Source organism: Bos mutus, chromosome 6, assembly GCF_027580195.1.
Source record: "Bos mutus isolate GX-2022 chromosome 6, NWIPB_WYAK_1.1, whole genome shotgun sequence".
NCBI classification, from domain to species: Eukaryota; Metazoa; Chordata; class Mammalia; order Artiodactyla; family Bovidae; genus Bos; species Bos mutus.
In genome coordinates this window covers 5625762-5697850 of record NC_091622.1, presented here as the reverse complement: position 1 = coordinate 5697850, position 72089 = coordinate 5625762, and the positions used below count along the sequence as shown (strand labels likewise).

Genomic DNA, 72089 nt, shown 5'->3' with positions numbered 1-72089 from the left:
GTACATTTCTGTACATGATTCTTATCATTGGGAAAATGAGGACACATGATCTAATCCTCCCAGGGTTGTTTAAGCCAGGAGTCCCAACTTTAAACATTAGAGTTAAAAACAAAAAGGCAAGCCACATTAAAGTAGAGTATCTGTGATGTGGATTTTTAAAATGTTCTCATTTTAAGAAGAGCGTGGGTTGAAAGATGACTAATTTAATTCATCACCAAATCCAGTAGTCAGTGCTAGAAATAGGCAGGTTGCCAGCATCCTTTCACTTTGTACTGTCTTAGATTTGGAACTTTTGTCTGATGTGGAATACCTGTTGAGAGATACACTTCATGACTTTCTCATGCTCCTACACATCAGAAATACAAGACCACGGGGACTCTTTACCTGGGCCATTTCTTAGGGTTTTATTTTTGCGGAATAACCTTGAGGAATGAAGTAATGTTCCTCTGAAACAGAGTAGCATTCCTTAACTCTTGCTGTGAAAGGGTGGTTTCTCCAAGGTCAGTGGCATGTTTAAGGGTCCATCTGAGCCCTCCTCCACATTGCTCTAGTGAGGCTGGCAAAGCAAGGCAAATGGATGCTCATGCTGCTTCCTGTGCTATGTGTAGTCAAGCCTTTTATTCCTGACTCAGAAATCCTGTATCTCTACCAATATTTATGAAATCCTTTCAGATGAACTTACTAAGTTGTAAATAGGGTAAAAATCCAATCCCAGACCTGAAGTATGCTGTACCAACCTATTTCTATTACTTTAGCCTCTTTTCAATTAGATCTTATTCTTTAGACCATAATCGAGTATTTCTGTCCCAAAGAGTCACAGATTTCATTCTGGCCTCTATTTGGGTTTCTTCCTCTTGTTATTATTCAGCTTTAGCCCACTCAGGGTGGTGCCCCACTTTTGGCAACCTTACTGCAGATCAACATCTGCCTGGGATACAGCTAAGCCTATCTAGGCTCCAGAAAAGGACCAGATTTTATTATGTTAAAGCATGTACGTCTTTGTAATAGTAATAATAACATTTGTATAACATGTCATCACTGTCAATGTGATTTTATAAAAATCATTTTACATAATTTATTTTTATAAAATCACTTTGCATAATTTATTTTTATTTTTTATTTAATAACTAGACTAGTACCTTGCATGTAATAGGCATATTATTTATTTCTTTAAACAAATGAGTGGACATACTCATGAACTTAGAAATAGATGAAGAGAAGAAAAAATTCTGTGTTTGTAGATGTAGGTAATGTACCTTACCTCTTTGATAAAAAAGTACCTGAATTATGTTAACCAGCCTGATTATCATCCTCCTTGTGATTATCATCATCATCATTTGTATTAAGTGAACTCACACATTGTTTTGGTTTATGGAATGGTTTATTTTCTTCTCCTTAAAGAACCTCGGTACTAAAACGACAAATGTATTAGTATATTATCAAGTCAATTAACAAGTCATTTAATTGACTTTCTAGTCTAATTCATGTATGGCTTGTTGTCTCATCCTTGTGAAGTGTCTTCTCATCCCTTTTAACTTGGATAGTTAATCTGTCCTGTAACTCTCTGCTGTGTGTTGTGTCACTTAGTCATATCCTACTCTTTGTGACCCCATGGACTGTAGCCCTCCAGGCTCCTCTGTCCATGGAATTTTCCAGGCAAGAATACTGGGGTGAGTTGCTTTTTCCTACTCCAGGGAATCTTCCAGACCCAGAGATCAAACCCTGTGTCTCTTGCATCTCTGGCATTGGCAGGTGGGTTCTTTACCACTTCTACCTGGGAAGCCTGAGTATGTTAGAAAAATGTACAAATAGTGCATTTTGGGGACAAGAATTCCATACTGTGAAGGTGAAGGGGCATGATGAAAAAAGGCTAAGCATTGTCCACATTACAATGAACATAAAATAATTTCAGTGGTTAGAAGGGATTTTTAATTTATAAGCATATCATGGACTCGTAATCTATTATATATAGGGTTTGATGAGACTCTGTTTTATGGTAAACACTTAGGAAAACAATCTCACTAGAAATATAAGAGTTTCCATAATCTTTCTTCATTATGCAGTACAGGAGCAGGTAACAAGATGAGTGGCTTCCAAAAACAAGCAGATAGACTGCATTAGCCCTTATAGAGAAACACAGAGCGCCTGTAGGTAGAACAAAAAGAGGAACTGAAGGTTGTGTACCACAAAGATAGAGGGACCCTTTCTTACATGTGAGAAGCTGCAGCAAGAATTTACCACACATATAGGGTGGGATCAGTGGAGAAATAACTCCAGAAAGAATGAAGAGACGGAGCCAAAGCAACACCACCACCCAGCTGTAGATGTGATTGGTGATGGAAGTAAAGTTTGATGCTGTAAAGAGCAATATTGCATAGGAACCTGGAATGTTAAGTCCATGAATAAAGGCAAATTGGAAGTGGTCAAACAGGAGATGGCAAGAGTAAACATCAACATTTTAGGAATCAGTGAACTAAAATGGACTGGAATGGGTGAATTTAATTCAGATGATCATTATATCAACTACTGTGGGCAAGAATCCACTAGAAGAAATGGAGTATCCATCATAGTCAACAAGAGAGTCCAAAATGAAGTACTTGGATGCAGTCTCAAAAACGACAGAATGATCTCTGCTCGTTTCCAAGGCAAACCATTCAGTATCACAGTAATCCAAGTCTATACCCCGACCAGTAATGCTGAAGAAGCTGAAGTTGAATGGTTTTATGAAGACCTACAAGACCTTCTAGAACTAACACCCAACAAAGATGTCCTTTTCATTATAGGGGATGGGAATGCAAAAGTAGGAAGTCAAGAAATAACCTGGAGTAACAGGCAAATTTAGCCTTGGAGTACAGAATGAAGCAGGGCAAAGGCTAATAGAGTTTTGCCAAGAGAACTCACTGGTCATAGCAAACACCCTCTTCCAACAACGTAAAAGAAGACTCTACAGGTGAACATTACCAGATGGCCAACACTGAAATCAGATTGATTATATTCTTTGCAGCCAAAGATGGAGAAGCTCTATACAGTCAGGAAAAACAAGACCAAGACCTGACTGTGGCTCAGATCATGAACTCCTTATTTCCAAAGCAGACGTGAATGAAGAAAGTAGGTAAAACCACTGGACCATTCAGGTATGACCTAAATCAAATCCCTTATGATTATACAGTTTAAGTGACAAATAGATTCAAGGGATTAGATCTGATAGAGTGCCTGGAGAACTACGGACAGAGGTTCGTGACATTGTACAGGAAGTGAAGTCGCTCAGTCATGTCTGACTCTTTGCGACCCCATGGACTGTAGCCTACTGGGCTCTTCCATCCATGGGATTTTCCAGGCAAGAATACTGAAGTAGGTTGCCATTTCCTTCTCCAGGTGAACTTCCCGACCCAGGGCTCGAACCTGGGTCTCCCGCATTGTAGGCAGATGCTTTACCATTGTACAAGAGAAGGGATCAAAACCATCTCCAAGAAAAAGATGCAAAAAGGCAAAAGAGTTGTCTGAGGAGGTCTTACAAATAACTGTGAAAAGAAGAAAAGCAAAAGGCAAAAGAGAAAAGGAAAGATACACTCGTCTGAATGAAGAGTTCCAAAGAACAGCAGGGAGAGATAAGAAAGCCTTCCTCAGTGATCAATGCAAAGAAATAGAGGAAAACAATACAAAGGGAAAGACTAGAGATATCTTCAAGAAGATCATGCAAAGATGGGCACAATGAAGGGCAGAAATGGTATGGACCTAACAGAAGCAGAAGCTATTAAGAAGAAGTGGCAAGAATACACAGAAGAACTATACAAAAAAAAAAAAAGATCCTCATGACCCAGATAATCACAATGGTGTGATCACACACCTAGAGCCAGACATCCTGGAATGCAAAGCCAAGTGGGCCTTAGGAAGCATCACTACAAACAAAGCTAGTGGAGGTGATGGAATTCCAGTTGATCTATTTCAGATCCTAAAGATGATGCTGTGAAAGTGCTGTGCTCATTATGCCAGGAAATATGGGAAATTCAGCAGTGGCCACAGGACTGGAAAAGGTCAGTTTACATTCCAATTCGAAAGAAAGGCAATGTCAAAGAATGCTCAAACTACCACACAATTGCACTCATCTCACACACTAGTGAAGTAATGCTCAAGATTCTCTAAGCCAGGCTTCAACAGTACGTGAACAGTGAACTTCCAGATGTTCAAGCTGGATTTAGAAAAGGCAGAGGAACCAGAGATCAGGTTGCCAACATCTTTGGATCATCGATAAAGCAAGAGAGTTCTAGAAAAACATCTATTTATACTTTATTGACTATGCCAAAGCCTTTGACTGTGTGGATCACAAAAAACTCTGGAAAATTCTTCAAGAGATGGGAATTCCAGACCTGCCTCCTGAGAAATCTTTATGCAGGTCAGGAAGCAACAGTTAGAACTGGACATGGAACAATGGACTGGTTCCAAATCAGGAAATGAGTATGTCAAGGCTATATATTATCACCATGCTTATTTAACTTATGTACAGAGTACATCATGAGAAGTGCTGGACTGGATGAAGCACAAGCTGGAATCAAGATTGCTGGGAAAAATACCAATAACCTCACATGAGCAAATGACACTACCCTTATGGCAAAAAGCAAAGAAGAACTAAAGAACCTCTTGATGAAAGTGAAAGAGGAGAGTGAAAAAGTTGGCTTAAAACTCAACGTTCAGAAAACTTAGGTCATGGCATCTGGTCCCATCACTTCATGGTAAGTAGATGGGCAAACAATGGAAACTGTGACAGACCTTATTTTTGGGGACTCCAAAATCACTGCAGATGGTGGCTGCAGCCATGAAATTAAAAGATGCTTGCTCCTTGGGAGAAAAGCTATGACCAACCTAGACAGCATATTAAGAAGCAGAGACATTACTTTGCCAACAAAGGTCCATCTAGTCAAAGCTATGGTTTTTCCAGTCGTCATGTATGGATTTGAGGGGCTATAAGGAAATCTGAACACTGAAGTATTGATGCTTTTGAACTGTGGTGTTGGAGAAGACTCTTGAGAGTCCCTTGGACTGCAAGGAGATCCAACCAGTCAATCCTAAAGGAAATCAGTCCTGAATATTCATTGGAAGGACTGATGCTGAAGCTGAAACTCTAATACTTTGGCCACCTGATGTGAAGAACTGATTCATTTGAAAAGAACCTGATTCTGGGAAAGATTGAAGGCGGGAGGAAAAGGGGATGACAGAGGATGAGATGATTGGATGGCATCACTGACTCAGTGGACATGAGTTTGAGTAAACTCCGGGAGTTGGTGATAGACATGGAGGCCTGGGGTGCTGCAGTCCATGGGGTCGCAAAGAGTCAGATATGACTGAGTAACTGAACTGAACTTATAGGATAGGAGGGAAGCTCTTTAACTTCTATACAACTAAGAACAAACTTCAAAAGCTACAGAATTGTTTATGATGAACCTTAACCTAAGAATTCTTGGTTCTTATTTCAACTCATGATTAAAAAAAAAAAAAAAAAAAAAGTTCTAGGAAGTCTTTTATTAGATTTAAATGGTGTGTAATGCAGAGGAAGTTGTTTACAGTAAAATCCCTGGGTAGTTAAATAAAAATTGACTTTTAAAGCAATTTCTTAGCCCCCTACCTGAGATCAGATGTGATATCTGTTCCTTAGCTTGAATTCAGGGGAAAATGGAAGAGTCACACACACAGTATTCATTGTAAGATTTTGGCCTACTCATAATCATTCTATAGCTTGGATTCAGTCAGTGTGGGTGTTTCAGCTTGGGATTTTACAAAGGATAGGTAGAATTCCTTTAAGTATTTCAGATATAGAAATTGAGTAAAACCAGTTCAATCAAGTTTTGTACCCAGAGTTGTCAGAAGTAGTGTTCCCCTCAGTCCTCTCCTGAAAGTTGGGAGGAGCTTGACTGTCCATTCCTGTAAGACTGTGCTGCTTCTTTGCCTACCTTTTCTCAAAGCAAGTTGTATTTGCCTGTGTTTAAAAGGCTGTTCTCAGTATGCAAATTCTTCATATCTCATATAATTACTGTTTTAAGCAATCAGTTTCCAATTTCACGTGATGCTGAGTTATAAGAATATCTTTCACATACATTAAATACTTCTTGTGTCTTCCGTGAATAAACATGATTTCCTGTTCAGTTTTGATGGTTGCTGATATATTTTCATTAGAACTAAGTGATTGTAATAGTTTTACTTAACATTTTTGTGTGAAAATCTATAACTTTTATAGATTAAAAAACTATTCAGAATATGATGCTCCATGGTGCAATATGCCAACTTAAAAAAAATGAGTTGGCATCAAAGATGCAAATTTTTATAGCAATTTTCAAGATCATATTCACCATGTAAAGGTGCTGTTGTATTTTACTTTCAAAAAAGTGACAGACTAGCATTTTAGAATAAGAATTGCTCAGAAACTGATATCTGAAGAAGAAGATATATGGTATCAGTGGACTTTGTTGTAACTGGATGTTAGGAAGAAACTTAGAGATAGTGTGGGACCAAAACTTCACATTTTCAGGTTACATTTAGGAAAGTAAATTCTAACAAATATGAAAAATGTCTTTTAAAATCTTTGCTTTTGAAGCAAAGACATATATTCTTTAATACAGTCTCTACTAATAATAGAAAGGAAGCAAATGATACGTGGTATAAGATTTTACCTGAACATTTACATTTGAATTAAATGTTTTATTATTTAATTTTAATAAGTAAGCTTTGAAACTGTATCCTCTATTAATACCTGTTTCATTTTAATCACATCTCCTAGTTATTAATATTTTGTTTTTTAGCATACCTTTATTGAGTATCTATTATACATGGTTAATGCTGGGATTTCTTTGGCCACCTCATGCGAAGAGTTGACTCATTGGAAAAGACTTTGATGCTGGGAGGGATTGGGGGCAGGAGGAGAAGGGGATGACAGAGGATGAGATGGCTGGATGGCATCACTGACTCGATAGACGTGAGTCTGAGTGAACTTCCGGGAGTTGGTGATGGACAGGGAGGCCTGGCGTGCTGCAATTCATGGGGTCGCAAAGAGTCGGACACGACTGAGCAACTGAACTGAACTGAATGCTAGTTTTTCAGGGGTACAAAAATAAGCATGATTCCTGTCCTCAGAAGAGACAGAAAGGGACTTCCTGACTGTCCAGTGGTTAAGACTCCTTCTCTCAGTGCAGGAAGTGAGGATTCAGTACTTGTCTGGGAAGCTAAGATCCCACATGTCTCAGAGCCAAAAAACCAAAACATAAAACAGAAGCAATATTGTAACAAATACAATAAAGACATAAAAAATTGTTTTAAAAAAGACCAGAAAATATAGGAACATTTAATTGAACTAATTAATTAGAGTAGTAAATTTCTCAATTTTTAATAATTATCAGGACTCCATTTGACTCTTAAAGAATTGTTGAGGATCCCAAAGAACTTTTGTTTATATAGCTAATACTAGTATTTACCACATTGAAAATTAAAAATTAAAACTGAGTAAACTTAAAATACATACAATAATAATAGCTTTCTTTAGCTATCAGAATGATAATCTTATCTCATGTTGTGTGGCCTGTGGAAAACTCTACTGTCTGTACATTTGAAAGAAAATGAGAATGAAAAGGGCAAATAATGTCTTAGAAATATTGAGAAAATGTTCTGACTTTATGAAGCCTCTAAAATCAGGGTCTTGAGGACCCCCCAAATGCCAAACAGATAAAGAGAGGAAGAGCAATTTATGTCAACTACTGCTGAAAACCATTAACTAACAGATTAACCTTAGTCTTCATTATTTAATATTGAGAGTAGATTTTAATAAAAAAGCAAATTAAAAAATAGCAATGCTTTTTCCAGTAAGCTTGGTTGAAGAAATGAAGGCACTCCTCTGCCACCTGGTGGCAATGTATCCTAGTTAGGGATTTGAGAGGTTTTTGAACGGTGTACAATTACAATATATCTTAATTGGGATTTTGAGGTTTTGAATGTGGACTCTACCTTTCAAACACTAAGATGCTATACTTGGAACCTCTGAAACATGTTAACTTATACACTAAACATTTCCACAATGAAATAAAAGCAACTAAGTTAAAATCCATCTATATTTTTAAAAACCAGTAACTGTATATTGAATGCTCAATATTTTAGTTGGATAGAAAAATGAGCTTTCTTTGTTTTTCTCTAATGCATTTTCTTATTACCTAGGGGAAAGAAAGAGACAGTAAGAGAGGTGTACAACCCCTGCCGCATTCAGTTATGCCCCCCCTTTTAGTTTAGAACATCATTTTTCAGCAGGAAGATAAGAATAGATTTTATTCTTTTACTGAGGTAGTTTTGAGCTTTTGTGAATCAATAACCTAATAACTCAAGATATTTCATAAGCTTTTAGCCTCCCTCCCGATGTTTAGAAGTACAGTATATCATGGTGTAGTGGTCATCTACCTGGGAGAATGGGAAAACTTTCCAAGATACCTAGGCATGAATGGTCTTATAGCAATACATTTTCTGATACTTTATTTTCATATGAAGTTTTCCCTCAAAATTGATCTGTCAGAGAACACTCCTTCTTCATAAGAGCCTAAGTCTTACTTTATAGAGAATATGAAATTTCCTCATTCACCTTATTTCTTACCTGAATGTATTACCTGAAGAGTAAACCTCTCTGTGTATCTAACAAAGGGGAAGCCTCTGGCAATGATTAATCACAGCACTATGAACCTACAGGGCTTTGAGTCTTTCCTGAATTTGCACATATTTCTCTTAAGGATAAAGCCTAATGATCGTAACTTCTATTTCTGCCACTTAAAAATGAGGTGAATTCACATATGTGGTATAGTGGGTAAGAAACTAACATCAATTTTTATTTACTCAACTTTGCTTTTTTCATTTCCAAAGAATTCATGGCTTCCATTAAAGAGTCCATTGAGGAAAGAACTTTACTAACAGATACTAAATGCTTAAAAATGATCTTTTCTACATACTTAAATAATGTATGTTTAAAGCAAGTAAACAACTTACTTGCTTTCGTATCTGAAAGCAAGTACGAACAGCCAAAATATGGAGAAGGAAGCTTTTTAAGCAATGCAATTGGATGTTTTCTGGAAATATCAAAATTTACAAAACATATTGGAAAAATTTCAAATAAAACTTTAATGTGGTTTCTTTTAGACTTAATATATATATCATCAACTAAAGTAATTAAAATCTATTTTTTCTAAGTCATGTCATATAAAGTGAAAGTGAAAGTCATTCAGTCCTGTCTGACTCTTTGTGATCCCATGGAATACACAGTCCATGGAATTCTCCAGGCCAGAATACTGGAGTGGGTAGCCGTTTCCTTCTCCAGGGATCTTCCCAACTCAGTGGTCAAACCTAGGTCTCCCACATTGCAGGTGGATTCTTTACCAGCTGAGCTACCAGAGAAGCCCACATCATGTAAATTTATTCTAATTACCATTACTCCGCACCTTGTTTGAATAAAAAATTAAACACTTTCTATGTCCTATGACAGAAGATAACATTATAGACTAGCTGTTAGATCATTTACCACCTGAAAGAAGCCAACACTGACACAGCAGAGAGGGGACAGGGAAGAAATTACTCTGACCTAAATCCCCTCCCTCAGACCTGAAGATGTGCCTCTCGTTGGCTGAACACACCTGGATGTAAAAGGATCTTATGGATCAAGCTCCCAGAGTATAGAATAAAGGGGAAAATGGTGAAGTGAGGATGCAGAAGATTTGGGAAATACCTAGAAATGAAGAAAATGAATGACTCTAATGAACAACTAAACAATAACAAGAAATGATTGTATATCTTAGCTGGGTCCTTTAAAAAATGAATCTGAAGGCAAAGAGTAAAAGACTTCTTTTTGGCAGCAGATCATCCATGGTGTTTCTATACAACTGTGACAGCTTTTGTCCAAGATTATGTTCTGAAGGATGTTTGTGTAGCGACAACCTTGAAAGACAGGAATAATGTCATGATAATAAAGAATTTTTAACTTACATGTATTTAACTTATATGCAGAGTACATCATGAGAAATGCTGGACTGGATGAAGCACAAACTGGAATCAAGATTGCCAGGAGAAATACCAATAACCTCAGATATGCAAATGATACCACCCTTATGACAGAAAGCAAAGAAGAACTAAAGAGCCTCTTGATGAAGGTGAAAGAAAAGAGTGAAAAAGTTGGCTTAAAACTCAACAGTCAGAAAACTAAGATCATGGCATCCGGTCCCATCACTTCATGACAAATATATGGGGAAACAGTGGAAACAGTGAGAGACTTTATTTTTGGGGGCTCCAAAATCACTGCAGATGGTAACTGCAGCCATGAAATTAAAAGATGCTTGCTCCTTGGGAGAAAAGCTATGACCAACCTAGACAGCATATTAAAAAGCAGAGACATTACTTTGCCAACAAAGGTCCATCTAGTCAAAGCTGTGGTTTTTCCAATAGTCATGTACGGATGTCAGAGTTGGACTATAAGGAAAGCTGAGCACCGAAGAATTGATGTTTTTGAGCTGTTGTGTTGGAGAAGACTCTTGAGAGTCCCTTGGACCGCAGGGAGATCCAACCAGTCCTTCCTAAAGGAAATCAGTCCTGAATATTCATTGGAAGGACTGATGCTGAAAGCTGAAGCTCCCAATACTTTGGCCACCTGATGCAAAGAACCGACATATTTGAAAAGACCCTGATGCTGGGAAAGATAGAAGGCCAGAGGAGAAGGGGACGACAGAGTATGATGGTTGGATGGCATCACCGACTCAATAGACTTGAGTTTGAGTAAGCTCTGGGAGTTTGTGATGGACAGGGAATCCTGGCTTGCTGCAGTCCTTGGGGTCCCAAAGAGTCAGACACGACTGAGCGACTGAACTGAACTGAGTAAAATAATATTCCCATGTGGGGAAAATGTGGGGCAAAGTTCCTGGCAACCCCTTTAAAATACTGGGGTTTTCAAGCTTGCTTTTTCTCAGCTGTGCCACAAATACACTGTGTGCAAAGTGCCTGCATGTGACTTGGTTGGCAATGGGAGCATATAACCATAGAGCTCACGTTGCCTGCTGTGATGATAAAGTCTTTTGTGTCCCACCGAGGACCTCATGTCTTCCCTCAGCATCTGTGTAACTGTGGTAGGTTCACTTCTTAGCTCACAAGCAAGGTGAGACCCTTCACAGTTCTCAGCAGGGCTAACACTGTATTTGGGAAGTAGAAGCCTAAGACAGTGAAGGTAAGGGAAAAGGAGAAGTGAGGCAAAGACATGTGTTGCTTTACTCTTTACTATAAAGAACCACAAAGGAGACATTATTAGTCACTGTTCACTCAGTGTTTTAGACTTTTCTGGAAAGATTGAAACAAGGAACTTCAACTCAAAGTAGACCATAAGAAAAAGTGAAAGGAGGGGGACATTTTCTCCTTGACCTCTTCCCATATCCTCTTCCCCTTGGTCAAGGTTTACCTCGATAATGATCTCACTTCTTGGTTGCATCTCAGTGGCTACTCAGAAAATCAGGTTCCATGCCTCGAAGTGTAGTATTTCCTCCAAATATGAAATGTGGAGGACTGACTTCATGTAAGTAAAGTGTTGACCAAGGCATGAAAAGGAGGAAGTAGACAAGAGAATTTGAGAAGGTACATAAGATTTATATTTTAGTATAATGGGTAAAAGTATATTTGCATATCAAACAGTTCCTAACTTTGCTTTCCATAAAACTGAATGGGAACCTAATTGAGTTTTTAGCTTATTGCTTAAAAAAGAGAGAACCCTTAAGTGATAGATTATGTGCTTTTTTTTTTTTTTTTTTTTTTTGATCATGAAGTTAGAAGTAGTTCAAAGAAATATGAGCTAGTATTGTAACAGAACTCCTTCCATTTTTATCTACTTGTGCTGGTTTTTTAAAAATAATTTTATTTATTTACTTTCAGTTGTGCTGAGTCTTCCTTGCTATGCATAGGCTTTCTCTAGTTGCTGTGAGCAGGTGCTCCTTTTTGTTTCCATACACAGGCTTCTCACTGTGGTGGCTTCTTTTGCTGCAGAGCACAGACTGTAGGCGTATGGGCTTCAGCAGTTGCAACACGTGGATTCAGTAGTTGTGGCCCACAGGCTTTGTAGTTCCCGACCTAGGGGTTGAACCAGCATCGCCTGTGGCCCCTGAATTGGCAGGTAGATTTTTTTTTTTTTTAACCACTGAGCCGCCTGGGAAGCTGAAGCTAAGGTACTTCTTATATGTCCACCTCTTGTTGACTAAAAGGCATTTGTAAGAGAATGGAGAAGAGAAGTGACAAATGGGTTAAAATCACAAACTTGGAAATAATGTGATTCTTTTTTTAAAAACTTATTTAGGTAAGGACAGTTAACGTGAGATAGTCACAACATTCTAAGGCACAGTACAACACTGTTGACTGCAGGTACTGTGTCGTACAGCAGTTCCCCAGAGTTTACTCACACTGCACAGCTGAAACTTTAGATCCCTTGAACAACTCCGTTTCTGCCTCCTCCCAGTCCCCGACAGCTGCCATTCTACTCTCTGCTTCAATTACTTTAATTATTTTGGATCTCTTTTGTAAATGGAACCATGAATTGTCCTTCTCTGTCTAGCTTGTATAATAGTAATAATAATATATAACTAATATTAGTATAATATTCTCCAGGCTTATCCATATTGTTGCATATGGCAGAATTTCCTCCTTTTTTAAGGATGAATAATATTTCTTTATCCATTTATCTGTTGATAGACATTTAAATTGGACTTTCCTTGTGGCTCAGCGTAGGGAATCCACCTGCAATGCAGAAGACGTGAGTTTGATCCCTGGGCCAGGAAGATCCCCTGGAGGAGAGCACAGCAACCCACTCCAGTATTCTTGCCTGGAGAATCCCGTGGACAGAGGAGCCTGACAGGCTATAGTCCATGAGGTTGCAAAGAGTCGGACACGACTGAAGCGACTTAGCAGCAGCAGCAGCAGCAGCAGCAGCAGCAGCAGCACTGACTCTGGAGGGCCCAGTCTACAGAGGGTCTCAGCTGCTGTTTGGCTCCTCCTTCTATGAGCGAGTGATAGTCTTAGCCAGTCCCCTGCTTCCTACTTGCACCAGGACCTGCTAAGTTTGAGTGCACATTCCCAGAGTCAAAGAATTTGAGTGATGCTACCCTCAGGATCCCTAGGTCTCTCCTTCCTTCCACCCGAATAGCCTCATTCTCTCTGTTTTGTATGAACTGATAGGCTAGACTTAATTGCCACTTGAGTAATGGCATGGGTTTCTTATTGGTGGTCACTTGAAAACATTTTCAAGCCAAGATATTGATATATTTGTTATAAACTATAATAGTTGGGAATTCCCTGTTGTCCAGTGGTTAGGATCCTGTGAGTTCCCTTTTGAGGGCGTGGTTTTGATCCCTGACTGGAGGACTGAGATCCCACAAGCTACTCAATGTGGCCAAAACAAACAAGCAAAACATATGTAATAACAATAAGCAGCAGCCTGGTGGGCCCAGGTGGCACTCATGGTAAAGAACTCGCCTGCCAATGCAGGAGACATTGGAAACACAGATTCAGTCCATGGGTCAGGAAGATCCCTGGAGAAGGAAATGGCAGCCCACCCCAGTATTCTTGCTTGGAGAATCTCATGGATAGAGGAGCCTGGCAGGCTACAGTCCATAGGGTTGCAAAGAGTCGGATAGGACTAGAGCTACTTAGCACACACCACACACAAGCAAGCAGTCTGGGAAATAAAACCTGGAAGAGTCTCATCTATGAGTGGATGTGCTCACTTAAGGGCAGACTCTACTTTTAAAGATGTTAAGTTTTCTCTTTTACAGATAAAGACAGGTAGAGAAAAACGTGGAATTTGACTTGCTTTTCAGGTAATATATACATACCACCTCATATTCAAAAATAATAACTTAGGAGAGTTGTTGAAGGCTTCATTAGAAGTAACAGTTTCCCGATCTTGTCTTCTTCAGTGCATTTGAGCTCCTCCCTTATGTTCCATGACTTTTTTAACAGGCCTGTAGTCCAAAGTTCCTTAGTTTTGGTGGACTCTTCTCTTTAGGTGTGCTGACATCAAGATTTGCACGGTTATCATTATAGTTTTATCTCCTTTCCCCTGCTCGTTTTTATGAAGATATTTTGGTGAGACAAGTGTTTCCAATTGAAACAAACAAACAAACAGTTAAACTGGCCCTGTAAGAGAATTGTCCCGTGTATCCATATCTACCTTCACTTGGGGGCTTCCAGGTGGTGCTAGTGGTAAAGAACCCACCTGCCAGTGCAGGAGACATAAGAGACATGGGTTCGATCCCTGGGTTGGGAAGATCCTCTGGAGGAAGAAATAGCAACCCACTCCAGTAGTCTTGCCTGGAGAATCCCATGGACAGAGGAGCCTAGTGGGCTACAGTCCATGAGGTCACAAAGAGTCGGACACAACAGAAGCAACTTAGCACCTTCACTTGTGGTGCAAGAGAGGTTGCTTACAGAGTTCAGATGCCTCAGTGATGTTCATTATAGAAGTCACTCATCAGTTGGAATAGAAAGGGAAGTAGCTTTGAACTCCTTGAAATCCAGTTCAGAACTGCACCAACTCATGAATAAAAATGTTTCATCCAGAAACCATCATGTCCATATGTGTTTTTCTAAAGGCTTCTGTATGGTGATTTTGGTTGTTACCGCAGTCAGTTGCTATATTTTATCAAGTAACTGCCACAGGCTCCTGTCTAAGTATAGCATTTTGGGTTACTCTGTTACCAATAAGCAAGAATTAAAAACAAAACACAACAACAAACTAGCCATCAGTCAAAAGTTTGTCATTAGTTTCCTCTTTGAAGGGGCAGTAAATGAGTTGCAGATGGACCTCTATTTACAGTTCCCCAGTGTATCCTGAGGGCTTGGCGGACGTTTTCTGCAGTGTCACCACCGTGCAGTATTTAAAACTTACACTTTAAAGGAGCCCTTGCTTAAGAGAGAATAGGCAAAAAGTGAATAATTCCTTAGTGGGCGGTCTGCAGAGTTGTAGGATTATAGGTGGTCTGTTACACTTTTCTCTGGGCCAAGGTCATCGCTCATTGTTGTGAAGGGAGGACGCAGAAGAAGAAAAAGCTCTGTGCATGTATGTCTAGGAGTGTTTGTGGGTGGCCAGACTGGCTTGCTTTCTTTTTCTCCTTTTCCTCTCCAGAGCCCTGTCCTGCTAGTGATACTCGGAAAATGAGTCTTCAGATGAGGTCCACCATCTTCCCATTTCATAGGGCTTGGTCCCCATGTCACTTCCTTAGAGACAGTTTTCCTGACCATTCTCTCCAAGCAGGCTCCCCTAACTGCTCGTTTTTTTTTTTTTTTTTTTCCCTTAACTATTTGCTCATTTGGCTGCACGGGTATTAGTTGCATCACACGGGATCTTTGATCTTTGCTGTCACGTGCGGGGTCTTTCATTTGTGGCATGTGAACTCTTACTTGCAGCATATGGAATCTACTCTAGTTTCCTGACTATGGATCGAACTTCGGCCATCTGCACTGGGAGCGTGAAATTTTAGCCACTGGAGCACCAGAGAAATCCCTCCTTAATTGCTCTTTACTGTCACACTCAGTCATTTTCTCCATATCATCTACCACAAGTTTTGTGTATGTGTTCTAAAAAAAAAAAAAAAGATCTGTCACCTATTTTGGGCTGTAACCTCCAGAGTTTACATATTTGTGTAATCACTGTTCTTCCACAATGGAATATTGAAAAGAGAAGGCACTGGATAGAAGGGTTTTATAGAACTAACATCCCTTAGGTTAGAACTAATATTTGCCTTATTAATGTTGTTCATGATAACGTCTCAAAACTGATGAAATTTAACAATATTACTGTGTTATTTTAGTGGGAAAAAAATCTTTTCTCAGCTTCTTTGTTTTTAAAACAACTAGCATAGACTTCCTTTAGGAAAGAAAACTTTTCCTCTAGAAAAATGGCTGTGTAGTCCACTTTGGTTGGGTGGAAACACCAGGGCATGGTTTACACTATTAAAGTGAAACAAACTGCTGGATAAAATACTTTGCATAAGATGTTAATAGTAATCTGAAGTTGGAGAAAGGAGTCATGCAACATAGTACAAATCAGGTCTCTTAAAAAAAAGTCTTTGACAAGTTAAGGAGGTGTAAATAGTTTCTTGTGGCAGGATTGCTAAAGTCTTTAGAGAACACAGTTGTCTAATATCTGGTTTTAAGACACTTGTTCTGACATAAATGACTTTTATAGCTTCAAACTTTGGAAAAGTCAGCTACACTCACGCATTTTGGGGAGAAGTTTGGAAGCCCAGTGCAAGGGGACTGTATCCATATGTGATTACTGTGGAGCTGGGAGCTGCAACAGCTGCAGAAGTGACAGGTGGGTATAACTGAAGTGTCAGTGGCCTCATTCTGTCACTTTAAGTTGTACCTTAAGTTCACATCTTGAAAACATTCTTGCCTGGTTACTTTGGGGCTTCCAGAAATATCTAACTTGTGTTGAATGCTGCAGAAAGTTTCAGAAGCATAATACATACATAGAATATAATCCCTGGTTAAAAATAAAGTGTTGGGTATTTTTAGTGACATGTTCAAAAAAAAGCAAATGTGTGAGTATTTATGATTTCTGTTTTTAATGGTGGGAATTCTTGTGTTTTCTATTTCAACTATCTGTTTCTAGTTACCACAGTCAGTTTCCCAGGGGCAGGCTCGGGAATCTGTGCATCCTGTGAGAGAAGCTGGCTTCGGCCCTGGTGGGAGGAGAAGGTGAAGCCGTGAGAAGCTGAGCTGCGTCCCTCCTGTAGCCCGTCTCCTACTCAGGATTCCTCCTACAGGAAGAGGGCTCCTAGGTGATTCCGGGAGCTCTCTTTTGGGACTTTAATCTCTGGAGTATTGTTTCTTTATTTTTGTTATCATTGAGAGTGTGACTCAGATCTGTACCTTTTTCAAAGCCAGTCAAGTTCAGGAAGACACCTGCTAAGTGTAGCATCCACACACCTGAAGGCATTCCTCTTCTCTCAGTATGCCACACGTGCAGTTAAGGAGTGAATGTTGTGTGAGTCATTAATCTTCCTTTCTTGAGATGTAAAAATGAGCAGTGACAACTCAAACTTTTTAACCTTTTTCTTTAAAAATTATAGGCTGTTAATACATTATTAAAATATATAAATCCACAAATTACCAGTTATTGCCAAACCACAAGTGAAATTATGCTCTTGCTTATACAAAATGAATCTGATTGTACTCTTACAGTTTTGTGGGCTTGATGACTTGCTCTCTTAAACCTCAGAGGGAAGACAATTCCACTCTACAGTTTTGCAGAAAGTCTTGTCCTTTGAGATGCCTTTGGTATATGGCTGGGGTATAGATTCAGGGAGACCTTGCCAAATGGATTTAGAGCAGGTTCATATCTGGTTCTTCAGCTTAGCTTATATCTTCTTGTTCCTTCTCTTGAATTACTCAATATTGCTTTGGTTGCCCCGTGTCCTTAAATGTGTTTATAAACCAGGGTCATTTGTGCTCAGCTGACCTTCAAAGAAAAAAAAATGTACAGGAAGGTAGCAATGTTAGAGGTAAAGAACACAGGCTTCATGCTTTGGAATCAGACACAGTTACCTTATTATGTTGCTTAATAGCTATGAAGATTACTTTGCACAACAATAGAAACTTATATTTAGTATGACTTATACATCAGCCCCTATGGCTTAAATGGCAATTATGGATACATTTTGGAAGTTGAATAGTTACAGTAGGCAGTTTAGCTTTTAGGATATTAGTTTACTACTGTTTGTTTATCTGCAGCTCTGTCTGCATAAAACATCTTTCTTGTTTATTTGCCTATATAATCTCTCATCCTTCGAGCTGTATTTTAACATGCTGGAGCTTTTCCTGACTTTCTGATCTCTACTATATGCCTGTTTTATCATGCCCAGTTTCATTCCCTAACATATGTGCTGCAATTGTTCCTTGCACATTTCCCCCAGTTATCTCTGAACTTGTGAGCACAGAGATTATTATTATTATTTTATTTTTATCATTGCATCTTCCATGTCAATCACAAGCATCATTCTGGTCTTCTGGTACAGAGTCGGCTCTTGATAAGTAAGTATTGGTTTAATAAAATTACTTATTGGTTCTTCAGGTAGCATTTACATTTCCAAGGGGAACCCGTTATTTAAAAAACTTACCAGTGCAAATCACATACTTTGCTTCTAGCTTTATGATATGCTTTTAATAGAGGAATTATGAATGTTAGATAAGAAAGAGGGCTTGGAATTCATGCAATTCAGTAAAGGAATTTAACACAGAAAGACACCAAGGTCTAGAGAAATCAATCAATTTATCTGACATCATAGAGCTTGTTAATGGCAGAACCAGTATTTTAGAGAGGGAGGCAGTGTTCAAAAGTGAATGCTTATGGCTTTGAGGTCACACCTGTGTTGAACTGTTTTAGCTCCTTGGCACTGTTGGCATTGGCTAAGATACTGACTTCTACACACCTTGGTTTCTTCACCTTTGATTCAAGAGGGTGTTTAGGAAAGAGAGTGAGGACAGAAAACTTCTTGTGAGGATTATATGAGTTAACATATGAGAATGTGTTGTGCAAATTGTGTAGACCCGTATAGTAATAGCCATGACTGCTTAGTCTTGTGATTCTTATGCAATCATTGATGCTGCCTCTGACTCTGAGGGAAACACTTCAAGTCTTTGAATTAGTTTATTTCACAATAAATAGGTGTGAAGAGCCTTTCTTGTTTTAATAAAGCCCTTTGCTATTAAGTTATGAAGTGCTCCTTACGAACACCTAATAAGGAAACAACTACCAGTTTAACTTGTATGGAGTCTCTCTCTCCTTTCCAACAATTTAATTTTCAACCTCCAGATTTTTAAGTAGTATATGCTGTTTCAATTTTGACCTGCAAATAACAAGCTGTCATTTATGAATTCATTCCTAAATTAAGGATAATTATAAGTACTCATTTTCTGTGTTTACTGTTTACAAGTAACTGGGACATAGATTATTTTTGGATTATTATTTTGCCATACTAAAATAATGCTGACATTTGATTATGATGCTAAACTATTCTGAACACCACTTAGCCATCAGACCTCTAATGCGTGGGAGCTGTGCTAATACATAAATATTTAGGACTGACATTCCAAGTTAAGGCTCATATTTGCTCCGTGGTAGATGTGATAATAAGGGGAGGAAAAAAAGGAAGTCATAACTGGAGTGGAGAGTCTGCCCTGAGCAAAGCTGTAAAGCAGGTCAGGTTAATCTTCACATGTTTGTCAGCTCTCTTTACCCTCCTATCCATTGAACACCCTTCTCTGAAGAGTTTTTCCTCTTAGATTCCTGTAGCCACACTGCCCTGGTTACCCAAAGCTTGTTACAGTTGTGCTTGTTACAGCTCTTGATAAAAGCAGCTACTTCTTTTCTACCTGGCAAATGGAAGACTGCTCCCCCTCGGTGCTGGGCTCACCTTCACTTTTCAGGCACGGTATGGATTGTAACAGTTTTCTTTCTGCATACATGCTGCTACTTTTGCTATCAAGTCCAAAAAAAGCAGAAGTATTAACAGTTCAGAACCATTCTGGCCCTTTACTCCCCAGAATGTTCAGTATTGTTTTTTAATTAACGTATCTAATGTTAAGGAAACTCTGGAGAATATGAAGCTTCTTCCTTTTAGTTGATACTTTAGTTTTAATTCGTTACTACAGAGGCGAAAAATTAAGCCTAATCTCTCTGCCAATTGACGAACGTTCATGTATTTGCAGGAGGAGGTGGCTAGAGTCTCTCATAAGGCTTCTTAGCTCATGTATAAATATCAACTTGTCATTTTTCCTTAGCCAATAAAGAATAACTGGCTAGCAGTTCCTTAGGTAGCCTGTTTGTTTCCTTTTGGAGGGGTTTTCAATGTGTTTCTAATAATATGATGGCTAGAGACACATTTATTTTTGAAGCCCTTGCCCTTGAATTATTTGTACAAGAAGTCGATGTTTCTCTTTCCTGTTTGCTGACTCTCTGTGGGTCCTTATCTCTTTCTTGCCTTCTCCACTTCTTTCTTTTCCTACTGAATCTTCTTTTTATTTTATTTATTTTTAGTCATTCTCAGAGAGCCAAGCAAAATTTGCCTTAAATAATTTTCTTTATATGTACTTTTTTGTTCTTTCTGTTCATTGTTAATTATACTTTCATAAAAGTAATGCAACTCTATTGAATAAATAGGTTAAAAATATATGAACATTATAAAAGTTTCTAAGACAAAGGTAAAAGATCTTAATGTCTCCTGTTGACTTCCTATGATAATTCCCTAAGATCAACTCTGTTGACTGTTTCTTGTGTGTCCTTCCAGACCTTTCTTATATCAATCAAGTAATACATACCGAATCCAAATCTCAAATAAAAATCTCTGGTTGTGAAAATATCACACTTTAACTTTTGTACCTGAGTTTGATTTCTTCATGGAGCTCCCATTGTCCTGCTTATCCCTGAGTTCTGGGAGGCGAAATAGTGTTAAAGGACTGGGGGCATTTCATCTGGATCACAGTCATCTTTCTGTACTGGTCCCTATCTTTTCATTCTTTGTATTTCTTTGGTTGTCAGCATGGCTCTATCTGGTCATTTCTTCTCATAAGTTTTTTGCCTTATACTTGGGCTTTTACATTGAATGCTGCTACTGCTGCTGCTAAGTCGCTTCAGTTGTGTCCAACTCTGTGTGACCCCATAGACGGCAGCCCACCAGGCTCCCCCGTCCCTGGGATTCTCCAGGCAAGAACACTGGAGTGGGTTGCCATTTCCTTCTCCACTGCATGAAAGTGAAAAGTGAAAGTGAAATCGCTCAGTCGTGTCCGACTCTTAGCGATCCCATGGACTGCAGCCTACCAGGCTCCTCCATCCATGGGATTTTCCAGGCAAGTGGATTTTCCACTGGATTTCCCACTGGAGTGGGGTGCCATTGCCTTCTCCTTTTACATTGAATAGCAAAAGCCAAAAAATTGACATTTTTTTAATCTTGTGGATTTTTCTGCATTATCCTCTTCTGGAGACATAGAACACTGCAGCTACTGCCTAAATGGGGATAAATGTCAGATAGTAAAAAACAAGTATAAGAAAAAAAAATATTACCTAGTAACTGTAAATATGTTCAGTGACCCTTCAACAAGAATTTTCCTGATGCTTTCTCAGTATATTGAGAAAGATTAGGATAATAAACTATGATGTAATAGCATATTCCACTAGTCTGTGGACCTCCCTCTCAGCATCCAGTCCACATAAGCTAAATGTAGAAATTCATAGGTGAATTTATTGAAGAAAGGAAATCTATCAGAATAACTAGTACTTTGGCTTCTGTAGGGAAAATATATTTGTTCTCTGGCTTCTTTCAAAATTTCTTTTTTTGTCTTTGACTTTCTATACTTTGACTATGTTATGCCTGACAGGAGTTTTTTTTTTTTTTTTTTTTTGAGCATTTATTCTACTTGGTGTTCTCTGAGCTTCATGTGTGTGGTCTTTAGTGCATGCCATTAGTTTGGGAACATTCTCAGTCATTATTACTTCAAATATTTCTTGTTTCTTTTTCTAGCCTGCATATCATGTACAATTTACATCTTTTGTTAATTATCACATAGTTCCTGGATATACTACTCTATTTCTTTTCCCATTCATTTTTATGTTTGTATTTCTGCTTGGGAAGCTTCTGTTAGCATGTCTTTTAGGTGACTGGTTCTATCACAGTTCTACTAATGAGCAAAGACGTTCTTTTGTTGTTCTTTTTCAGTCGCTCAGTTGTGTCCAACTCTTTGTGACCCCATTGACTGCAGCACTCCAAGCTTCCGTGTCTTTCACCATCCCCCGTAGTTTGCTTAAACTCCTGTGCAGAGTCAGTGATGCCATCCAATCATCTCATCCTCTGATATCCCCTTCTCCGACCTTCAATCTTGTCCACCATCAGCGTCTTTTCCAATGAGTTGGCTCTTCATATCGGGTGGCCAAAATATTGGAGCATTAGCTTCAGCATGAGTACTTCCAGTAAATATTCAGGGTTGATTTCCTTTAGGATTGACTGGTTTGATCTCCTTGTTGTCCAAGGGACTGTCAAGAGTCTTCTTCAACACCACAGGTCAAAAGCATCAATTCTTGGGTGCTCAGCCTTCTTCATTGTCCAGCTTTCACATCCATACATGACTACTGGAACAACCATAACTTTGACTAGACGTACCTTTGTCAGCAAAGTAATGTCTCTGCTTTTTAATATGCTATCTAGGTTTGTCATAGCTTTTATTTCAAGGAGCAAGTGTCTTTTAATTTCATGGCTGCGGAGCCCCCCAAATTAAAGTCTGCCACTGTTTCCACTGTTTCTCCATCTATTTCCCATAAAGTGATGGGACCAGATGCCATGATCTAAGTTTTCTGCATGTTGAGTTTTAAGTCAGCCTTTTCACTCTCCTCTTTCACTTTCATCAAGAGGCTCTTTAGTTCTTCTTCACTTTCTGCCATAAGGGTGGTGTCATATGCGTATCTGTTGCTAGTGCTGCTGCTGTGTCGCTTCAGTCCGACTCTATGCGACCCCACAGATGGCAGCCCACCAGGCTCCTCTGTCCCTGGGATTCTCCAGGCAAGAATATTGGAGTGGGTTGCCATTTCCTTCTCCAATGCATTCATGCATGCTAAGTCGCTTCAGTTGTATCCGACTCTGTGCGACCCTATGGTATCTGAGGTTATTGATATTTCTCCCCACAGTCTGGATTCCAGCTTGTGCTTCATCTAGCTCAGCATTTCTCACGATGTACTCTTCATATAAGTTAAATAAGCAGGGTGACAATATACGGCCTTGACGTACTCCTTTTCCTATTTGAAACCAGTCTGTTGTTCCACGTCCAGTTCTAACTGTTGCTTCCTGACCTGCATACAGATTTCTCAGGAGGCAGATCAGGTGGTCTGGTATTCCCATCTCTTTCAGAATTTCCCACAGTTTATTGTGATCCACACATCAAAGGCTTTGATGTAGTCAATAAAGCAGAAATAGATGTTTTTCTGGAACTCCCTTGCTTTTGTGATGATCCAGCAGATGTTGGCAATTTGATCTCTGGTTCTTCTGCCTTTCTAAATCCAGCTTGAACCTCTGGAAGTTCACAGTTCACGTACTGTTGAAGCCTGGCTTGGAGAATTTTGAGCATTCCTTTACTAGTATGTGAGATGGGTGCAGTTGTGTGGTAGTTTGAGCATTCTTTGGCACAGCCTTTCTTAGGGATTGGAATGAAAACTGACCTTTTCCAAAGAGTCAGAGATGACTGTGCAACTTTCACTTTCACGGGTTGATGCAATGACAAGTTTTTGGAGAGGGGCAGTGCTCTATATTAATTTGATTACATCTATGTGGACTTGAGTCCCTTGACTCTTTCCTTAGAAGCATTTCTTAGCTTTTTTTTCTTCGCTCCTTTTCTGTGAGACAGGGAGGCCAAGAGGAGTGGAGTTGAGTATTTGCTTTTTCCTCACATCACCTAGGGCTCTGAAGTTTTCCCTGCATGGCAGAACTTTGTCATGGATAAAGAACACTCTGGGTGTATTTCATGATGGCTACATTTTCCTCTCTTTGCCCAAAACATTAGGGATTTTTCTTTGATTTTCAATATAAGAACCTTTTCAAGTAATTGGAGGTAAAACTTATGAAAATGTGGTGGCTCTTCTAAGATTGGGCCTTGGGAGTGTCTAAGTCCACACTTGACCTCCAGAAATTCATCAATATTGACATTTAAGTGTTCTTAACAAGTTACAGAATATCACAGCAATCCAAGTCTATGCCCCAACCACTAATGCCAAAGAGACTGAAGTTGAATGGTTCTATGATGACCTACAAGACCTTCTACAAATAACACCAAAAAATGATGCCCTTTTCATGGTAGGGGACTGGGATGCAAAAGTAGGAAGTCAAGAAATACCTGGAGCAATGGGCAAGTGTGGTCTTGGAGTACAAAACAAAGCAGGGGAAAGGTTAATAGAGTTCTGCCAAGAGAACGCACTGGTCATAGCAAACACCCTCTTCCAACAACACAAGAGAAGATTCTACACATGGACATCACTAGATGGTCAACACTGAAATCAGATTGATTATATTCTTTGTAGCCACAGATGGAGAAGCTCTATACAGTTAACAAAAACAAGACTGGGAGCTGACTGTGGCTCAGATCATGAACTCCTTATTGCCAAATTCAGACTTAAATTGAAGAAAGTAGGGAAAACCACTAGATCATTCAGGTATGACCTAAATCAAATCCCTTTTGATTATACAGTGGAAGTGACAAATAGATTCAAGGGATTATATCTGAGAGAGAGAGAGTGCCTGAAGAACTATGGATGGAAGTTCATGACATTGTACAGGAGGCAGTGATCAAGACCATACCCAAGAAAAGGAAATGCAGAAAGTCAAAATGATTGTTGAGGAGGCCTTACAAATATGAGAAAAGAAGAGAAGCGAAAGGCAAAGGAGAAGAGGAAAAATATACCCATCTGAATGCAGAGTTCCAAAGAATAGCAAGGAAAGATAAGAAATACTTCATCAGTGATCAATGCAAATAAATAGAGGAAACCAATTGAATGGGAAAGACTAGAGATTTCTTCCAGAAAATTACAGATACCAAGGGAACATTTCGTGCAAAGATGGGCACAATAAAGGACACAAACGGTATGGACCTAATAGAAGCAGAAGATATTAAGAAAAGGTGGGAAGAATACACAGAAGAAGTATACAAAAAAGATCTTCATGACCCAGATAACCACAATGGTGTGATCACTAACCTAGAGCCAGACATCCTGGAATGTGAAGTCAAGTGGGCCTTAGGAAGCATCACTATGCACAAAGCTAGTGGAGATGATGGAATTCCAGTTGAGCTATTTCAAACCCTAAAAGATGATGCTGTGAAAGTGCTGCACTCAGTATGCCATCAAATTTGAAAACTGAGCACTGGCCACAGGACTGGAAAAGGTCAGTTTTCATTGCAATCCCTAAGAAAGGCAATGGCAAAGACTGTTCAAACTACTGCAGCATTGTACTCATCTCACACATGAGCAAAGTAATGCTCAAAATTCTCCAAGCCAGGCTTCAACAGTACATGAACTGTGAACTTCCAGAGGTTCAAGCTGGATATAGAAATGACAGAGGAACCAGAGATCAAATTGCCAACATCTGTTGGGTCATAGAAAAAGCAAGAGAATTCTAGAAAAACATCTACTTCTGATTCATTGACTGTGTTAAAGCTTTTGGCTGCGTGGATCACAACAAACTTCGGAAAATGCTTAAAACAGAAGGGAATACCAGACCACCTTGCCTGCCTCCTGAGAAATTTGTATGCAGGTCAAGAAGGAACAGTTTGGGCCAGACATGGAACAATGGACTGGGTCCAAATTTGAAAAGGAGTACGTCAAGTCTGTATATTGTCACCCTGCTTATTTTAACTTATATGCAGAGTACATCATGCAAAATGCCTGGCTGATTGAAGCACAAGCTGGAGTCCAGATTGCCAGGAGAAATACCAATAACCTCAGATATGCAGATGACACCACCCTTATGGCAGAAAGCGAAGAAGAACGAAAGAGCCTCTTGATGAAAGTGAAAGAGGAGAGTGAAAAGCTGGCTTAAAACTCAACAGTGAGAAAACAAAAATCATGGCATCTGTTCCCATCACTTTATGGCAAATAAGTGGGGAAACAATGGATACAGTGACAGAATTTACTTTTTGGTGCTACAAAATCACTGCAGGTGATGACTGCAGCCATGAAATTAAAAGTTGCTTCCTCTTTGGGAGAAAAGCTATGATCAAACTAGACAGCCTATTAAAAAGTAGAGACATTACTTTTCCTACAAAGTCCATGTAGTCAAAGCTATGGTTTTTACAGTAGTCACGTATGAATGTGAGAGTTGGACTATTAAGAGAGCTGAGCACCAAAGAATTGATGCTTTTGAACTGTGGGTTGAAGAAGACTGTTGAGAGTTCCTTGGACTGCAAGGAGTTCCACCCAGTCCATCCTAAAGGAGATCAGTCCTGGGTGTTCATTGAAAGGACTGATATTGAAGCTGAAACTCCAATACTGTGGCCACCTGATGTGAAGAGCTGACTCTTTTGAGAAGACCCTGATGCTGGGAGGGATTTGGGGCAGGAGGAGAAGGGGATGACAGAGGATGAGATGGTTGGATTGCATTGCTGACTCAATGAACATGAATTTGAGTGATCTCTGGGAGTTGGTGATGGACAGGAAGCCCTGGCGTGCTGTGGTTCATGGGGTCACAAAGAGTTGGACACGACTGAGCAAGTGAACTGAACTGAACTGATGCTGAAGCAGAAACTCCAATACTTCAGCCACCTGATGCGAAGAAGTGACTCATTGGAAAAGACCCTGATGCTGGGCAAGATTGAAGTCAGGAGGAGAAGGGTCAAAAGAGGATGAGAAGGTTGGATGACATCACCGATTTGATGGACATGAGTTGAGCAAGCTTCGGGTGTTGGTGATGGACAGGGGAGGTCTGGTGTGCTGCAGTCTATGGGGTCGCAAAGAGTCGGACGTGACTGAGGAACTGAACTGAACAATTTAGAGGCTCCAGAGGCTTCTGCAGCAGGTAAGCTGATCTTCAGCTGTGATTCTCTATAGTTACCTGTTTCTGTGGAATTCCAGGTGGTAGTTCTACAGTTATCTCAATTCTCTGATGGATCTAAGGAAAGTCATTGATTTGCAGTTGATACAGCTTTTAGCTTGTGAGGGCAAAAGAGAAAACTTCTAAGTTCTTCACATATCAGAAACTGAAACTGATCTCTCTTCACTTTCTTCTAAAACTCTTCAAGATGTCATGAAGTCCCCCTGTCTCCCAAATCTTCCCCCAGGGGACTCCATCTCCCTGCTCCTCTCTAGAAGTATTGCTCTCTACTCTTGCCACACAGCTGTCATCTCAGCACTTCCGTGTTTTTCTGGATTCATGGGCTTCCGTCCATTTTTTCTGGATTCATGCCAACATATTTTTGGTTTATTTTCATTTTGCTATAGTTTATTGTCACAGCTCCCTAAAGAAGGAATATGGTACATAAATTTTCTGAGCCTGTATCTGAAAATATCTTCTAGCACTCAGTGTTACTGATAAGAAATTTAATACCAATCTGACTTTGTTCTAAAAGTTTACATTGCTGTGTGCAGTCTTTTTTTATTTATTTAATCCACTGGAATGGACACTAAGTATTTTCTTTGATCTATAGATTTATGTACTTTACCATTGAGACAGTCAGTCCCTTTAATTATTATGGGCTTTCTCATGGCTCAGGCAGTAAAAGAATCTGCCTGCCATGCAGGAGACCTGGGTTCGATCCCTGGGTTGGTAAGATCCTTTGGTGAAGAGAATAGTTACCCACTCCAGTATTCTTGCCTGGAGAATTCCATGGACAGAGGAGCCTGGAGAGCTACAGTCCATGGGGTACAAAGAGTCAGACATGGCTGAGCAATGAACACATTCACTTTCCACTTGAATTCTTGCTTCGATAATTTTTTTTTTTCTTGGATTCCTCCTTCTGTGATTTGTATTATTCTAGGTTTGAACTTTTTGAATTTTATTTCTTTCTAAGTTCTCAATTTCTATATCTTGCTCATCTTCATCCACCTCAGCCCCATCTTTTCCATTTTACTATATTTTTATAGGCAAATCTCCTCAAATGTATTGTCCAAATATCCTACTAAGTTTTTTAATTTTAGTAATCATAACTGAAAATTTCTAAGAACTTGTTTTCTTTTGGTTCCCTGATCAGTCATTTTATATAATAGCATGATTGGTTTGTTAATGTAATATCTTCTCTAACCTCCATTATGCTTTTATTCAACTTTGTTTGTTTAAATTCTATTCTGTTTTGTAAATATTGTGTTTCCTTTGGGGAAATATTTTCTGCATATTTCTGGGAGGGTTTCTTCTTTACTCATTATTTTTTTAAAATTGAGATATAATTGACATACAACATTATGTTAGTTTCAGGTATAAGCACAATGATTCAGTATTTATATATATTGCAGAATGGTCACCACAATAAGTCTATTATTAATAATATCCATCACCACACATAGCAACAGAATTTTTTTTCTTGTGATGAGAACTTTTAAGATCTAGTCTCTTCAGTTTAGTTGCTCAGTCGTGTCCAGCTCTTTGTGACACCATGGACTGCAGCCCACCAGGCTTCCCTTTCCATCACCAACTCTCCAAGCTTTCTCAAACCTCATGTCCATCGAGTTGGTGATGCCATCCAACCATCTCATCCTCTGTCATCCCCTTCTCCTCCCACCTTCAATCTTGCCCAGCATCAGGGTCTTTTCCAATGAGTCACTTCTTCCCATCAGGTGGCCAAGGTATTGGAGTTTCAGCTTCAGCATCAGTCCTTCCAATGAACACCCAGGACTGATCTCCTTTAGGATGGACTTGTTGGATCTTCTTGTAGTCCAGGGGTCTCTCAACAGTCTTATCCAACATGATAGTTCAACAGCATCATTTCTTCAGCGCTCAGCTTTCTTTATAGTCCAGCTCTCATATCCATACATGACTATTGAAAAAAGCATATCTTTGACTACATGGACCTTTGTTGGCAAAGTAATGTCTCTGCTTTTTAATATGCTGTCTAGGTTGGTCATAGCTTTTCTCCCAAGGAGGAAGTGTCTTTTAATTTCATGGCTGCAGTCACCATCTGCAGTGACTTTGGAGCCCAAGAAAATAAATTCTGTCACTGTTTCCATTATTTCCCCACCTATTTGCCATGAAGTGGTGGGAATGGATGCCATGATCTTTGTTTTCTGACTGTTGAGTTTTAAGCCAGCTTTTTTCACTCTCATCAACAGGCTCTTTATTTCTTCGCTTTCTGCCATAAGGGTGGTGTCATCTCAGTTATTGGTATTTCTCCCCACAATCTTGGTTCCAGCTTGTGCTTCATTCAGCCTGGCATATCTCATGATGTATGTACTCTGCATATAAATTAAATAAGCAGGGTGACAATATGCAACCTTGATGTAGTCCTTTCCTGATTTGGAACCGGTCTGTTGTTCCAAGTCCAGTTCTAACTGTTGCTTCTTGATCTGCATACAGATTTCTCAGGAGGCAGGTCAGGTGGTTTCGTATTCCCATCTCTTTCAGAATGTTCCACAGTTTGTTGTGATCCACACAGTCAAAGGCTTTGACATAACCAATAAAGCAGAAGTAGATGTTTTTCTGGAGCTCTCTTGCTTTTTTGATGATCCAAAGGATGTTGGCAATTTGATCTCTGGTTCCCTGTCATTTCTAAATCCAGCTTGAACCTCTGGAAGTTCACTGTTCATGTAGTGTTGAAGCCTGGCTTGGAGTATTTTGAGTATTCCTTTGCTCACATGCTAGTAAAGTAATGCTCAAAATTCTCCAAGCCAGGCTTCATCAGTATGTGAACCGTGAACTTCCTGATGTTCAAACTGGTTTTAGAAAAGGCAGAGGAACCAGAGATCGAATTGCCAACATCTGCTGGATCATGGAAAAAGCAAGAGAGTTCCAGAAAAACATCTATTTCTGCTTTATTGACTATGAGTATGTGGATCACAACAAACTGTGGAAAATTCTGAAAGAGATGGGAATACCAGAACACCTGATCTGCCTCTTGAGAAATTTGTATGCAGGTCAGGAAGCAACAGTTAGAACTGGACATGGAACAACAGACTGGTTCCAAATAGGAAAAGGAGTTCGTCAAGGCTGTATATTGTCACCCTGCTTATTTAACTTCTATGCAGAGTACATCATGAGAAACGCTGGACTGGAAGAAACACAAGCTGGAATCAAAATTGCCAGGAGATGTATCAATAACCTCAGATATGCAGATGACACCACCCTTATGGCAGAAATTAAAGAGGAACTCAAAAGCCTCTTGATGAAAGTGAAAGTGGAGAGTGAAAAAGTTGGCTTAAAACTCAACATTCAGAAAACGAAGATTATGGCATCTGGTCCCATCACTTCATGGGAAATAGATGGGGAAACAGTGGAAACAGTGTCAGACTTTATTTTTGGGGGCTCCAAAATCACTACAGATGGTGACTGCAGCCATGAAATTAAAAGGCACTTACTCCTTGGAAGGAAAGTTATGACCAACCTAGATAGCATATTCAAAAGCAGAGACATTACTTTGCCAACAAAGGTACGTCTAGTCAAGGCGATGGTTTTTCCTGTGGTCATGTATGGATGTGAGAGTTGGACTGTGAAGAAGGCTGAGCGCCGAAGAATTGATTCTTTTGCACTGTGGTGTTGGAGAAGACTCTTGAGAGTCCCTTGGACTGCAAGGAGATCCAACCAGTCCATTCTGAAGGAGATCAGCCCTGGGATTTCTTTGGAAGGAATGAAGCTAAAGCTGAAACTCCAGTACTTTGGCCATCTCATGCTAAGAGTTGACTCATTGGAAAAGACCCTGATGCTGGGAAGGATTGGGGGCAAGAGGCGAAGGGGACGACAGAGGATGAGATGGCTGGATGGCATCACTGACTCGATGGACATGAATCTGGGTGAACTCCGGGAGTTGGTGAGGGACAGGGAGGCCTGGCGTGCTGTGATTCACGGGGTCGCAAAGAGTCGGACATGACTCAGAAACTGATCTGATATGATCTGATCTTGTTCATTTGTGAGATGAGTGTAATTTTGCGGTAGTTTGAATATTCTTTGACTTTGCCTTTCTTAGGGATTGGGATGAAAACTGACCTTTTCCAGTACTGTGGCCACTGCTCAGTTTTCAAATGTGCTGGCATATTGAGTGCAGCACTTTCACAGTATCATTTTTAGGTTTTGAAATAGCTCAACTGGAATTCTATCGCCTCCACTAGCTTTGTGCATGGTGATGCTTCCTAAGGCCCACTTGGCTTTGCATTCCAGGATGTCTGACTCTAGGTGAATGATCACACCATCGTGGTTATCTGGGTCATGAAGATGTTTTTGTATAGTTCTTCTGTGTATTCTTGTCACCTCTTCTTAATACCTTCCGCTTCTGTTAGGTCCATACCATTTCTGCCCTTTATTGTGCCCATCTTTGCATGAAATGTTCCCTTGGTATCTGTACTTTTCTTGAAGAGATCTTTAGACTTTCGCATTCTATTGATTCCTACTTGTCTGCATTGATCACTGATGAAGTCTTTCTTCTCTCTCCTTGTTATTCTTTGGAACTCTGCATTCAGATGGGTATATCTTTCCTTTTCTCCTTTGCCTTTTGCTTCTCTTCTTTTCTCAGCTATTTGTAAGGCCCCTTTGGACATCCTTTGCCTTTCTGCATTTCTTTTTCTTGGGGATAGTCTTAATCACTGCCTGCTATAGAGAGTCCCGAACCTCAGTCCATAGTTCTTCAGGCACTCTGTCTATTAGATATAATCCCTTAAATCTATATTCACTTCCACTGTATAATTGTAAGGGATTTGATGTAAGTCATACCTAAATGGTCTAGTGATTTTCCCTACTTTCTTCAATTTAAATATGAATTTAAGACCGGGAGCTGACTGTGGCTCAGATCATGAACTCCTTATTGCCTAGTCTCTTAGCAACTTTCAAATTCGAATACAACATTGTTAACTATAGTCAACATGCTGTATATTGCATCCCCATGACTTATTTATTTTGTAACTGGAATTTGTGCCTTTTGACTCCCTTCACCCAATTTTGCCCACCTCCCAAACCCTGTCTCTGGCAACCACCAATCTGTTTTTGTTTATTTATTTATTTTGGTCATATCAAGTGACATGTGGAATTTCCCCAACCAGGGATGAGCCCATGCCTCCTGCCGTGAAAGTGAGGATTCTTAACCACTGTGTCACCAGGGAAGTTCCAATCTATTTTTTAAATCTAGGTCTGTTACTTTCATCCTGAAGCTTTCCTCTGATATATGGTGATCCCTGGTTATCTACTCATTTATTATAATTAAGCAATAAAATGTGCTGATGGAACTTCTGTTCATATTGTAAGAAGTTTGTCCACAGATGGGCTTGGCATAGGGTATAGATGGTCAGGCAGGAAGGGTGGTGTTAAATGAGAAACCTCTAAATTACAATTGACAGATTTAGCAAATAAAAATATGGGACATGCAGTCGTTTGAATTCTAGTTTATATAGCTAATTAAAGAAAAAATCACTAGCTCTACCTTCACCATAAGTGTAATCCTTTTTTAAAAAAAAAAAAAAATATTTATTTCTTTGGCTGTGCTGAGTCTTCGTTGTAGCACTCAGGGTCTTTAGTTGTGGTATGTGTGATCTTTAGTTGCAGCATGCAGACTCTTAGTTGTGGCATGTAGGGTCTAGTTCCCTGATCAGGGGTTGAATCTGGGCCCAGTGCCTTGGGAGCATGGAGTCTTAGTCAGTGGACCACAAGGGAAATCTCTAGAAACATAACCTTAAGCAGTTTGGAATTTTCTGGTCGACACGAATGTGATGATCTGTCACATGGGCCCTTTTCCATCTCCGAGGAAGAAGAGCCCATCTGCATGATAAACCCCTGCTGGTTCTTTCCCCCTAATAATATGTCCCGGCCTAAAAATAACTCTTTCTTTTATTTCCCTAATAGCTCCCTTACCCTACCGTTCTTCCTATGAAAACTTTCCATTTTGTACAACCCCTTGGAGTGTCCTTCTAGTTGCTAGATGGGATGCTGCTTGATCCATGAATTGTTGAATAAAGCCAATTAGATCTTCAGATTTACTGGGTTGAGTTTTATTTTTTTAACACAATTTTTTTTAGTGTAAGTATTTTTCTTACAATCCTACTCTGTCATTATGTGAAGGTATTTGCTTAGGATCAGTTCTTTGAGAGGAACCCTCTACTTCTTTGCTTGGAAACAGAAATATAACTCTTGTATTTATGTGTCTACGAGGGGAGGAGGGGTAGAGTTGGGCGTTGATTTTTTTGTATATATAAATTTTCAAATAGTATGCTGGTTTTTCAGTGCCATGTCTCACTTTTGCCTTCTGCAGTACCTCCCATTTCCAATACCTTATGTCACTGTGATTGTATGACCTTGATAGGCTCCCATTGCAACTGAGTCCCTCTTGGTGTGTCTTGTAGGCCAAAGCTTCTGAACCAGGGTGTCATGTGGATTGTAAAGATGTAGCAACATATTGATAATTTTATACTTCTTATACTTCTTATCATGACAAAAACCTTAAAGCATTTTTTTTTTTTTTTTTTTTTTTTATCCTTTAAAAAAAATATATAGGAGCTTCCCTGGTGGCTCAGTGGTAAAGAATCTGCCTGCCAATGCAGGAGACAGGTGTTTGATCCCTGATCCGGGAAGATCCCACATACCTCAGCGCAACAAAGCGTGTGTGCCACAACTACTGAGTCTGTGCTCTAGAGCTGAGGCTGCAGCTACTGAAGCCTGTGCGCCCTGGAGCCCATGTTCTGAGACAAGAGAACCCCTGCAATTAGCAGCCTGTGCACGGCAACAGAGAGTAGCCCTGGCCCCCACAGCTAGAGAAAAGCCTGCGCATCAGCGAAGACCCAGCACAGCCAAAAAGAAATAAATGTTTTTAAAACTTACAGCAATTAAATTTTTGGTTTACATTTTTGACTTCCTAATTTCAGTAATTATTATTTTAATGCATAGGACTCTGTGCAGAGTACATAGTCTCAGAGAGTAGCAGTATGTCCCAGTTTTTCTATTCTTTTTTTTTTTTTTTCTTCAGTGATATTCAGTGTTTTGAGTGTGAGCATAAAATATTTAATGCTTCAGGAGATCACTCTAATTAGTGTAGTGTATCATGTAGAACCTCCTATAGACCACGCTCAACTTTTTCCTTCTTGAGTCAGCCGACCCTGGAGAAATCCCTAGGAGTCTGTACGTGGTATCACTGAAAGGAGAAGTAACAGTCCAGCAGGAACAGGCAGGGCCCATATGTCCCTACAGTTTACTGGTGCCTTTAGTTTCTTGCTAGTCCAATCTTGTACATGTCATTTTCACATGCCAGCTTTATGACTTCTGGATTAGATAACAGCCAGTTCTTGATGAACAGTCACATCTCTTGTTACTTGGTATCCCAGAGTTAAGTCTCAGTCTCTGCCAAGGAGCCAAGTAGCAAGAGAACATCGGTTTTGTAAAAGGAGAGTATCTGTCCTCTTAAAGTGCGCTGGCATGTCTCCTAAATCCTAGAGGTCTGTCTGTAAATCTTCAATCAGGGCTTGCTGTTGGGTCCTTGCAACAGTTTTTTTGCTACATATGTTTTGATCAACAGTCATTCTTCCAGATTCCCACCTCAGTTGGTAGATTGTGAAATTGCTCATGCTGCAGACTGGGTTAGCTGCAATATCTTATTGTGTTCTGGCTTCTGCTTAAGATTGTCAACCTGGCAAATTCTTTATTTAGTAAGTTGGTGGAGGAAGCATATAGAAAATCTCTCTGAAATGTTACATCTCTGCCTTAGTGATAAGCAAGCAAAATCCAGCACCTTGTCTTTCATTTGGAGGAGAGATTCATATCCTGATATGTCTTGGACTCTGGACTCCCTAAAACTTCAAAGAGTTGGAAGGATGCTGACTTTCCTAGGAATCATCTCTCTATATGTCTAAAGTCCCTACTACTACCTGTTCACACTCCTGCTAACCAGATTCTGTCCAAATCATGTCATCAATATGTGGGATCAGCAAGATGGCCTTTGGAGTGGTGTGATGATATGAGTGTTTGCGGACTAAACTATGGCACAGAGCCAAGTGTTGAGGAGAAACAACTATGACCCTGACCTGCTGCTCTTGCTGGCTGAAGGAGAATACTTCTGTATCTCTCCTTCTCTGTGTGTGTGTAAAAGAGAGAGAGAGAGAGACTTGGAGTATATGAGGTACCAGGGTCATGTTGCTTTGTTCTAGTGAAGAATCTTCCTGAAGATCAGCAACCATGATTGAGTCAACCCATGGTTAGATTAACAACATTTTTTATTTTTTCTAAGGAATCAGTCTGTTTTATACATGGGACAAATGGGCCAGTTAAATAGGAATGGAATAAGATTTACAATCTCAGTATTTTTCAAGTATTCAATGGAGGTAGTGCTATCTGAAATTTCCTCAGGAGTACAGAACTGATATTAACTTACTACTTTGGGAGAAAGGCTTTGTTCCTGAGGCTCTCACTGTGCTGTTTCTGTCGTTATAGCTTTTACTTCATAGATCAGGATTCCAGTGGTATGATCCTGTCAGTTGCTGAGTATGCCTGTTCCAACTGAGCATTCACAACTGAGGGAATAACCACAGGCATGTTCTCAGATGTACTAGGCCTATGCTGAGACGGAGTTGAGCCAAAGATCCAGCTATAAATCATGCCCTGAGTAAATCCTTTCTAACTCCTAGAAAACAGTGGCAGCCTGGATCCATGGGGGTTTATGTCATCTCAGAAGCAGTATCCAGATGTTATTGGGAGGTATGTGTAGCTTCTTTCTTAGCAGATTGTAACCCTGTGTATTAGGGTTCTCCAGAGATGCAAAGGAAATCAATCCTCAATATTCATGATGATGAAGCTGAAGCTCCAATACTTTGGCCACCTTATGCAGAGAGCTGACTCATTTGAAAAGATGCTGCGAAGTTCAGTTCAGTTCAGTCGCTCAGTTATGTCTGACTCTTTGCGACCCCATGGACTGCAGCATGCCAGGCTTCCTTGTCTATCACCAGCTCCCGGAGTTTACTCAAACTCATGTCCATCCCATCGGTGATGCCATGCAACCATCTCACCCTCTGTCATCCCCTTCTCCTCCCACCTTCAATCTTTCCCAGAATCAGAGTCTTTTCAAATGAGTCGGTTCTTTGTACAAGGTGGCCAAACTATTGGAGTTTCAGCTTCAACATCAGTCCTTCCAGTGAATATTGAGGACTAATTTCCTTTAGGATGGACTGGTTGGACCTCTTTGCAGTCCAAGGGACTCTCAAGAGTCTTCTCCAACACCACAGTTCAAAATCATCAATTCTTCAGCACTCAGCTTTCTTTATAGTCCAACCCTCACATCCATACATGACTACTGGAAAAACCATAACTTTGACTAGATGGACCATTGTTAGCAAAGTAATGTCTCTACTTTTTAATATGCTGTCTAGGTTGGTCATAGCTTTTCTTCAAAGGAACAAGTGTCTTTTAATCTCATGGCTGCAGTCACCATCTGCAGTGATTTTGGAGTCCCCCAAAATAAAGTCTGTCACTGTTTCCATTGTTTCCCCATCTATTTGCCTTGAAGTGATGGGACTAGATATCATGATCTTAGTTTTCTGAATGTTGAGCTTTAAGCCAACTTTTTTTCACTCTCCTCTTTCACTTTCATCAAGAGGCTCTTTAGTTCTTCTTTGCTTTCTGCCATAAGGGTGGTGTCATCTGGGTATCTGAGATTATTGATATCCTGACTATCTTAATTCCAGCTGTGCTTCATCCAGCCTGGCATTTATCATGATATACTCTGCATATAAGTTAAATAAGCAGAGTGACAATATACAACCTGATGTACTCCTTTCCTGATTTGGAACTGGTCTGTCGTTCCATGTCCCATTCTAACTGTTGCTTCTTGATTTGCATACAGATTTCTCAGGAGGCAGGCCAGATGGTCTGGTACTCCCATCTCTTGAAGAATTTTCCACAGTTTATTGTGATCCATACAGTCAAAGGCTTTGGCATAGTCAATAAAGCAGAAGTAGATGTTTTTCTGAACTCTCTTGCTTTTTCCATGATCCAGCAGATGTTGCCAACTTGATCTCTGGTTCCTCTGTCATTTCTAAGTCCAGCTTGAATCTCTGGAAGTTCATGGTTCATGTATTGTTGAAGTCTGACTTGAAGAATTTTGAGCATTCCTTTGCTAGCATGTGAGATGAATGCAATTTTGCAGTAGTTTGAACAGTCTTTGACATTGCCTTTCTTTGGGATTGAAATGAAAACTGACCTTTTCCAGTCCTGTGGCCACTTCTGAGTTTCTCAAATTTGCTGGCATATTGAGTGTAGCACTTTCATGGCATCATCTTTTAGGATTTGAAATAGCTCAAATGGAATTCCATCACTTCTGCTAGCTTTGTTTGTAGTTTTTAGTGATGCTGGGAAAGATTGAAGTTAAAGGAGAAGGTGGTGGCAGATGATAAGATGGTTAGGTAGCATCACCGTCTCAATGAACATGAATTTGAGAAAACTGGGAGATGGTGAAGGACAGGGGAGCCTGGCATGCTGTAGTCCATGGGGTCACAAAGAGTCAGACGTGACTAAGTGGCTGAACAACAACAGCAACAGCAAGAGAAACAGAACCAATAGGAGATACAGAAATTGCTATATACAATGAGATTTATTATGGGAATTGGCTCACATGATTATGGGGACTGAGATATGCCACACTCTGCCATCTGCAAGCTGGAGCGCAAGGGAATTCAGTAGTATATCTCTGTGTCCAGAGATCCTGGCTAAAGCCTTGAGAACCAATAATACACTGGCATTAAGTCCTGGAGTTTGAAAGCCTGAGAAACAAGAACTCCAGTGTCCAAGGGCAGGAGAAGATAGACGTCACAGCTCAAGAAGGAAGAGAATTCACCCTCTCTTGACGTTTTTGTTTCTATTTGGTCTTTCAACAGACTGGATGAATGCAGCCCTCATTGGTTACAGCAAATCTTTTTTACTCAGTCTGTATGATTCAAACGCTAAACTCTTCTTGGAAGGAAGCCCCATTATTCCAGGTCCCTTTTGAAATATACCTGGTCTCACCTTCTTTCAGGGGCTGTGGTTGTGTTTACTGACTCAGGCCTAAAACTGGATGAAAGACCTTAAGTCTTTTATGTTGACTCAAGTCAGGTCTCTGTTGGCCAGGTGTAGGTTTTGTATTAATGTTACATAAAGCAAGCAGAACCTTAGTAAAACTACCCATTTATCTCAGTTCTTCACTGATGAGCCTATACCCAAGATCCTTGGTGGTCAAACCATTTTGAAAATCACCCTGGCTCCACTGTCCATCATGTCATCTTGCCTATTTTGCTTTTCCTGATTAACTGACATGCTTTATCAGCTCACTGAAATCAGAAAGACTAAATAGCAACATCTTTCTATCTAGAAGGGCAACTACTACAGAACTACGGAGATTATCAGGGAAGATGGTGCTTCGGTCTTGTTGACTGAATATTGTCTAAACCACTGTATTTCTCAATAGTTTCTTATGGGCAGTATACTCTGAGCCCTCTTAGGGAATTTAGTTAGGAGATGGTTGTACCTAATTAATCTATCTCTTCCAACATTTCTGTCTTCTTAATCTTGGGATTTCTTGCTGAACAGTGTCTCAAGGATATTTTTTGCACACCAAGTTCATTTAATGAAAGTGTGACCTTATCTATAAATTCATCCTGGTCTATAATTTTGTTCCTTTCTCCATGGTGTAACACTTGTAGAATCTGTTTCTCCAGGTTAACCACAATGTAGAATTAATAACAATATATTGTAATTATTTTGGTGTATAACTTGTTCCCTTTCTGAATTAGATTTTGTACCATCCTCATCATGACATGTTTGACTTTGATTCTAGCTAACAATCTTGAGGCAATGAAAAATGCAAGGAGTGGAACATGAGGAAACCTGTCATTCTTTTGAAAGGTTTTCTGCTCAGATGAAGCCATAGAGGATCGTAGGTCTGGCAGTTCTCTACTCATCAGACAGGGAGAAGGAATTGCTTCCGCTGACCAGGGTAGCTCCCAGGGAGTTAGGGATATGGCATATGCAGAGTTATCTGAGTCTGCCCAAGTGTCTCCATTCAAATTACCAAGCTACCACTCTGTCCCAGACAATGTGCTGAATTTTCCAGGAACACTAAACGAGGTTAAAATTTGACATATATTCACCATGACTTGAACTGGGAATCCTGTTCAAGTTAAAATCCTGCACAGGTTATTTTCTTTTCTATTAGCCTCAGCAATGTAGTTAGAAGACATCATTGATGGTCCCTATGAACTTCACATTCTTAATTTTTGCCATAATAATTTATTGTAGCAGCCACTTGGTTTGTCCAAGCATTGACTCCAAAATGTGCATCATCCTTAGTGATCACAGGTGATAATCTAAATAACTATTTTACCACTACATATCATGGATTTTCCTGTGAAAATTGGTTAGTTGTGTCCAACTCTTCGTGACCTCATGGACTATACAGTCCATGGAATTCTCCAGGCCAGAATACTGGAGTGGGTAGCCATTCCCTTCTCCAGGGGATCTTCCCAACCCAGGGATTGAACCTAAGTCTCCCACATCGTGGGTGGATTCTTTACCAGCTGAGTCACAAGGGAAGCCAGGGTTCCCTAGGTTCCACCATTTATTTCTTGTAGGACATTTTCTTGGAGAAGGCAATGGCACCCCACTCCAGTACTCTTGCCTGGAAAATCCCATGGACAGAGGAGCCTGGTGGGCTGTATAGTCCATGGGATCGTAAGAGTCGGACACGACTGAATGACTTCACTTTCACTTTTCACCTTCATGCATTGGAGAAGGAAATGGCAACCCACTCCAGTGTTCTTGCCTGGAGAATCCCAGGGAAGGGGGAGCCTTGTGGGCTGCTGTGTATGGGGTCACACAGAGTCAGACAGAACTGAAGCGACTTAGCAGCAGCAGCAGCAGGACATTTTCTCTGTTTAGATCTATTTAGAGATCAGATAGCCCTGGATTTTCATTTCTTTGATACTCTATTGTGGCGATACATAGTTGTAGAGGGCAGAATGTAGCCTGATTAATAAAGGGATGTATATATAACGTGTATATATGACAGGACTCAAGTGACTTAGCATGCGCACACACACATGGGTTACGGAAATATTGGAAGGGTTGAAGAAGCAAGTTTCAGGATTAACTTCAGAAACAATTCCCAAAGCCACAGAATGCAAATGGTTGCCAGTATAGTTGGCTGTTGTTGTTTAGTCACTAAGTTGTGTCCATCTCTTTTGTGACTCCATGGACTTAGCCTGCCCGGCTCCTCAGTCCATGGGATTTCTCAGGCAAGAATACTGGAGTGGGTTGTCATTTCCTTCTCCAGAAGATCTTCCTGACCCAGGGATTGAAGCCTTGTCTCCTGTGTTGGCGTATTCTTGTTGAAATGAGGATGCTGGGAAACTTGCTATGGTTGCTAGCTCCAGAGGCATGCTGCAGCTGGTATGACCCACACCAGCAGAAGGTGTGCTTCATTCTGTGATTCTCTTCTCACTTCCTCAGTTCTGAATTCATTTCACACGCACAGACACACACACAACTGCCTGAACTGGTGGAACCTAAATCTCACTGGAACTTCCTCTGCAAGTTGATCTGGGAAGTATAGTTTTTATTTTTCTAGACTCTTTTGCACACTAGAGAAAGGTCCAAATAGAGGTTGAGTGGATCAATCTGCTATTAATATATTCTTCAATGGATTTTTATTTTTTTCTTTTATTTATTTATTTTTTAAATTTTATTTTTAAACTTTACAATATTGTATTAGTTTTGCCAAATATCGAAATGAATCCACCACAGGTATACCCGCGTTCCCCACCCTGAACCCTCCACCCTCCTCCCTCCCCTCCCCTCCCTCTGGGTCGTCCCAGTGCACCAGCCCCAAGCATCCAGTACCGTGCATCGAACCTGGACTGGCGACTCGTTTCATACATGATATTATACATGTTGCAATGCTATTTTCCCAAATCTCCCCACCCTCTCCCTCTCCCACAGAGTCCATAAGACTGATCTATACATCGGTATCTCTTTCGCTGTCTCGTACACAGGGTTATTGTTTCCATATTTTTTCTAAATTGTTTCTAAATTCCATATATATGTGTTAGTATAGTGTATTGGTGTTTTTCTTTCTGGCTTACTTCACTCTGTAGAATAGGCTCCAGTTTTATCCACCTCATTAGAACTGATTCAAATGTATTCTTTTTAATGGCTGAGTAATACTCCATTGTGTATATGTACCACTGCTTTCTTATCCATTCATCTGCTGATGGGCATCTAGGTTGCTTCCATGTCCTGGCTATTACAAACAGTGCTGCGATGAACATTGGGGTACACGTGTCTCTTTCCCTTCTGGTTTCCTCAGTGTGTATGCCCAGCAGTGGGATTGCTGGATCATAAGGCAGTTCTATTTCCAGTTTTTTAAGGAATCTCCACACTGTTCTCCATAGTGGCTGTACTAGTTTGCATTCCCACCAACAGTGTAAGAGGGTTCCCTTCTCTCCACACCCTCTCCAGCAATTATTGCTTGTAGACTTTTGGATAGCAGCCATTCTGACTGGCGTGAAATGGTACCTCATAGTGGTTTTGATTTGCATTTCTCTGATAATGAGTGATGTTGAGCATCTTTTCATGTGTTTGTTAGCCATCTGTATGTCTTCTTTGGAGAAATGTCTATTTAGTTCTTTGGCCCATTTTTTGATTGGGTCATTTATTTTTCTGGAGTTGAGCTGTAGGAGTTGCTTGTATATTTTTGAAATTAGTTGTTTGTTAGTTGCTTCATTTGCTATTATTTTCTCCCATTCTGAAGGCTGCCTTTTCACCTTGCTAATAGTTTCCTTTGTTGTGCAGAAGCTTTTAAGTTTAATTAGGTCCCATTTGTTTATTTTTGCTTTTATTTCCAATATTCTGGGAGGTGGGTCATAGAGGATCCTGCTGTGATGTATGTCGGAGAGTGTTTTGCCTATGTTCTCCTCTAGGAGTTTTATAGTTTCTGGTCTTACGTTTAGATGTTTAATCCATTTTGAGTTTATTTTTGTGTATAGTGTTAGAAAGTGGTCTAGTTTCATTCTTTTACAAGTGGTTGACCAGTTTTCCCAGCACCACTTGTTAAAGAGGTTGTCTTTAATCCATTGTATATTCTTGCCTCCTTTGTCAAAGATAAGGTGTCAATATGTGCGTGGATTTATCTCTGGGCTTTCTATTTTGTTCCATTGATCAATATTTTTGTCTTTGTGCCAGTACCATACTGTCTTGATAAATGTGGCTTTGTAATAGAGCCTGAAGTCAGGTAGGTTGATTCCTCCAGTTCCATTCTTCTTTCTCAAGATCGCTTTGGCTATTCGAGGTTTTTTGTATTTCCATACAAATTGTGAAATTATGTGTTCTAGCTCTGTGAAGAATACTGTTGGTAGCTTGATAAGGATTGCACTGAATCTATAAATTGCTTTGGGTAGTATACTCATTTTCACTATATTGATTCTTCCAATCCATGAACATGGTATATTTCTCCATCTATTAGTGTCCTCTTTGATTTCTTTCACCAGTGTTTTATAGTTTTCTATATATAGGTCTTTGGTTTCTTTAGGTAGATATATTCCTAAGTATTTTATTCTTTCCGTTGCAATGGTGAATGGAATTGTTTCCTTAATTTGTTTCAGTTTTCTCATTATTAGTGTATAGGAATGCAAAGGATTTCTGTGTGTTGATTTTATATCCTGCAACTTTACTATAATCATTGATTAGTTCTAGTAATTTTCTGGTGGAGTCTTTAGGGTTTTCTATATAAATGATCATGTCATCTGCAAACAGTGAGAGTTGTACTTCTTCTTTACCAATTTGGATTCCTTTTATTTCTTTTTCTGCTCTGATTGCTGTGGCCAAAACTTCCAAAACTATGTTAAATAGTAATGGTGAAAGTGGGCACCCTTGTCTTGTTCCTGACTTTAGAGGAAATGCTTTCAATTTTTCACCATTGAGGATAATGTTTGCTGTGGGTTTGTCATATATAGCTTTTATTATATTGAGGTATGTTCCTTCTATTCCTGCTTTCTGGAGAGTTCTTATCATAAATGGATGTTGAATTTTGTCAAAGGCTTTCTCTGCATCTATTGAGATAATCATATGGTTTTTGTTTTTCAATTTGTTAATGTGGTGTATAACATTGATTTGCGGATATTGAAGAATCCTTGCATCCCTGGGATAAAGCCCACTTGGTCATGGTGTATGATCTTTTTAATGTGTTGTTGGATTCTGATTGCTAGAATTTTGTTAAGGATTTTTACATCTATGTTCATCAGTGATATTGGCCTGTAGTTTTCTTTTTTTGTGGGATCTTTGTCAGGTTTTGATATTAGGGTGATGGTAGCCTCATAGAATGAGTTTGGAAGTTTACCTTCCTCTGCAATTTTCTGGAAGAGTTTGAGCAGGATAGGTGTTAGCTCTTCTCTAAATTTTTGGTAGAATTCAGCTGTGAAGCCGTCTGGACCGGGGCTTTTGTTTGCTGGAAGATTTTTGATTACAGTTTCAATTTCCGTGCTTGTGATGGGTCCGTTAAGATTTTCTATTTCTTCCTGGTCCAGTTTTGGAAAGTTGTACTTTTCTAAGAATTTGTCCATTTCTTCCACGTTGTCCATTTTATTGGCATATAATTGTTGATAGTAATCTCTTATGATCCTTTGTATTTCTGTGTTATCTGTTGTGATCTCTCCAGTTTCATTTCTAATTTTATTGATTTGATTTTTCTCCCTTCATTTCTTGATGAGTCTGGCTAATGGTTTGTCAATTTTATTTATCCTTTCAAAGAACCAGCTTTTGGTTTTGTTGATTTTTGCTATGGTCTCTTTTGTTTCTTTTGCATTTATTTCTGCCTAATATTTAAGATTTCTTTCCTTGTACTAACCCTGGGGTTCTTCACTTCTTCCTTTTCTAGTTGCTTTAGGTGTAGGGTTAGGTTATTTATTTGAGTTTTTTCTTGTTTCTTGAGGTATGCCTGTATTGCTATGAACTTTCCCCTTAGAAATGCTTTTAAAGTGTCCCACAGGTTTTGAGTTGTTGTGTTTTCTTTTTCATTAGTTTCTATGTAAATTTTGATTTCTTTTTTGATTTCTTCTGTGATTTGTTGGTTATTCAGCAGCGTGTTGTTCATCCTCCATATGTTGGAATTTTTAATAGTTTTTCTCCTGTAATTGAGATCTAATCTTACTGCATTGGGGTCAGAAAAGATGCTTGGAATGATTTCTATTTTTTTGAATTTACCAAGGCTAGATTTATGGCCCAGGATGTGATCTATCCTGGAGAAGGTTCCATGTGCGCTTCAGAAAAAGGTGAAATTCACTGTGTTGGGATGAAATGTCCTATAGATATCAATTAGGTCTAACTGGTCTATTGTATCGTTTAACGTTTGTGTTTCCTTGTTAATTTTCTGTTTAGTTGATCTATCCATAGATATGAGTGGGGTATTAAAGTCTCCCACTATTATTGTGTTATTGTTAATTTCTCCTTTCATACTTGTTAGCATTGGTCTTACATATTGCGGTGCTCCCGTGTTGGGTGCATATATATTGATAATTGTTATATCTTCTTCTTGGATTGATCCTTTGATCATTATGTAGTGACCATCTTTGTCTCTTTTTTCACAGCCTTTGTTTTAAAGTCTATTTTATCTGATATAAGTATTGCTACTCCTGCTTTCTTTTGGTCCCTATTTGCATGAAAAATCTTTTTCCAGCCCTTCACTTTCAGTCTGTTTGTGTCCCCTGTTTTGAGGTGGGTCTCTTGTAGACAACATATGTAGAGGTCTTGTTTTTGTATCCATTCAGCCAGTCTTTGTCTTTTGGTTGGGGCATTCAACCCATTTACACTAAAGGTAATTACTGATAAATATGATCCTGTTGCCATTTACTTTATTGTTTTGGGTTTGAGTTTATACACTGTTTTTGTGTTTTCTGTCTAGAGAAAATCCTTTAGTATTTGTTGGAGAGCTGGTTTGGTGATGCTGAATTCTCTCAGCTTTTGCTTGTCTGAGAAGCTTTTGATTTCTCCTTCATATTTGAATGAGATCCTTGCTGGGTACAATAATCTGGGCTGTAGGTTATTTTCTTTCATCACTTTAAGTATGTCTTGCCATTCCCTCCTGGCTTGAAGAGTTTCTATTGAAAGATCAGCTGTTATCCTAATGGGAATTCCCTTGTGTGTTATTTGTTGTTTTTCCCTTGCTGCTTTTAATATTTGTTCTTTGTGTTTGATCTTTGTTAATTTGATTAATATGTGTCTTGGAGTGTTTCGCCTTGGATTTATCCTGTTTGGGACTCTCTGGGTTTCTTGGACTTGGGTGATTATTTCCTTCCCCATTTTAGGGAAGTTTTCAACTATTATCTCCTCAAGTATTTTCTCATGGTCTTTCTTTTTGTCTTCTTCTTCTGGGACCCCTATGATTCGAATGTTGTAGCGTTTAATATTGTCCTGGAGGTCTCTGAGATTGTCCTCATTTCTTTTAATTTGTTTTTATTTTATCCTCTCTGATTCATTTATTTCTGCCATTCTATCTTCTAATATACTAATCCTATCTTCTGCCTCTGTTATTCTACTATTTGTTGCCTCCAGAGTGTTTTTAATTTCATTTATTGCATTATTCATTTTATATTGACTCTCTTTTATTTCTTCTAGGTCCTTGTTAAACCTTTCTTGCATCTTCTCAATCTTTGTCTCCAAGCTATTTATCTGTGATTCCATTTTGATTTCAAGATTTTGGATCAATTTCACTATCATTATTCGGAATTCTTTATCAGGTAGATTCCCTATCTCTTCCTCTTTTGTTTGGTTTGGTGGGCATTTATTCTGTTCCTTTATCTGCTGGGTATTCCTCTGTCTCTTCATCTTGTTTAAATTGCTGAGTTTGGGGTGTCCTTTCTGTATTCTGGCAGTTTGTGGAGTTCTATTTATTGTGGCGTTTCCTCACTCTGTGTGGGTTTGTACAGGTGGCTTGTCAAGATTTCTTGGTTAGGGAAGCTTGTGTCGGTGTTCTGGTGAGTGGAGCTGTATTTCTTCTCTCTGGAGTGCAATAAAATATCCAGTAATGAGTTATGGGATGTCTATGGTTTTGGGGTGACTTTGGGCTGCCTGTATCTTGGAACTCAGGGCTGTGTTCCTTGCTGCTGGAGAATTTGCTCGGTATGTCTTGCCCTGAAACTTGTTTTGCCCAGAGAGGTTTACAGCATTATATGGAGAAGAGAAGAGTGAGGAGAGAGTTAGAGATGACCCAAATGAGATGAGGTGGAATCAATAGAGGAGAGAGTGGGCTATTCAGTAATCTCTTCCTTATGTGCACTCCACAACTGGACCGCTCATAGTTGTTCACAGATTTATACAGAGAAGAGAAGAAGGAAGAAGGTGGCAGAGGTGGCCAGGAGGATAAATGGGGGGAATGAAAAGGAGGGAGACAGATTCAGCCAGTAATCAGTTCCCTAAGTGTTCTCCACTGTCTGGAACACACAGAAATTCACAGAGTTGGGTAGAGTAGAGAGGGGTTAAGAAGGAGACCCAGGCGACCTAGTGGAGAAAAAGGAGAGTCTAAAGGGAGAGAGAGCAGTTAAGCCAGTAATCTCGCTCCCTAGTGAAAAATGGGTACTGAAGCTTCGGTTTTTAAGGTACAAAATTGGTAACAAATACATAAAAACAGAAATTTAAAATCTAGAGTAGAATTTGGAATTTCAAAAATACGATGTTAAAGAAAAGAAGAGGGAAAAGAAAGAGAGAAAAAATGAACAAACAAAAACAAACAAGGTCGCAAAAATTATAAAGAAAATATAAGTACAAAATTGATAACTAATACCAAAAAGCAAAAGTTAAAAATCTAGAGTAGAGTTTGGAATTTCAAAAATACAACGTTAAAAAAAAAGAAGAAGAAAAAGAAAAAAAAAAAAAAAAAAAAAAAAAAAAAAAAAACAAGACAAAAAAAGGTTAAATAAATTATAAAAAAAAAAAAAAGAATACAGGTACAATATTGATAACAAATACCAAAAACCATAAATTAAAAATCTAGAATAGAGTTTGGAATTTCAGATATACAATGTTATTTAAAAGAAGAGAAAGAAACAGAGAAAATGAAAAAGAAAAAATAAAAAAGGGTCCCAGAAATTATATAAAAACAAAAACAAAAACAAACTATAGGTACAAAATTGATAACAAATACTAAAAAGCTAAAATTAAAAATCTAGAGTAGAGTTTGGAATTTCAAAAATACAATGTTAAAGAAAAGAAGGAAAAAGAAAAAAAAAAGGTCAAAAAATTATTTAAAAAAATTATATATATATGAAGTTTGCTTTAAAAAAAATAGGGTCTTCTTTTTTTTTTTGCAAAGTAATCGGTTATAAAAGTGGAAATTAAAGGAATAATAGAGGACTTAATTTTTTTTTTTTTTTTTAAAGTCTCACTTGTTCAGTCGCACTGAGGGGAGGTAGGGAGGGATGCTGCAAACAAATAACACTGGCGTGTGCTCGCAGTGCCTCAGCCACACTGGGTCTGCCCCCCGTTCATGGCGCGTGTAGCCTCTCTGCCCACGCTGCTCAGGCTCTAGGTTGCTCCGCCGTGAACCATCCGCGGCCGGCCCTGGGCTGCCTGTACTTCCCAGGTCCAAGCCGCTCAGGTTCAGGCACTCGGGTAGTCCTCAGAGGCGCAGACTCTCGGTCGGGCCTGCGTTTTGTGCCGTTCCCAGATCCGAGCAGCTCAGGTGATGAGGTGTTTTGCACGCGCAATTGCTGCGATTTATTGCCTCCCCGCCTCTCGGTTATCTAGTTGCGCGCTGGCACACCTTCTCAGGCAGATGTTGACCCTCCAGACCCCCAAGAAGTTTTAGTTAGCAAAGAAGCCTGCTTACAGTTTCATAGGTAGTATCTCTCTGGGGCTGCGATTGTCCCCTTCCGGCTCTGGCTGCCTATCACCGGAGGGGGATGGTCTGCCGCCGGCTATCTCTGTTCAGTTCTTTGTTCCGTGCTCGGGCCTGGCGGTGTCATAGGTTAGGGCTGGCTTTTCGCGTGGTAGATATCCCACAGTCTGGTTTGCTAGCCCAAATTATTTCGCTCAGATAGTGCTCAGGGTATTCAGGCCAGATCCTTGCGATGCAGCCCGCGCCGCACCTCCCTGCCCAGCCCCCGCTTGCTAATGGCGTGTGCAGGCATCTGCGCTGCTTCTCCGCTGGGGGAGTTACTGTAGGGCTCGCAATGTGTGGATTTTAATTATTTATTTTTCCTCCCTGTTATGTTGCCCTCTGTGCTTCCAAGGCTCGGCACAGATTCGGCAGTGAGAAGGTTTCCTGGTGTTTGGAAACTTCTCTCTTTTTAAGACTCCCTTCCCGGGATGGAACTCCGTCCCTCCCTCTTTTGTCTCTTTTTTTGTCTTTTATATTTTTTCCTACCTCCTTTCGAAGACTTGGGTTGCTTTTCTGGGTGCCTGATGTCCTCTGCGGGCATTCAGAAGTTGTTTTGTGGAATTTACTCGGCTTTTAAATGCTCTTTTGATGAATTTGTGGGGGACAAAGCGTTCTCCCCGTCCTACTCCTCCGCCATCTTAGCTCCACCCCACTTCAATGGATTTTTAATTGCCACACCCTTTTCTTTCTCCTACTTTTTCTCTTTTGTGTTGTTGTTTGTGTCTGTAATTAGATATTGTTATGGTTTCTATTTGGCTATTACTCTGTTTTAAATGTATAAGCTGTTTCCAAAAAAATTTGTGGAGACAATCAAGGAGCATGGTCTAGGGCAGCTGCCAGTATCAATTTGTGAACGTTGTCTCAAAACATTTCTCACATAGTCACTGTGTCTTCTCTTGGGGCACATTCTCCTTCACATGGACAAACAAAACAGAGAAATGCTATATATATATATATATTAAAATTCACAATGTGGTTTTCCAAATTGTGAATTTGTCTTTGGTTCTCTTATTGGCTGACTCTGTTATCTACTGTAAGTATGATTATACTTTTTGCCTCATCCCCACTCTAACTTCTGAGTTAGGAGGCTATATCTCAGGAAATAAATGTGGCAAGTATTAATGGTTTCTCCTTTGGTCCCTTCTGTTCTATGGTTCTATGTGCGTAGAACTGGGTGCCTATAGAACTTATTAAAGCAAGTAAACAATTGTTGATGAGGCTTCCTGGGCTCTGTCACTTACTTTTTAAGAACTCCTTTTCCTGCAGGACCTCTGGAGAGGTGTAATTTAGCTGTGACATCCTCTCTGGATTTGGCAAATAGCCTTCACAATTTATGGTTTGGGATTATGACCATTTCTAGCTTCATCAGAGTTTTCTGTTCTGCCTTTTATTCTTTATTGTTTTATAGGCATAGCTAGCATAGTGTAATAAAAACAGCTTTATCATGACATGTTTTGCCAGAAATTTGGAAATAGGAAAGAGAATGAAAGGAATATTGTAGATTTTTCTGTCTTTTAGAGTAGTGATGATAAAAGTCAAGTTCTTTTTTAAAAATTGGATTGACTGTGCTGTGCAGCAGCAGGCTCTTAGTGCCCTGACCAGGGACTGAACCCAGGCCATGGCAGTGAAAGGGCTGATCCTAACCGTTAGGCCACCAGGGAACTCCCCTCAAGTTCGTTTTTACTAATGTGCTTTTAACTCCTTTTGCACGTAAGTGCAAATAACATTTGCATAATAACAACAACATAAAGAGAATAAATTTGGTAACTAAATGGATGATGATCTAGTTTGGGATCTAACTAATGGAATATGGCATTAAGTTGCAAATGACAACTTAAACCTCTACACTGTTTTTTAAACGTGTGATAAACACAGCTTTCCCTTTGTATTATTCTCCCGAAGAAAGTTCTTATTTGAGGATCCATCGAAAATGGTGAAATTTTTCTTCTTTGTTGACCAATCTTCCCTTCAAAACACCTTTGGATACTTAGAGATTCAACAGTATATTAAGAATAATTGGGTTCCCCCAGGCTGTGGAAGGGAAACAAAAGTATTATAGGTATTAAGCCAGAGTAAAACTAGTAATATCTAGGTCAGAAATGGAAATGTCACAGAGTTCTGGCATGGTTTGCTTTGCATATTTATGATTTTAGTTGTTTATACCCTACTTTGTTTTGAAAAGGATTTCAGGCAACTTACAAAAATACACAAAATAAAACCAAGTAAGTGGGGAAATTGAGGTAAAGAGAAAATATTTTGGAAAAACAAGATGGAGCACGGGGGGAAAGAATGTAACAAATGCTTGCTGCAGAATTCTACTTGCTTAAAGAGGGCGGGCTGTTTGGCTTAGAGCTTTCCTAGCAGCCAATGGAAAGAAGCAAATGTAATTAGTTGCAAGATTCACAAACTTATTAAGATATAACAAAGCCACTGCTCAGGAGACCTGTATGATATTCCTGGTACTAAAAAAACCTGATTAAAATGTAATGACTCGTTTTCTTAACAGCATTTGTAAGGTCAGTGAAATAAATTTCACAGAGAAAATTTTGTGTAGCTTCTTTTAATAAAATTTTGTGGCATAACACCAAAAAGTAATTATATGAAATTTATTGCAGCAGGGGCTAGAATGAAGCAGTTCAGGTGCAGGCTCTTACTGGTTTGTAAAATTTGAGTATTCAGATAAATAGTATTTGTTGCAAAATTATATTTCTTTCCATTTTAATAATTTTTTAAAATTTATATATGCTATATGTATATAAAACATTCAAGTAGTAAAATTAAAACAAAACCTACTCCCTCTTTCCAGGAGGACTCATTGTTAAAAATTTGGATTTTTAAAATATATAGCCAAATGTATCAATGCATACATTGTATGCATACATGCATACACACACAGACACATGAGCAGATTTACATTCTGATGTCCACCACTCATATATCCAGGTTTGTTACTTTTAAGTCATATGCTTTGGTGTAGGGTCCAACTGTTGGTCTGTGTGGACTAATGGAATAATTTCATTTGGGAGGAGTGCTCTTCATGGTGCCAGGAGCAGATGTGTTCTGAAGGATATCTGCCAGGACCGTTACCCAGGGATGTGCTGTGGAGCGGTCATGCAGGCAAGCTTTGCATCTCTGCCTCCCACCACCCATTCCCGCTAGCCAGTTCCCACTATGAACATCACATACCTTCTTCCAGGTCAGAGAAGTGTAAGTGAAAACTCAAGTAGAAAAGAAAACCTCTTGTCCTCAGTTCCTGCAGATGCCCTGGTGAAAAAGAGCCAGTCAGGTCCCAAAGACCACTGGTTACATGAAAGGGAGGTTGCAAACTCAAAAGGAAGGAGATTTAATAGAAATACTAGCTCAGGGAACTAAAATAATATCATGTATGTCCTAAGAGTGATAACCAAAGCTATCACAGCTGAAGAATATGATTAGGGATTTGCTAGAATAAGAGTAGATGGTAACAATAATGTTATATGTCAATTACATATCAATAAAAAAGATTAAATAGTAATGGAAAAATTAGAAAATATGACTTTAGGAGTATGGTATAATTATTAACATTAGAATCTCTTTACTTCCAGGAGAGCACAAAATCAAGTGAAGAAGAAATTAATGAGCTGGAAATGTGAGAAATGACATAAAATGGCACACAGCTAAAAGGGTTAAAGAAGCACAAATGTAAGAGTAAAGTTGAGACATGGATGATATTATCTATCAAATGAGTGCCAGGTGGAGAAAATAGAATAGACATGATACTTAGGGGAAGGAAAAGAGAATTTCCAGACAGAAAGATATGGTTACTGAAATAAAGAAAAACCCCAAATCCTGAGCAGGATGTATTCAACACACACACACACACACACACACACACACACACACACACACACACACACTACATGGTAGAGAGAGTTTAGTACATGAGGAATGAAAGCCCTAAAACTTTCTGTAAGGAAAACAGATGTTTTACAAGGAAATGAGAGTCTGATTGATACCAACCTTCTTACCAGCCACATAAGGCTGTAGAGGTTGATAAAATCAGAGGTGAAGAATGGAGACTGGAAAAAAGAAGTTGGGGGGTAAAAATAAATTGATACAAAATTCTAAGTATAAAATGTCTTAAAAGTAAACTAGCAAGAAAATAACAGAGAAGGCAATGGCACCCCACTCAAGTCCTCTTGCCTGGAAAATCCCATGGGTAGAGGAGCCTGGTAGGCTGCAGTCCTTGGGGTCGTGAAGAGTCGGACATGACTGAGCGACTTCACTTTCACTTTTCACCTTCATGCATTGGAGAAGGAAGTGGCAACCCACTCTAGTCTTCTAGCCTGGAAAATCCCAGGGATGAGGGAGGCTGGTGGGATGCTGTCTATGGGGTCACACAGAGTCGGACGTGACTGAAAAGCAGTAGCAGCAGCAAGAAAATAAAGATTAAATAGGTAAACTAATAGCTTTTTAGCTAAACAATCTTGAGTTATGGAAAGCAAAACAGAAACAAAGCTGAATTTTTTAAATTTTATTTTATTTTTAAACTTTACAAATTGTATTAGTTTTGCCAAATATCAAAATGAATCCGCCACAGGTATACATGTGTTCCCCATCCTGAACCCTCCTCCTCCCCCTCCCCCCCCCCCATACCATCCCTCTGGGTCGTCCCAGTGCACTAGCCCCAAGCATCCAGTATCGTGCATCGAACCTGGACTGGCAACTCGTTTCATACATGATATTATACATGTTTCAATGCCATTCTCCCAAATCTTCCCACCCTCTCCCTCTGCAACAGAGTCCATAAGACTGTTCTATACATCAGTGTCTCTTTTGCTGTCTTGTACACAGGGTTATTGTTAGCATCTTTCTAAATTCCATATATATGCATTAGTATACTGTATTGGTGTTTTTCTTTCTGGCTTACTTCACTCTGTAGAATAGGCTCCAGTTTCATCCACCTCATTAGAACGGATTCAAATGTATTCTTTTTAATGGCTGAGTAATACTCCATTGTGTATATGTATTACTGCTTTCTTATCCATTCATCTGCTGATGGACATCTAGGTTGCTTCCATGTCCTGGCTATTATAAACAGTGCTGCGATGAACATTGGGGTACACGTGTCTCTTTCCCTTCTGGTTTCCTCAGTGTGTATACCGAGCAGTGGGATTGCTGAATCATAAGGCAGTTCTGTTTCCAGTTTTTTAAGGAATCTCCACACTGTTCTCCATAGTGGCTGTACTAGTTTGCATTCCCACCAACAGTGTAAGAGGGTTCCCTTTTCTCCACACCCTCTCCAGCAATTATTGCTTGTAGATTTTTAGATCGCAGCCATCCTGACTGGCGTGAAATGGTACCTCATAGTGGTTTTGATTTGCATTTCTCTGATAATGAGTGATGTTGAGCATCTTTTCATGTGTTTGTTAGCCATCTGTATGTCTTCTTTGGAGAAATGTCTATTTAGTTCTTTGGCCCATTTTTTGATTGGGTCATTTATTTTTCTGGAGTTGAGCTATAGGAGTTGCTTGTATATTTTTGAGATTAATGGTTTGTCAGTTGCTTCATTTGCTGTTATTTTCTCCCATTCTGAAGGCTGCCTTTTCACCTTGCTAATAGTTTCCTTTGATGTGCAGAAGCTTTTAAGTTTAATTAGGTCCCATTTGTTTATTTTTGCTTTTATTTCCAATATTCTGGGAGGTGGGTCATAGAGGATCCTGCTGTGATGTATGTCGGAGAGTGTTTTGCCTATGTTCTCCTCTAGGAGTTTTATAGTTTCTGGTCTTACGTTTAGATGTTTAATCCATTTTGAGTTTATTTTTGTGTATGGTGTTAGAAAGTGGTCTGGTTTCATTCTTTTACAACTGGTTGACCAGTTTTCCCAGCACCACTTGTTAAAGAGGTTGTCTTTAATCCATTGTATACTCTTGCCTTCTTTGTCAAAGATAAGTCCATATGTGCGTGGATTTATCTCTGGGCTTTCTATTTTGTTCCATTGATCTGTATTTCTGTCTTTGTGCTAGTACCATACTGTCTTGATGACTGTGGCTTTGTAGTAGATCCTGAAGTCAGGCAGGTTGATTCCTCCAGTTCCATTCTTCTTTCTCAAGATCGTTTTTGCTATTCAAGGTTTTTTGTATTTCCATACAAATTGTGAAATTATGTGTTCTAGCTCTGTGAAGAATACTGTTGGTAGCTTGATAGGGATTGCACTGAATCTATAAATTGCTTTGGGTAGTATACTCATTTTCACTATATTGATTCTTCCAATCCATGAACATGGTATATTTCTCCATCTATTAGTGTCCTCTTTGATGTCTTTCACCAGTGTTTTATAGTTTTCTATGTATAGGTCTTTAGTTTCTTTAGGTAGATATATTCCTAAGTATTTTATTCTTTCCGTTGCAATGGTGAATGGAATTGTTTCCTTAATTTCTCTTTCAGTTTTCTCATTATTAGTGTATAGAAATGCAAGGGATTTCTGTGTGTTGATTTTATATCCTGCAGCTTTACTATAATCATTGATTATTTCTAGTAATTTTCTGGTGGAGTCTTTAGGGTTTTCTATGTAGAGGATCATGTCATCTGCAAATAGTGAGAGTTTTACTTCTTCTTTTCCAATTTGGATTCCTTTTATTTCTTTTTCTGCTCTGATTGCTGTGGCCAAAACTTCCAAAACTATGTTGAATAGTAATGGTGAAAGTGGGCACCCTTGTCTTGTTCCTGACTTTAGAGGGAATGCTTTCAATTTTTCACCATTGAGGATAATGTTTGCTGTGGGTTTGTCATATATAGCTTTCATTATGTTGAGGTATATTCCGTCTATTCCTGCTTTCTGGAGAGTTTTTATCATAAATGGGTGTTGAATTTTGTCAAAGGCTTTCTCTGCATCTATTGAGATAATCATATGGTTTTTGTTTTTCAATTTGTTAATGTCGTGTATTACATTGATTGATTTGCAGATATTAAAGAATCCTTGCATCCCTGGGATAAAGCCCACTTGGTCATGGTGTATGATCTTTTTAATGTGTTGTTGGATTCTGATTGCTAGAATTTTGTTAAGGATTTTTACATCTATGTTCATCAGTGATATTGGCCTGTAGATTTCTTTTTTTGTGGGATCTTTGTCAGGTTTTGGTATTAGGGTGATGGTGGCTCGTAGAATGAGTTTGGAAGTTTACCTTCCTCTGCAATTTTCTGGAAGAGTTTGCCTAGGATAGGTGTTAGCTCTTCTCTAAATTTTTGATAGAATTCAGCTGTGAAGCCATCTGGACCGGGGCTTTTGTTTGCTGGAAGATTTTTGATTACAGTTTCAATTTCCGTGCTTGTGATGGGTCTGTTAAGATATTCTGTTTCTTCCTGGTCCAGTTTTGGAAAGTTGTACTTTTCTAAGAATTTGTCCATTTCTTCCACGTTGTCCGTTTTATTGGCATATAATTGTTGATAGTAGTCTCTTATGATCCTTTGTATTTCTGTGTTGTCTGTTGTGATCTCTCCATTTTCATTTCTAATTTTATTGATTTGATTTTTCTCCCTTCGTTTCTTGATGAGTCTGGCTAATGGTTTGTCAATTTTATTTATCCTTTCAAAGAACCAGCTTTTGGCTTTGTTGATTTTTGCTATGGTCTCTTTTGTTTCTTTTGCATTTATTTCTGCTCTAATTTTTAAGATTTCTTTCCTTCTACTAACCCTAGGGTTCTTCACTTCTTCCTTTTCTAGTTGCTTTAGGTGTAGAGTTAGGTGATTTATTTGACTTTTTTTCTTGTTTCTTGAGGTATGCCTGTATTGCTATGAACTTTCCCCTTAGGACTGCTTTTACAGTGTCCCACAGGTTTTGGGTTGTTGTGTCTTCATTTTCATTCGTTTCTATGTAAATTTTGATTTCTTTTTTGATTTCTTCTGTGATTTGTTGGTTATTCAGCAGCGTGTTGTTCATCCTCCATATGTTGGAATTTTTAATAGTTTTTCTCCTGTAATTGAGATCTAATCTTACTGCATCGTGGTCAGAAAAGATGCTTGGAATGATTTCTATTTTTTTGAATTTACCAAGGCTAGATTTATGGCCCAGGATGTGATCTATCCTGGAGAAGGTTCCATGTGTGCCTGAGAAGAAGGTGAAATTCATTGTTTTGGCATGAAATGTCCTATAGATATCAATTAGGTCTAACTGGTCTATTGTATCATTTAAAGTTTGTGTTTCCTTGTTAATTTTCTGTTTAGTTGATCTATCCATAGGTGTGAGTGGGGTATTAAAGTCTCCCACTATTACTGTGTTATTGTTAATTTCTCCTTTCATACTTGTTAGCATTTGTCTTACATACTGTGGTGCGCCTGAGTTGGGTGCATATATAATTGTTATATCTTCTTCTTGGATTGATCCTTTGATCATTATGTAGTGACCATCTTTGTCTCTTTTCACAGCCTTTGTTTTAAAGTCTATTTTATCTGATATGAGTATTGCTACTCCTGCTTTCTTCTGGTCCCTATATGCATGGAAAATCTTTTTCCAGCCCTTCACTTTCAGTCTGTTTGTGTCCCCTGTTTTGAGGTGGGTCTCTTGTAGACAACATATGTAGGGGTCTTGTTTTTGTATCCATTCAGCCAGTCTTTGTCTTTTGGTTGGGGCATTCAACCCATTTACATTTAAGGTAATTACTGATAAGTATGATCCCATTGCCATTTACTTTATTGTTGTGGGTTCGAATTTATACACTGTTTTTGTGTTTCCTGTCTAGAGAATATCCTTTAGTATTTGTTGGAGAGCTGGTTTGGTGGTGCAGAATTCTCTCAGCTTTTGCTTGTCTGAAAAGCTTTTGATTTCTCCTTCATACTTGAATGAGATCCTTGCTGGGTACAATAATCTGGGCTGTAGGTTATTTTCTTTCATCATTTTAAGTATGTCTTGCCATTCCCTCCTGGCTTGAAGAGTTTCTATTGAAAGCTCAGCTCTTATCCTTATGGGAATTCCCTTGTGTGTTATTTGTTGTTTTTCCCTTGCTGCTTTGTTTTTTTTTTTTTTTTTTTGCTGCTTTTAATATTTGTTCTTTGTGTTTGATCTTTGTTAATTTGATTAATATGTGTCCTGGAATGTTTCTCCTTGGGTTTATCCTGTTTGGGACTCTCTGGGTTTCTTGGACTTGGGTGATTCTTTCCTTCCCTATTTTAGGGAAGTTTTCAACTATTATCTCCTCAAGTATTTTCTCATGGTCCTTCTTTTTGTCTTCTTCTTCTGGGACCCCTATGATTTGAATGTTGTAGCGTTTAATATTGTCCTGGAGGTCTCTGAGATTGTCCTCATTTCTTTTAATTCGTTTTTCTTTTATCCTCTCTGATTCATTTATTTCTGCCATTGTATCTTCTAATTCACTAATCCTATCTTCTGCCTCTGTTATTCTACTATTTGTTGCCTCCAGAGTGTTTTTAATTTCATTTATTGCATTATTCATTATATATTGACTCTTTTTTATTTCTTCTAGGTCCTTGTTGAACCTTTCTTGTGTCTTCTCAATCCTTGTCTCCAGGCTATTTATCTGTGATTCCATTTTGATTTCAAGATTTTGGATCAATTTCACTATCATTATTCAGAATTGTTTATCAGGTAGATTCCCTATCTCTTCCTCTTTTGTTTGGTTTGGTGGTCATTTATCCTGTTCCTTTATCTGCTGGGTATTCCTCTGTCTCTTCATCTTGTTTAAAGTGCTGATTTTGGGGTGTCCTTTCTGTATTCTGGCAGTTTGTGGAGTTCTCTTTATTGTGGCGTTTCCTCGCTGTGTGTGGGTTTGTACAGGTGGCTTGTCAATGTTTCCTGGTTAGGGAAGCTTGTGTTGGTGTTCTGGTGGGTGGAGCTGTATTTCTTCTCTCTGGAGTGCAATGAAGTGTCCAGTAATGAGTTATGAGATGTCTATGTTTTTGGGGTGACTTTGGACAGCCTGTATCTTGAAGCTCAGGGCTGTGTTCCTTTGTTGCTGGAGAATTTGCTTGGTATGCCTCTCCCTGGAACTTGTTGGCCCTTCTGTGGTACTTGGTTTTAGTGTCAGTATGGAGGCGTTTGATGAGCTCCTGTCAAGTAATGTTCCTTGGAGTCAGGAGTTCCCTGGAGTCAGGGTTTAGACTTAAGCCTCCTGCTTCCAGTTATTGGTCTTATTTTTACAGTAGTTTCAAAACTTCTCCTTCTATACAGCACCATTGATAAAACATCTACGTTAAAGATGAAAAGTTTCTCTACCATGAGGGCCACCCAGAGAGGTTCACAGCGTTACATGGAGAAGAGAAGAGGGAGGAGGGAGTTAGAGGTGACCCGAATGATATGAGGTGGAATCAATAGTGGAGAGAGTGGGTTAGCCAATAATCACTTCCTTATGTGCACTCCACAACTGGACCGCTCAGAGATGTTCATGGAGTTATACAGAGAAGAGAAGAAGGAGGGAGACAGAGGTCGCCAGAAGGATAAAAGAGGGGAATGAAAAGGAGGGAGACAGATCCAGCCAGTAATCAGTTCCCTAAGTGTTTTCCACCGTCTGGAACACACAGAAATTCACAGAGTTGTGTAGAGTAGAGAGGGGTTAGGGAGGAGACACAAGCGTCCTGGTGGAGAAAAAGGAGAGTCCAAAGGGAGAGAGAGCAGTTAAGCCAGTAATCTCATTCCCTAGTGAAAAATGGGTACTGAAGATTGGGTTCTTAAGGGTACAAAATTGGTAACAAATACATAAAAGCAAAAATTAAAAATCTAGAGTAGAGTTTGGAATTTTAAAAATACGATGTTAAAGAAAAGAAGAAGGAAAAGAAAGAGAGAAAAAACAAACAGGTCGTGAAAATTATAAAGAAAATATAGGTACAAAATTGATAAGTAATACCAATAAGCAAAAGTTAAAAATCTAGAGTTTGGAATTTCAAAAATATAATTTTAAAAAAAAGAAGAAAAAGAAAGACAGAAAAAAACAGAAACAAACAATGTCGCAAAAATTATAAAGAAAATACAGGTACAAAATTGATGTCAAATACCAAAAAGCATAAATTAAAAATCTAGAGTTTGGAATTTCAGATATACAATGTTATATAACAGAAGAAGAGAAAGAAACAGAGAAAAAAAAAGTCACAGAAATTATAAAAAAACTATAAGTACAAAATTGATTACAAATACCAAAAGGTAAAATTAAAAATCTAGAGTAGGGTTTGGAATTTCAAAAATACAATGTTGAAGAAAAGAAGGGAAAAAAAAAGATAAAAAAATTATAAAAAATATATATATGAAGTTTGCTGAAGAAAAAAAATAGGGTCTTTTTTTTTTGCAAAGTAATAGGTTATTAAAGTGAAAATTAAAGGAATAATAGAAGACTTAAAATTTTTTTAAAAAATTAAAAAAAAAAAATGATCGTTAAAATAGTAAAAATATATCAAGGACTTTCTTTGGTTTTGTTGTGAGTATTGTGGGTTCAGCTCATTTTTGGCTAGTTCCTTGGTCCGACTTTTATTTCTCAAGATCTATAGGCCCCTTCCTATGTAGTCCGTAGTAACCACAGGGTTTTAATCTATTGCCTGAAGCTTCCAAGGTGGTTCCCTCTGTTATAGCTTCTGTTTGCTAGACTCTTCAGTGTCTGGTTTCTGCCCTGACACAAAGGGGATGGTGGAGGACACTTTTTTTTTTTTTTTCTTTTTTAGGCTCACTTGTTCAGTCGCGCTGTGGGGAAGGAGGGAGGGATGCTGCAAACAAGTAACACTGGCATGTGCTCGCAGTGCCTCAGTCACACTGGGTCTGCCCCAGCTCACGGCGCGTGTAGCCTCCCTGCCCACACTGCTCAGGCTCTAGGTTGTTCCGCTGGGAGCCATCCGTGGCCGGCCCTGGGCTACCTGCACCTCCCAGGTCCAAGCCGCTCAGGTTCAGGCACTCGGGTAGTCCTCAGAGGCACAGACTCAGTTGGGCCTGCGTTTTGTGCCCTTCCCAGGTCTGAGCAGCTCAGGTGATGAGGTGTTCAGTGAGCGCGATTGCTGCGACTTATCGCCTCCCCTCCGCTCGGTTATCTAGGTGTACAACCGGCGCACCTTCTCAGGGAGATGTTGACCGTCCAGACCCCCAAGAAGTTTTAGTTAGCAAAGAAGCCTGCTTACAGTTTTATAGGATAATGTCTCTCTGGGGCTGTGATTGACCCCTTCTGGCTCTGGCTGCGTGTCACTGGAGGGGGAAGGTCTGCAGCCGGCTATCTCGGTTCAGTCCTTTGTTCCGTGAGCGGGCCTGGCGGTGTCTTAGGTTAGGGTTGGCTTTTCGCGTGGTAGATATCCCACAGTCTGGTTTGCTAGCCCAGATTATTTCGCTCAGATAGCGCTCCGGGTATTCAGGCCAGGTCCTTACTCTAAGCGATGCAGCGTGCGCCGCACCTCCCTGCCCAGCCCCCGCCTGCTAATGGCATGTGCAGGCGTCTGCGCTGCTTCTCTGCTGGGGGAGTTACTGTAGGGCTCGCAATCTGCGAGTTTTAATTGTTTATTTATTTTTTGTCCCTGTTATGTTGCCCTCTGTGCTTCCAAAGCTCGGCACAGATTCGGCAGTGAGAAGGTTTCCTGATGTTTGGAAACTTCTTTCTTTTTAAGACTCCCTTCCTGGGACGGAACTTCGTCCCTCCCTCTTTTGTCTCTTTTTTTGTCTTTTGTATTTTTTCCTTCCTCCTTTCGAGGACTTGGGTTGCTTTTCTGGGTGCCTGATGTCCTCTGCCAGTATTCAGAAGTTGTTTTGTGGAATTTACTTGGCTTTTAAATGGTCTTTTGATGAATTTGTGGGGGAGAAAGCGTTCTCCCCGTCCTACTCCTCTGCCATCTTAGCTCCTCCCCCTGAATTTTTTTATTGTATGGAAAATATCTTCAGTCAGGAAAGAAAAGGGAAAGAGCGAAGGAGAGGACAGACAGACAGATGATTATATGTAGGGAACTCATGTATTTTTTTTTTTTTTTATAAATGTATTTATTTTAATTGGAGGCTAATTACTTTACAATATTGTATTGGTTTTGCCATACATCAGCATGAATCCACCACAGATGTACATGTGTTCCCCATCCTGAACACCCCTCCCACCTTCATCCCTATACCATCCCTCTGGGTCATCCCAGTGCACCAGCCCCAAGCATCCTGTATCGTGCATCGAACCTGGACTGGTGATTCATTTCATATATGATATTGTACACCTTTCAATGCCATTCTCCCAAATCATCCCACCGTCTCCCTCTCCCATGGAGTCCAAAAGACTATTTTATACATCTGTGTCTTCTTTTGCTGTCTCGTATACAGGGTTATTGTTACCATTTTTCTAAATTCCATATATATGCGTTAGTATACTGTATTGGTGTTTTTCTTTCTGGCTTACTTCACTCTGTAGAATAGGCTCCAGTTTCATCCACCTCATTAGAACTGATTCAAATGTATTCTTTTTAATGGCTGAGTAATACTCCATTGTGTATATGTACCACTGCTTTCTTATCCATTCATCTGCTGATGGACATCTAGGTTGCTTCCACGTCCTGGCTATTATAAACAGTGCTGCGATGAACATTGCGGTACACGTGTCTCTTTCCCTTCTGGTTTCCTCAGTGTGTGTACCCAGCAGTGGGATTGCTGGATCATAAGGCAGTTCTATTTCCAGTTTTTTAAGGAATCTCCACACTGTTCTCCATAGTGGCTGTACTAGTTTGCATTTCCACCAACAGTGTAAGAGGGTTCCCTTCTCTCCACACCCTCTCCAGCATTTATTGCTTGTAGACTTTTGGATAGCAGCCATCCTGACTGGTGAAATGGTACCTCATAGTGGTTTTGATTTGCATTTCTCTGATAATGAGTGATGTTGAGCATCTCTTCATGTGTTTGTTAGCCATCTGTATGTCTTCTTTGGAGAAATGTCTATTTAGTTCTTTGGCCCATTTTTTGATTGGGTCATTTATTTTTCTGGAGTTGAGCTGTAGGAGTTGCTCGTATTTTTTTGAGATTAGTTGTTTGTCAGTTGCTTCATTTGCTATTATTTTCTCCCATTCTGAAAGCTGCCTTTTCACCTTGCTAATAGTTTCCTTTGATGTGCAGAAGCTTTTAAGTTTAATTAGGTCCCATTTGTTTATTTTTGCTTTTATTTCCAATATTCTGGGAGGTGGGTCATAGAGGATCCTGCTGTGATGTATGTCGGAGAGTATTTTGCCTATGTTCTCCTCTAGGAGTTTTATAGTTTCTGGTCTTACGTTTAGATGTTTAATCCATTTTGAGTTTATTTTTGTGTATGGTGTTAGAAAGTGTTCTATTTTCATTCTTTTACAAGTGGTTGACCAGTTTTCCCAGCACCACTTGTTAAAGAGATTGTCTTTTCTCCATTGTATATTCTTGCCTCCTTTGTCAAAGATAAGGTGTCCATATGTGTGTGGATTTATCTCTGGGCTTTCTATTTTGTTCCATTGATCTGTATTTCTGTCTTTGTGCCAGTACCATACTGTCTTGGTGACTGTGGCTTTGTAGAACTCATGTCTTAACAAAATTTTGAGGTGGCTCTCCTGTTAGCTCTTCCTGTGGAAGGAAACAAGACTGCTGACTCTAGTATGATGGCCTTATACTCTAGTCCTTTACTTTAAACCTGCAGTAAACATGTCTTTATGTATAATCTCAGTGGTAGTGTGTGTGTGTGTGTGTTTGTGTTTTAATTCCAGACAGGTGCTAGTTGGGTGTGGTGTCTTGCATGAACTACACAGCTGTTAACATCACCTCTAAAACTTCCACACAACTTGAGTATCAGCGTATTATAGGAAGTTAAAGAAAATCACGAGTACCCTTAGAACTTTGTAATTCAGGTCAGAGGATTTCAATTCACCAATGAGTGTCACAAAGTATGAGTTGGAGTTGTCTCCAAATAGAACACTCAGATCAGATCAGATCAGTCGCTCAGTGGTGTCCGACTCTTTGCAACCCCATGAATCGCAGCACACCAGGCCTCCCTGTCCATCACCAACTCCCAGAGTTCACTCAGACTCACGTCCATCGAGTCAGTGATGCCATCCAGCCATCTCATTCTCTGTCGTCCCCTTCTCCTCCTGCCCCCAATCCCTCCCATCATCAGAGTCTTTTCCAGTGAGTCAACTCTTTGCATGAGGTCGCCAAAGTACTGGAGTTTCAGCTTTAGCATCATTCCTTCCAATGAAATCCCAGGGCTTATCTCCTTCAGAATGGACTGGTTGGATCTCCTTGCAGTCCAAGGGACTCTCAAGACTCTTCTCCAATACCACAGTTCAAAAGCATCAATTCTTCAGCACTCAGCCTTCTTCACAGTCCAACTCTCACATCCATACATGACCACAGGAAAAACCATAGCCTTGACTAGATGAACTTTTGTTGGCAAAGTAGTGTCTGTGCTTTTGAATATGCTATCTAGGTTGGTCATAACTTTCCTTCGAAGGAGTAAGCGTCTTTTAAATTCATGGCTGCAATCACCATCTGTAGTGATTTTGGAGCCCAAAAATAAAGTCTGACACTGTTTCCCCTGTTTCCCCATCTATTTCCCATGAAGTGATGGGACTGGATGCCATGATCTTCATTTTCTGAATGTTGAGCTTTAAGCCCACTTTTTCACTCTCCACTTTCACTGTCATCAAGAGGCTTTTTAGTTCCTCTTTAATTTCTGCCATAAGGGTGGTGTCATATGCGTATCTGAGGTTATTGATATTTCTCCCGGCAATCTTGATTCCAGCTTGTGTTTCTTCCAGTCCAGCATTTCTCCTGCTGTACTCTGCAAGAAGTTAAATAAGCAGGGTGACAATATACAGCCTTGACATACTCCTTTTCCTATTTGGAATCAGTCTGTTGTTCCATGTCCAGTTCTAACTGTTGCTTCCTGACCTGCATACGAATTTCTCACGAGGCAGGTCAGGTGGTCTGGTATTCCCATCTCTTGAAGAATTCTCCACAGTTTATTGTGATCCACACAGTTAAAGGCTTTGGCATAGTCAATAAAGCAGAAATAGATGTTTTTCTGGAACTCTCTTTCTTTTTCCATGATCCAGCGGATGCTGGCAGTTTGATCTCTGGCTCCTCTGCCTTTTCTAAAACCAGCTTGAACATCAGGAAGTTCACGGTTCACATATTGCTAAAGCCTGGCTTAGAGAATTTTGAGTATTACTTTACTAGCGTGTGAAATGAGTGCAATTGTGCAGTAGTTTGAGCATTCTTTGGCATTGCCTTTCTTTGGGATTGGAATGAAAACTGACCTTTTCCAGTCTTGTGGCACTGCTTAGTTTTCCAAATTTGCTGGCATATTGAGTGCCGCACTTTCACAGCATCATCATTCAGGATTTGGAATAGCTCAACTGGAATTCCACTAGGGAAATCTGATTTGAATTTCTCACTTTAAAAATAGTTATCACTTTTTCTATATGTTAAAAAAATAAAAATTAAAAAAAAATTAAAAAATTTTTACTATCTTATATTTTAATGTATAGAAGAAAGATAAGAATGAAGGAAAAGAAAGGAAATGAGAGGAAAGGAAGTATTGGGCAATATCTCTTTAAGGCTTTGGTTCAAATTTATACATCTCTGTAGATAGTAAATTCCAGTTTTTATTCATGATATTCAAATTTGGAGACAACATTCTTGGGGTTATAATTTTAATAATATGCTGATGTTACTGCAAAATTAGTAAACAAGTGAAACCCTATCTATGCTTGCTTCTATGAGTATCTGCTTCTTTTACTCAAGAATTGAATAGAATAACACATGAGAGTATTACACAAAAACCACTTCTTCTGGACTTGAATACTGTAAAATTGGATAAGCTCCTTCAGTGAAATTTGTCATAAGTTGGGCAAACCTAATTAAATTACGTCTGCAATTAAAAATGACACTTGACCATTCATGTTTGTGGAGTTCCCACCTGGGTATGATCATGTTTTATGATCATTTGTACTTTCAGCAACAAATGTTATATTTACTTTCCCATAGCTTTCCCTTCCTGTTAATGGAGTGAGAAATGAAATATGCTTTGTTAACTTCCCTTGGGCTTTAAGCAAAGTTAGACCATGACCAGGCAACCAGCAATGGGAAACAATGAGAAATAAATGACAAATTCTCACAAATCAAATCCTTTCTTAAGGTCAGCTATGCACATGTGTTGCACAGCAACTAATAATAATACAGAAAAAATAAAGACTTGTAACCTTATTACTGTTTTCTCCTTCCTCTGCTTTCTACATCCCAAACTCTGAATCTCTGGCACGTAGGTACCTTATTTCATAGGTAAAAACATGAAAACTAACATCAACATAAACTAATTTACTTAACTGTGAGTTCTTTAAGGACAGAAACTGTATCCTAATGGCACTTTGAATGCACAGATGGAGAACAATGCCTAGCTCATGTTTGTGCCACAGGAACAGCATAATGTCACTTCACATATGTTTATGGCACACACAAAGGCAGTTCTGCCAGCTTCTGTCATGGAAAAGATAAAAATATGTGCCGTGAATACAGAACTCTGAACCCTCATAAAATACATAGCTCTGCCGAGATTGTCTTGGTTATTCTGGGTTTATCTTTTTCACTTTATTGCTGGGGTGTGGAAACGTCTTGATCTTCAAGTAGTATAAGAAACCAGAAACATTTGTATGGAGACCGTGACATGGGACCATAAGATATCCAGTCAGGACGTTTTGTTCTTATTATTTTATCTTTAACAGTATTTTGAGAATTAATGAGAACGATTTTTTTCAGTGCAATTAATGGTCCATGAAAGGCAATGTAGAGAGTGAAAAAAGTTGGGAGTCATCTAATCACCTGATATTTACTGAATTGTCCGTGTCAAATCTTTGCTAAACTTTCACTGTCTCAAAGGAGTCACACATATATGGTTCCCTGTTTTCATTGAGCTGACATTTTAGAGAAGGTGTTAACCAAAAAACTAACTAACTAAACAGACAACCGAGTAAACAAGTATGCTTTTTAGGAAAGACAAGGTGCTGATGTAGAACTAGCCATTGGAGTATGGGATGCAGGGGGAACTGGCTTTGGAGAGGGCACCAACTAGGTAACACTGGCTGAGGTCAGGAGGAGAGCCCAGACCCAGAAGAGGAGTATTGCAGACCAATAAACCACGGAAGCAAAAGCTCTGATTTGGGAAAGAATTTTCATGTGAGATCTAGGTTTGAAACAAACACATTGATCACTGAGCATAAGTGGGTAAATCGTTTTACCTAGTTTCACGTTTATAAAATCAAAATAACAATGCGTGTGTTGAAAATCAGGGCTTCCCAGGTGGCTCCAGTGGTAAAGAACCCGCCCGACAATGCAAGAAATGTGGGTTTGGTCCTGAATTGGGAAGATCCCCTGGAGGAGGGCATGGCAACCGACTCCAGTATTCTTGCCTGGAGAACCCCATGGAGAGAGGAGCCTGGTGGGCTACAGGCCACAGGGTTGCCTGCCTATGAGTTGGACACGACCGAAGCAACTTAGCATGCACTCACACATGCTGAAAACCAGTGTGAAAGTTAAAACTCTTCATGGCAAAGCACTCGACATTGTAGACCTTCAGAAAACGCTGCTTCCCGTTTCCACCAACACTTTATAGCTTTAGCTGAATTACTTACAGAAGTCACAGCAACAACAAAATATTAACATTTCCCAAGGATAAGTGTCATTTTGTTCCAAGCAGCACTTACTGGAACAAAATAAAAAAATAAAAAACTCTTTTGGAAGCTGTAAACAGGATCCAGCAGTACCCTAACAACTGTGACGGTCACAGATTACCATACCTCCTTTTTGATCCAAATGTATTTCAGTGACTGCAAAAAAAATCACTATTGAAATGTAACAGACTGAAGTTCTTACTTGTTGAGTTTTCAGTGATAGATTAGTGTGTATTTAATCACCTTTTCAGCATGAGTTAATTTAATCTCTTTTACATTAAACAGACTCTTAAGACTTTTAAAATGCTGCTGTATCACACTAGGATTATTTTACTATCTATAGACATTTTGCAGTTTAAAAAGCCCTACCCTAAAATGTATCTGTTTAGATGACCTTTTGTAACCAATTCCAGTTGGGTTTTATCAGCCAATTGTAATGCTTGCACTCTTACTAGACAAGTAACCTTCCCTTTCTTGGAGCAAGAATACTTGATACACTAAAATACTAGAGAAGTTTAAGTCCTTAGTAAACTCTATGCACTAAAATATGTCCCTTTGAGACCAAACCGCACCCATAAAATGAGTCACAATAAAATAATCCCTGGGATTAATATCTGATCTGTATAACCTGTGTGTTCTGATGAAGAACAAGTTGATGTAGTTGTTCAGGTGCTATGTCCAACTCTTTGTGACCTTGTGGACTGCAGCATGCCAGGTTTCCCTGTCCTTCACTCTCTCCCTGAGTTTGCTCAAAGTCACGCCCCTTGTGTCAGTGATGCCATCTAACCATCTCATCCTCTGTTGCCCCCTTTTTCCTCCTGCCCTCAATCTTCCCCAGCATCAGGGTCTTTTCCAGTGGGTTGGCTGTTCACATCAGGTGGACAAAGCATTGGAGCTTCAGCATCAGTCCTTTCAGTGAATATTCAAGATTGATTTCCTTCAGGATTGACTGATTTTATCTCCATGCTGTCTAAGGGATTCTCACGAGTCTTCTTTACCACCAATTTGAAAGCATCAATTCTTTGGCACTCAGCCTTCTTTATGGTCCAACTCTCACATCTGTACATGACTACTGGAAAAACCATAGCTTTGACTCTATGGACCTTTGTCAGCAAAGTGATGTCTCTGCTTTTTATTTTTTTTAACTTATTTATTTTAATTGGAGGCTACTTAATTTACAATATTGTAGTGGTTTTGCCATACATTGATATGAGTCAGCCATGGGTGTACATGTGTTCCCCAACCTGAACCCCCCTCCCACCTCCCTCCCCATCCCATCCTTCAGGGTCATCCCAATGCACCAGCCCTGAGCTCCCTGTCTCATGCAACGAACCTGGACTGGCAATCTAGTTTACATATGATAATATACATGTTTCCATGCTGTTCTCTCAAATCATCCCATCCTCGCCCTCTCCCACAGAGTCCAAAAGACTGTTCTATACATCTGTGTGTCTTTTCTGTCTCGCATATAGGGTTATCATTATCTGCTTTTTTAATATGCTGTCTAAGTTTGTCATAGCTTTTCTTCCAAGGATCAAGCATCTTTTCTTTCATGGCTGCAGTCACCTTTCACAGTGATTTTGGAGCCCAAGAAAATAAAATCTGTCACTACTTCCACTTTTTCTTCATTTGCCATGAAGTGATGGGATGCCGTGGTCTTCGTTTTTTGAATGTTGAGTTTTAAGACAACTTCTTCACTCTCTTCTTTCACCCTCATCAAGAAGCTCCTTAGTTCCATTTCATTTTCTGCTATTTGAGTGATGTCATCTGCATGTCTGAGGTCGTCAGTATTTCTCCCAGCAATCTTGATTCCAGCTTGTGCTTCATCCAGCCTGGTATTTCACATGATTCACTCTGTATAGATGTTAGATAAGCACTGTGACAATATACAGCCTTGATGTATTCCTTTCCCAATTTTGAACCAGTCCGTTGTTCCATGTTGGATTCTAATTGTTGCTTTTTGACCTTCGTGTGGGTTTCTCAGGAGGCAGGAAAAGTGATCTGGTATTCTCATCTCTTTGAGAATATTCCAGTTTGTTGTGATCCACACAGTCAAAGGTTTTAGCATAGTCAATGAAGCCAAAGTAGAGTTTTTTCTGGAATTCCCTTGCTTTCTCTATGATCCATTGGATATTGACAATTTGATCTCTGGTTCGTCTGCCTTTTCTAAATCCAGCTTATATATCTGGAAGTTCTCAGTTCACATACTGTTGAAGCCTAGCTTGAAGGATTTAGAACACTACCTTGCTAACATGTGAAATCTGGAACATTCCCTTCATCTCTCTTCAGGTGGCGTAGACCTCAACCTGTTTGGTGGCTGTCATGATTGCATCAAGGCCTGAGGATGGAAGCCAGGTCTGAATTTGCAGTGGCCTAGATCTAGCTTCTACAGGTAACCTGATATGTGGGGAAAGACATGTTTCTTCCCAGATAGGGCTACCTGCCTTGAATGTGAATAGCAGGTGAGTTATCAGTTGCCACTGAGACCTCTAGTAGCAAGACAGGTTGCTAGGAAGAGCTAATGGGGGAAATTTTTCTACTCCATACAGGTTTTCAGAGAGGTGGAAAGAGCCACGTGGAGCTTATGATGGTGCTCATAAGGAAAAAAGAGGAAAAGAAGTTTTCCTGAGGGAAGGCATAGAAACTCAACAGAAAACAAAATTGTGGCATAGGTGAAGTGAAGCAAAGCGAAGTTATTGTAGAGAAAACTGGCGTGAGCTGGGTTAAAAATTAAACCAATAAACCAATTTGGATTCCTTTTATTTCTTTTTCTGCTCTGATTGCTGTGGCCAAAACTTCCAAAACTATGTTGAATAGTAATGGTGAAAGTGGGCACCCTTGTCTTGTTCCTGACTTTAGAGGAAATGCTTTCAATTTTTCACCATTGAGGATAATGTTTGCTGTGGGTTTGTCATATATAGCTTTTATTATGTTGAGGTATGTTCCTTCTATTCCTGCTTTCAACGCGGGTATACCTGTGGCGGATTCATTTCGATATTTGGCAAAACTAATACAATATTGTAAAGTTTAAAAAAAAAAAAAACCAATAAACCAAAAAAAGAATTCCAATTGTAAGAGAATGAGAAGGGAATATTTTTTTATTTTTTTAATCTAAATTATTGCCAGGAGGATAGGCATTCTTTCTGAGAATAAAAGACAGTGAAAGGAGATTTCTGTGGGTTAATTTCTTCTACTGGATACCCCTGAATAATCATAATGACTGACTGAAATGAATCTTACATTTGCCTTAGTTCAGTCAAATTCATGTCTCTATTTTCTCTTTATTAGTGGCCTAGAATACCTCCCATCTCTTCATTTACTTAAATCCCACAATATCCTGTTACAATCATATCTTTTCTGTTAAGTTTCTCTCTCTGACCTTTTTCTCAGTAAGCTCTCCCTTCTCTGACTTTTCTTAAACTACTCGTTTTAGCTTAACCTGAATAGGGCTTCCCTAATGGCTCAGTGGTAAAGAATCTACCTGCGGTGTGGGATCCCTGGGTTGGTAAGATCTCTTGGAGGAGGAAATGGCAACCCACTCCATTATTCTTGCCTAGGAAATCCCATGGACAAAGGAGCCTGGCGGGCTACAGTCCATGGGGTCGCAAAGCCAGACACAACCGAGCAACAGAAACTCACAGAGAAGGGGAAATAGAGTGAGGCTGTTTGTGAAACTGGTAGACTGATGATCACTGCAGGGTCCATATGCAGGAATTGAATTGTCAATCTTTTTTGGGGGTAGGGAGGGTAAGAAGAAGGCAAGGGTTTGTGGAACTTGGATAGTAAAGATATGATGCCAGTGTAGGGGATGAGATTGAATTTTTTCTTTCCTAGCTTTTAGGGTAGATTTTGAGCTCCAGGGAGGGAGAGGTGAAGGCTGGAGAAATCGTAGTTATAAAAGACTCAGTGAAACATTGAATAGAAGCAATGCTGCTTCAGGCCCCTTGAGAGCACTAGCATAGATTTGCTGAGAGGAACATCCCCAGCCCTACATCTTCCCCCTCCCTTTCACCTTAAGATTTGGGAGGCCATTGCTGTGAAACTTTTGAGCATGCGAGGCTGTGTTCCCACACATGGTTCCAGAAACAGAAACAATGAAAACATACCTAGATGAAGAAGCCAGAGAGGAGGGACACAAACAGAGAGATCACAGGAAAATGCAAGATAAAACCCAAGACTCAAAGATATATAGGGGAGATTCTGAGATGGAGAAGAAGGGGCTTAGGGAGGGCTTAATTTCTGCATGAGCAGATGTAGGTCAACAATCTTAACAATCTGGCATAAATGTCAATATGATTTTATTCCTGCTCATAGCATAGCATAGTCCCTTCCAGCTCTTTCATTTATAATGGCACTAAATAATGCATTTCTTTAAAAGCTACTGGTTATAATCAAAAGTAGCCAGTGTGCATTTCTTTAAAAACATTGTATTTATGCCCTGGTTTTCACCAGAGGTTTATTGAAACTCATTAGTGTATTTATTTGCTAGGGCTGCCATTATAAAATACCGCAAATTGGGTGGCTTAACAACAGAAATTTACTGCCTCATAGTTCTGGAAGCTAAAAGGCCAAGACGAAGGTGTTGGTAAGGCTAATTCCTCCTAAGGACTGTAAGGGAGAGTTTGCTCCACATCTCTCTCTAGCTTCTGGTGGCTGATTGTCCGTCTTTGGCGTTGTTTGGTTTGTAGATTCTACCCTCATCTTCATATGGTGTTCTTCCTGTGTGTGTATGTATGTGTGTCTATCCAGATTCCCCTTTTTATATCAGTCATATTGGAGTAGAGACTCACTCTAGTAAATTGGGGTATACGGTCCCGCTGCTGGGCTTCCTAGGTGGCGCTAGTGGTAAAGAACCTGCCTGCCAATGCAGGAGATGGAAGAGACATGGATTTGATCCCTGGTTGGGAATATTCCCTGGAGAAGGGCATGGCAACCCATTCCAGTATTCTTGCCTGGAAAATTCCATGCACAGAGGAGCCTGGCAGTCTGCATACACTCCATAGGATCGAAAAGAGTCAGACAGGACTGAAGAGACTTAGCACAGTCCCTAAACCAATTATGGCCTTTATCTTAACTAATCACACTTACAGTGACCCTATTTGCAAGTAAGGCCATGTACTGAGGGACTAGGAATTAGGACTTCAACATAAGAACTTTGTAGGACACATTCAATCTGTAACAGTTGGACATGTTTAAGACCTAGCGATGAATTAGAATTCTTGGTCTGAGAATCTGGGACTATGGTGGGGATAGTAGAGCGCTGTCTTTGAAGATGAAGTGCTCTAGGACAATTACGTTTTTGTCTCCTAATTATCTCTGCTCTAGATATTCCTTTAACTAGTGGTGAGGGGAAAGAGTGATCACAAAGTGAACAGATGCTCCCCAGTTGTAGCCATCATATTTTTTTTTAATCCAAATGAGAACACATGGTTTATTACAGACTAAGTGATGATTGACAAAGTATACAAAATCGGGACTAGTCTGGGCTTCATTTGTGGTAGGCTCTTCATGTGAAAGGATTGCTTTTGGTCCATGGTATGGTAGGTGATCAGTACCTCAAACGTCCACAACCTGTTTGTGAATGTATTTCATGGCAAAATGAATTTTTCAGACGTAATTAGGATTAGGGACCTTAAAATAAGGAGATTATGCTAGATTATCCTTGTAACTCAGATGAAAACTTTATCTCAGTTCAGTTCAGTTCAGTTCAGCCACTCAGTCTTGTCTGACTCTTTGCAACCCCATGGACTGTAGGACGCCAGGCTTCCCTGTCCATCACCAACTCCTGGAGCTTACTCAAACTCATGTTCATTGTGTCAGTGATGCCATCAACCATCTCATCCTCTGTCATCCCCTTCTCCTCCCACCTTCAATCTTACCAGCATCAGGGTCTTTTCAAATGAGTCGAT

The 72089-nt window shown here is 39.5% G+C and overlaps 1 long non-coding RNA gene across 1 annotated transcript; it reads left to right on the top strand.

Annotated features, from left to right (window-relative positions):
- The first annotated feature begins 19320 nt into the window (after positions 1–19320).
- Positions 19321–69678, top strand: LOC138988273 (uncharacterized). Its single transcript, XR_011464594.1, has 3 exons — positions 19321–19472; positions 68470–68642; positions 68730–69678. It is a non-coding gene; the product is annotated as an uncharacterized lncRNA (long non-coding RNA).
- Positions 69679–72089: the final 2411 nt, after the last annotated feature.